The sequence below is a fragment of the Plectropomus leopardus genome, chromosome 3, assembly GCF_008729295.1.
Source record: "Plectropomus leopardus isolate mb chromosome 3, YSFRI_Pleo_2.0, whole genome shotgun sequence".
NCBI lineage: Eukaryota > Metazoa > Chordata > Actinopteri > Perciformes > Serranidae > Plectropomus > Plectropomus leopardus.
In genome coordinates this window covers 6,370,470-6,442,558 of record NC_056465.1, presented here as the reverse complement: position 1 = coordinate 6,442,558, position 72,089 = coordinate 6,370,470, and the positions used below count along the sequence as shown (strand labels likewise).

The window sequence follows — 72,089 nt, the reverse complement described above, 5'->3', positions numbered from 1 at the left end:
ACAGTTTCTGTCTCTCCAACTTTGTATACACAGTACATTACTGTGTATATGTACTGTGTATATTCAAATGCACTTATTTTTAATTTTACCTCAACATAAAGTGAGGTAAACACAACAGTTAATCTGGCGACGCCATGTTCACACTAGAAGAGAAAGTGATTCTGCTCTTGTGCTTTTTTGTAATCACACAAAAAGCTCTCTCTGCTTGTGTGTGTGTGTGTGTGTGTGTGTGTGTGTGTGTGTGTGTTCTTCTCTCTCACCTTCTGTTTAGACAAAAGTGGCAAATGCTCATTTATATCATTTATAATGTAGCCTTTTTATCATTCATAATAGATTCCTAGTGTGTTTGCTTGCCAGCTTTGCTTGCAGTAAAAATAAGTCAGACGCCAAAACTATGGGCCAGATGCAGAGCTCGGCAACGTGACATATTCAGTGTGAGCAACCCAACTGGTTCACATAGGTACCAAAAAAAAGCATGCAGCGCTCTACGGAAAATTGCAGTACTCTGCGCAGTATGAACCTTGTATGAAAATGTTAGAGGCCCCTTGGGCAAAACTTTGCTGTTGGCTGCTATTGATCAAATAAGAGCCAAAATTTACACATTATAAACCAAACAATTAAAGAAGAATGTGATTCTTTCATGGGTTATGTGCAGAACTGAACCTGCTTTTTCTCCTCAACAATCAAAGTTCTTGCCTTGTCTGATTTTGTTTTAGCGATGTCTCTGTGCTCCCACATGGCAGCTTTTTACAGTACTTTGGTGAGTATATATAACCAGTACAAAAATGACAGCCCAAAATACAAAAATAACATCAAAGTTGTAATAAACTAGTATTGTTGCTTAAAGTACTATCATTTAGCTTTACTTAAAGTTGTTGGTCCACATCCAATCAACAGCATTGGCTTTATTGGCCTTTTGTATACTGTTCCTTCATTTTAGTGGATCAAAAGTAATAAGAATAGAGTCAAAAATAATTTTGCTTAATTTTGACTGCCTATAATCTTCCACCGGTAGACATCAGCGACACCTGGTATCTTGGTGATGTTTCATCAGGTTTGCCACTCTTTCTCGTTTTTGAGGGCTAGTCCTATTATAATCAGTCTAATTCTTTGCAAAAGGATTTGATCCATCCGGTCAGCTAACATTTTTAAAGTCTAGAAGAGCTGCACGATTCAACAATTTTACCCCCATTCAAGTTAGTGGAGCACCAAACCAGAAATTAGCCGCGCTTGGCCGTCATAAATCTTGAGTGCTCATGGTCTATGGGCCACACAGTGCCATAGCAGTGCTGATCATCCCCTGAACCATCTGGGTAATTTTCTACACACCAGTTGAACCATTTTGGCTGTGTGCACCAGTGAGCAACTCTCAAAAGAACAAACAAGGCCCTGCGTTCAACACTGTATCCAGTTATCTAATTACATCCATGGCCTCAACAGTGTTCCTCTTGATGGTCTTCATCTAAAACCTGATCCATATTAGTGAAATGGTTGTGATTGGCCCAGTGGCATAAGTTAGTAATGAAAGGACCAAGTGCAGGCAATTATGGCGGGCCCTTGGTCTCTTTTGTTTAGAAGTACGTGCGCACACACATATGCACACACACAATTAGGCATACGTATATAGTACCAACTATGTGTTGGATTTTACAGTGGCAATGTATTACCTATTGTATTTGCATAGTCCAGAGGTCAGAGAGAAAGAGATCAGAAGTGTGGACAGTGCTGTGACAGTCAAACAAGCAGCTGAGAGCAGAGAAGCTGGACATTTTACTGTCCACTGAAATGGCTGCAGACTTTTTCAGGCTTTTTTTTAGCACAACCTCACAACAACCGCACTCCTCCACATAAAGGCAAGAGATTAAAGCAAATACGAGAGAAGAGAGCTGCAATACTGATCAACAAACACCACTATGTCCCGAAAAGTGACCAGAAACAGCAGCACGCTCACAGTTTACATACAAAAGTCCATACACACAATGACACTGGTGCTTGGCGGTGACCTTACTCCAAAATAATAGAAGCCTTTGAAACAAGGGCACGGCAACCCAACACATACCCTGACACACACCCCAAATCCCCTTAAAAAAGGCACTTGTACTCACCAAATTGAATGGTTTTGTCTCTGTCTGGTTAGGCCTGCAACCGAAAATATATAAAGATAACGGTTATCTGATGCTAGAATTACATAGCATCCACTAGGCTACTAGTTAGCTTACAATACTATTTAAAGGCTGTTTATCCACCTGGTAGAGACATTAATTTAGTAGTAAGCTACAACTTAGCCTACATAATGCATGTAAGCCTTGTCATAGCATGTATGTGTAACACAACAGGCAAAAGTTACAATTATTTCGCACAGTGTTATCTAGCTTGCTGCTAATGTTAGCTTACCTGCTACAAGTTTGTTGATACACACTGAGGTAGCGCGAGGGGCTTGTCCATGAACTGGAGAGTGTTTGAAAAACAAAAAACAAAAAAAAAATCTAATATAGGGAGCTTTGCGGCCTTCTCCTGTTCTTCTCTCTCCTGTCTTTTCCTTCGTGTTTGAATGGTCTAACAGCATGCTGAGCTTGCCAATATGTGTATGCAGCTCATCATTGTGACAGATTTTGTGCTTCACCTTGCTGGAGTCTCCTCATCTTGTCACATGATCAAATAGAGACTTTAGTTTGGACAACAACATACACACATTGCCATTACCAATCATCATCTGTGTATGACATAAACACCAAAAAATTGTATTTTTATTAACTGTTAACATTACATTACATTTTCATTAAAAAAGGGGCTGTTATCGCAGTCCTCAGTATCATGTTCTTAATGTTGCTTTTAAAATGTTCTTCCTTTGTTCTCATGCAACATTGTGGAAACATTCAATGATCTGTCACCTCTAAACATCACCAAAACATCCTCAGAAAGTTGCAGTTAAAACACTACATCCTAGCCGGCATTTAAACTTACAGGGACAAATATTTGAAATGATAAACATCCTTAAAACATTCTTTGAACATTACATTATAATGTTTTCTTTAAAACATTATTGTAACTTGTATGTAATGTTAGCCAGTGTTGTGGGAACGTTCCCTGCTAGCTGTATGGGCCCCAGTGTGGCCACACTGCCTTCAGGCTGCTGGATATCTCTCCAAAGAGTAGGGGGACCAGACAAATCTGCCAGAGCAAATAAAACATGAGCTCACGCCTGATTAATCTGCTACCTGGCTGTCTCAAGTGCGTATTTACCTTTTCAGATACTACATATCTGACACATTTGAGGAGCCATTTTAATCTTTCTGTGACTCACCATTGGGATCCATCCCAAATGTTGCTAATAATATGCTGGTGCATCAAGAGAGGCTGGAAAACAGCATTTTATTATCTAGAAACATACATCCAGAGTAATCTGTCATGTATGGATAGTTAAATAGAAACAGGTTATCTCTGGTGCTGAGGGTGGCCACATAAACAGAGTATACACCCTGCTGTGTGACATGTGGTTGAGACTATTGTGTTTGTTCTCAAGCTTCACAGAGAATAAGAGTGCGAGCGAAATCCATTTACCTTTTTATTTGAGAGAAAACCTGTGCTGTATTCCTCCAGGATGACTTTAATCCTACTTTGCAGTCCACAGTGACTTTACACACTCCTAAAAGCAGTGGCATGGAAGAGAGTCATTAGGTCGACGACTGCTGCTCCACAGGGAATTATTATTGTCATTATCTACCGTATGGTGAAGTATTATGTAGTCACTGTGGCTCCGAGGTGTCGGGAGAATTAAAAGCTTTCTTTTTCTTCCAAACTGAACCCCAGAGGTTGTTGATTTCTTCTCATATTCGGTGACGAGCAGTTAGTCTGTTTAATTTTTTATCACTTTCAGTGTCAGTGTGTTCTGTGGTTTGACAGGACCATTTTATCGTTCATCTGGCTTCATCTGGAATTGGATCCATTCAGGAATCGCATTCATATTTTAATCGCGCTCATGTAAAATTCCCTCACAAGCACTCCAAGGGAAATTCATGAAAAAACGCCTACAATATGGCAGGCTTTTATTTTCTTTTTTTTAACTTTCAAAGCTGCAACTGGTGCCATATAAAAAGAGTTCTGAAAGTGCATGCCTTTCTTTTTGCATGAGTCTATGTGTGCAGGCAAGCATGTGTGTGTGTGTGTGTGTATTTAAATGATGGTTGCATTGGAAATGTTTTTCAGCTCCCCTCTGACATCTCTTGCTGAGGGAGATGAGAGGAGCTGACACACAGAATTAAAAATATCTCTCAATAGCACTCCCACACACACACATGCACACATGCACACTGCAACCCAAGAGGCCACACACACATTTACAAACACACACTTCAACACACAGCCTACTGTTGAAGACTCTTTTTGTGTCTTTCTCTCATTTTTTTCACTTCTCCTCTTCTGCCTGAATGGATTTATTATCTATAAACAACATTAAACAATCTACGGGCTGTTATGCACTTTAAAAATACATTAAAGCAACAGTGCAGAGGCTGTAAAGGTTTGTTTTTTTCTCATTTGGTTATTCTTATGACCTCCTGTTTTTGCATGTTCCTACACACACACAACATCATGTGAAGATGTAAGATTGAATTCATTTAGCTTTGCAGGGTGATTATGCGGACGATGCCGTTCACGAGGTCTTTTAGTGGCTGTATAAATATCATTGTTTATGCATGAGAGCTGGTTTCTGTGCACATCTATTTCTGTCTTCCACAGGAGAAGCATGGAGCTAATTGTGTTTGTATGAATGGCAGCAAACAGGTTTATTCATGAATGCAAACAACTCTGCAGCAGCAGCAGCAGCAGCTTCCTCAGCCCCAGTGGAGGGCTCCTATTCATGAATGTGCTGAAGAACGCAGTCTGCTATGGTCCCATTTATCTGTCTCTGTGTCTCCCTGCCAACTGGCTGCCATCACACACATACACACACTGGGTCCATGAACAGGAAATCACCTGGCCGTGATTACAGGAGAGGGGCGCCTGACAAATCAAAGCTGCAATCTGAGTGTCACCTGGTTTGAGGCGCTGCTCGACTTGGTCTGACATTTTCAAAGTTTATTGTAAATTTATGGATTTACTCACCTTATATATACTCACACACACACACACACACACACACACACTGTTTGTGTTTTTTGCATTGGTTGGTGGGAAGGCTTCTGTGTGCTTCAGTCACCTCTGAAGCTTTCAACTGCACCACCCTGTCCTTGATGTCAGAGCGTCAATTTGGAGAAATGTCAGTGAGCACAATGAGCCAGCAGGGCAGGGCGCTGTGTCACCACGGCGCAGACAGATACAAACACATCAGCTACACTCATCATCTCAAACCACCTGAAAGAGAGAGAGAGAGAGAGAGAGAGAGAGAGAGAAAGAGAGGAAGTCAGGGTGTCAGATTGGGAAACACCTCAGCAGCATATCAGTCACAACTGCTAGCCTTACTGCCTCTGTTGCCATGGCAACGGGGGGACTGTCAAGGCATCCTGGAGGGAGGGATGGTCCGAAAAATCTGCAGCTGTCACTTATTTGAGGAGAAGAAGAAATGGAGCCAGTTGTGTTTGTGTTGCGCTGCCTCGGCTGCTGTATCACTTCACTTCACTTTAGCAGTAAGATGCTAAACAGGAGAGATGAGACACTTTGAAATGGGCCAGTGGGGATGTGAGATGGAAAATAATGCTGCATTTGATGTTCCAGGACAACTTCAAGCTGTTTAAGGTTTATTTATGTGGCACCACACAAAGAATGTTTTACATAAAGATGAAAAGAATTACAACATGGAGACAACTTTAATGTGAGTTACACCTTTAACACATGTAGACCTATAAAGTAAAAAGGAGGAAAGTCGGTGAGTTACAGCTCCCAATTTGCAAAAAGTGATGAGGTAGGTAAAAGCCAGACTAGAATGGTACATTTTAAAGAGGAACTTAGAGGGATAATTGGCACTTTTTGAAGTGTTGTATGAGATACTTATCCATAGTTGAAGTTATCTACAGCAATAAAACGTATTTTAGCCCCCCCAAATGCCCGGCCCAGTATTTTTGCATCAGAAGAAAGAATATAGAAGCTACTGGTCTAGCACTGCCTCGATTATTTCCAACATGTTCTCATCCCAAGTTGTCACATAGTGCCGCTTTGCAGTGGATTTTCAAGTCTATATATTATGCTCTAGGTATCCTTCTTTGTCTGCTTATGACGTTCCGAGATGCTGTGACTATGATGTCAACACAAGCACATGGTAGGATCACGCTGCATGTGGTTATAGATAGGCAACAAAAGCACATGGCAACCAATGTCAACAAAAGCACATGCTGCCATGGATGGTGAGGTTTAGGACAGGAAGGCACATGGTAAGGTGGAGAAAAAAAACATCATGTTTAGACAGGACTCTTGCATAAAAGTCTGGGGTTTGTTGGATCCACCCACCATCCCTCCAGCATACCCTATGGGTACCTTTGTTCCCTTTATAAAATGTCATTACCAGCAGCATTTCGACCTGATACCCTCAAGTGGCTTGGAGATGCGACATGAACTGTCAGGCTGCATTCTCAGTTGATGCCAACAATCCACCTATCATGCTGCCACAGCAGGTGTCGTCTGGTTGAATCTGGCGTAAAATAACACCGCAACATATACTTGTCTGTTAATTTGTTACAGATTTAGTCAGGTGGAACTTCATGTAGGAATCAGTTTTGCTGCTGACCTTCCACAGCAGTACACTGCTTTCATTTCACTGACAGACATACGCATACACTGACTATGGACAAGTACCTCATACAACCCCACTTAAAAATATGAACTACCACTTTAAATCATGACGGTTTCTTACAGTTACATTATAGTCTTATATTATCTTATAAATACAAAGTAGTGGGCTTAAAATAAAGTTACCATTAGTGAATAGGCATGTTTACATGGAATAGAATAGAATAGCTTTAAAAGTCCAAACAGATTAAACATGATCCATATAAACACCTCAGTCACTTTAAGCAGGCCAAAACCGATTCAAATTTCAATCGGTTGCAGGGGGTTAGTTTAAACCTTTTCATAAACTGATCAAAAGAAAATTTGTATCATGTAATCAATAAAGCTGATTCATCTCTGGCTGCATTCTTTCTGTGCACGTTCTGTCGTCACGTAAGTGGACGTGACGACGTACGTTTCTTCACTTTCAGAAAAAGGGAGACTTCTAAGCAGAAGTGGACTACAGTGGATAATTAGTTTTTAACTGCTCAAACGGCCATGAAACCACAATAACTCACTCACTCCTGCACAGGTGCACAACAGGTGAGGAGTCAGAAGTTATCAGTTATATTATCAGTTTATTTTTCACTGCAAGAAAATGCACTTGTTGCACGAGAGTGTGTGAAAAGTGTCAGTTGTATGTGTCTTATGGTCAATGTGAGAGTTGGCAGCCCTGCCAAGTTGCTTTATTCATAATTTTTGCGCATGTCACACAGCAGCTTCATTTACATGCGTTGCGCATGTAACCACCAAATAGTAGAGGACATCCCATGTGAACAACTGGTCTTCAATCAGATGGATTATATCAGATTGAGAAAAAAAGTGTGGCATGTAAATGCAGCTAATGTTTCTCTCACACTAATAACAGTTTATCTTGGATGCTTATTGGATTGATTTTATATCTTTGAAATTTTCCAGATAGTAAATGATAATTTAGTCATGTACTGTACCACTGTGGGCCATCCTGTTCTCTTTTGGTACAATGAGCAGCCGAAAACTACTCAGTCAGGGACAACTCTTTGCAGCTTATCAATCCAATTTATGGTGTGAAGTTTAAAATCCTCACACTAACTCTAAGACAGTTCGGGGACTTTAGAACCAGAGCATTTGAGTTTTTTTCACCACTACACAAAATCTTATTAGTGTGCCCTCAGATGAAGGTCGGGTTGTCTTTCTTTGTACTCTTGTGATCTCATCTCTGTTGTGTATTGATTGAAAATGCATTGGCTGATAGTGGATATTGACCACATAGTAACTGCTGCATGTGCGCATGTGGAGAGTTATTGTTATGGAGCACTCACAGTACCACACAATGACTTCCTTATTGATGAGCCTGTCCATTGACTTCCTCACAGATGTTGGAAATCTGAGCTCACACGAGACAACAAAAAACAAGGTCATAGGTGAGGTTACTGAATAACATCTGAGGGAACGTATGTGTGTTGAAGAGGAGCTGCTTTAGATTTTAAAAACTGTTATTTTATACTTTCGGTTGGATCAGACAATTACGACTGTAGTAAAGGTGCAAGATGGAAAACGCATTTATGTAAAAACATGCTTTGATATGAGACTTTATTATTTGGTGAATCCTTGATTATTTTTCCAATTTCAGTCCAACTGAAAGTTCTTGGCTTGAACTACTTCTGGATGGCAAATCAGGCAAAGGGGTCCAAGTCCCCCAGGGGACCTCAAACCCTGAGTTTTATGGTAGTTTTGTAGAAATTATGTAAACCACAATATCTGAATATGCACTACTAAAACTCAACAGTAGCTGACATGATAAGAGTCAGGATCGGTTTATTGGTTTATTATATTGATCCCTATTATTGATCCCTATTATATTGATCCCTCTAAATGAAGTTAATAAAAGAATGAAAAAAAGGGCCAAACCAAACAAAAACTAAAGTAATAGGTGGGTGTGGCTTTGTTGTCAGAGCTTGCAACTTGGACTTTCATGTCTATATGACGCTAGGTTTTTTCCTGCATCTGTTGTTGATGTTCTGGGACAGCCTGTTGACTTACGTTTATTAACTCTTTGTTACATGGGAAAACTGGCTTTTCATACAAAAACATGCACACACACACACACACTCAACGAAATAAGCTGAAAACTGCTTAAAGATGGTCATTATTCTGTAAAATAAATTAAAATATATAGTTATGGTAATTAGAAATATTGTTCTCTAGATTTTTTTCTCTAGCTTTTTTTTAATTTGAATCTAAAATCAAATAATTTCTTTCAATGTATAGGACATTTCTTGCCAATTTGCTTATTGTCTTTTTCTATGTTTTTAAAAAGAAACCACACCATTTCGCTTTGGGTTCAAAAGTTTAAATACGTGTGAAAGGTATCTGAATGCACCACAAGAACAGTGATGACAATTTATGTTTCTAAGGGTTAAATGCAAACAGCGTGCTCCCAGGTGAAAGTCCAGGGTTTGCTTGACCCTTCCACCATCTCTTCTCTCATGCTCACCCAATAAGGACCTTCCAGCTCCTTATACTATGCTGTTACCAGCAGCATTTCAAACTGTGGTTTTTTGGCAGTTTATCATACCACTATGAAGATTGCCTTTTTGCATCAGTGTCTGGTGCCAAATTCACTTACCAAGCAGCAGTTGGGAATAAGAAGAGGCTGGAGCTGGAGTTTCTTTCTTTTTCCAAATCTAGTTTTTAGACTATGAATAATTCAACTGATATTAATGCATGTTCCCAAACTGCATTAAATCAGGTTTGCATACAACAAACCTTGAGCCATGTCATATTCCAGAATAAAAAATACTCAATCCACAGAGATGAGGAGGAACATAGAGTTATTGGGGGCCATCATTGCCCCGGGCCCCCAAAAGAGGTTAATCCAGCTATGCATACAGTGTAAATAACTATGGACTTATTCCTATAAAACCTGTTGTGAGCTGCTGTATACAAATAAGTTATAATTATCATTACACACTTTTCCTTTTACCTGTAACCTTAACCATAGGAAGCTGTCATAGTGACTTATGTCACTGAGGAAGTGATTCACATAAACGTGTCAAACTATCACTTTTCTGTATTTACCTTACCCCTTTGAAACCTCAGCAAACTGGCTTGATTTCTTTCAAAAACATGGGCAGAAAGCAATGAGAAACGAAAGAAGAAATGACCCAGAAATTTGCAAGAAATTTGAAAATTTGAAAAGAAAATTACCTGACATTTGTAAAAACAGATAAGTAAATATAAAAATATATGGATATGAAAAAAGACCTGTAAAACATGCTTAAAAAAATGTAAATATTTTGAATGAATTTTAAAACAGTAATTATAATAATTATAATATATATATATATATATATATATATATATATATATATATATATATATATATATATATATATATATATATATATATATATATATATATATATATATATATATCCCCCCTAGCTCTTATGAAAATGATTTTCTAAATCTTCTAATTTCTTGCAATTTGGAAACACTTACTACCAAAGTGATCATTGCCTTTTTTTTTCCTGCTCATTGCCTTTTTTTCCTCAGGGTTCCAAGATTTAGGGACTTGTGGAAGTTGTCTTAAAACAGCAGAAAAAAAGAGTGCTTCAGGTTTCATGGGGTTAGACCTTAACATGGAATGTTATAAGAAAGTGAAAGCATATCATGCACATGTATGCACATATCATGTACATGAAGGTAAATGTATGACTGGTCCTCAGGTGAGCCCTTAATGTGATATCCTGGAGACCGCTGCTGTGTACTTTTATTAAATATTTTTCACTACAATTACATTTTCTCCATCTTATTCATTGTACATTTCTTTTACTTTTACTATAATTCATACTATTCATACTATGTTTATCTTTGTCATGTCCTTTTGTGATATTATTAGTTATATTTTCATTGAAGTGGCTCTTTTTTCTGATTTTTTTTGTTCTGCAAATCCTGAATTCCAACTTGAGTTGAAAGCTCACATTAAACTCATATTAAATAACCTATATGGCATTGGTATGCAAAAAAGTACTGCAGAAAAACACTACCCGTTTTGAATGAATTATCTCAATTTCGATACAGGCACATTTTTTGGATATCCTGAATATCTCTGCTCATTACATTCTTATATAACACGCTTTTATTTTTCCCCCTTTTACATTCCTTGATGTCAATTACTGCATTTTCCTACTGCAGCTGCTGCTATTTTGCAGACCATTTATCCATCCGTCATTTCCCATGTTTTAATTCACAGTTCCTCTGAATGATTTGTGTCACTTGAATATTTATATGTGCTTCTCTTGCGAGTTACATCTTCCACTCATGTGTCTTTTTTTCCTCTCCGTTTTTGTTCTGCAAGGATGGATTATATCCTCGTGGCTGTTTAAGTTTCAACTTGAAGCGCATCATAATGCACAAAATGCGCACACATGCATGCACAAAATATGCAAATGTGAACAAAGCATGCCCTCAACCATAACAATGGTGCATCACATTTGAAGATGCACATCAGCATTCTTACATTTCACTGTTAATTCTGGAAGAGCTATTTATAGCCTCCCTCCACGACTATTACCTTCCCTCTCTAACGCCTTTCCCCCCCGCTAATTCTCTGCGTGAAACGAGCACTTGACTCTGCAATAAAATATATGAGGGGATGCGGGAAAGACCAAATTGTTGCTATATTGGACCATCCACCGGTGCAGCTGTGCTATTTTTAGCTGGGAACTACATCAGCTCTGACTGCAGACACTGTGAGGGGAAATCACCAGCGCTGTTTTGCTGCTGTCTTCACCCAACCGCTGACATTTCACTGAGGCAAATTAAAGCAGGGGAAGGACACACAGCTGAAGATAATATTTACTGTAGGAGTGTGTCTTTGTGTGTGAGCTGTGCGTCTTGGAGGCGAGAGGAAGAGAGAATTTAATATTAATATATATATATATATATATATATATATATGTCAAATGATTTTTTGCGACAAGGACTGAGCCTCGTGGGAAGCTTGTTTTGATTGCCATCATACAGAAGCGTGATCCTTCTGTTAGTCCAGTTGTAGCGCAGGATCACCGGTAACCCTGTGAGGCACCGCAGGTGGTCCGCGAGAGAGCGAGAGGGGGAGGGAGGGAGAGAGAGAGAGAGAGAGAGAGAAAGAGAGAGGCGTGCTGCACATTGGTCGGGCCACTTTTCTGACGACACACCAACAATCGTCAACCTGTGGATAGGGCGCGCGCGGTGCTCCGTTGTCTCCTCTGCCACCCTCTCCCCTCTGATCGCGAGTCAGACCCCTCGGACATCCAGGACGCATGAACGCATGGGAGAGGGTGCCGGTTCGATTCCCGCGCGGAGGAGAGGAACGGAAAAGTTGAGGGGCTCGTGCGCCATCCCCGCTTCATGAATGGCCGGAACATGGAGGAGATGCCATTCGAAAGAGTCAAGACCCGGCGGAGGAAGGGTCACTGCCCGGCAGGTGCACCCCTGGGCGCCATTGCCTGCGAGGATGAGTTCAGCAGCCAGGAGCTGGAGGCTCTCTTCCAGAACTACAACCTGAAGCTGGAACAGACCGCCACCCTCAAAGCGCTCGCGGTGCTCATCGTCGCCGCGTCGTCGTTGTCCCTTGTGGAGCTGCTGTCCAGCCCGCGCCTCACCTTGTCCAAGGGCTCCTACCCGGTGCACTGCGTGGTGTTCCTGTCGCTGTTCATCGTCACGAACGTCAAGTACCTGCAGGTGACGCAGCTGCAGCAGATCGCGAAGCTGGCGCTGCTCTTCAGCTTCACCTTTGCGCTGCTCTGCTGTCCGTTCCCGCTGGCGCTCGGCACGTCGGAGCTGCTGAGCGCCGCTGCCCCTGAGCAAGGCGTGTGGCAGCTAATGCTGGTCACCCTCGTGGCTTACGTGCTGCTGCCGGTGCGAACGCTGCTGGCGGTGCTGTTCGGGGTCATGCTGGCTACGTCTCACTTTATTGTCATAGCGACGTCGTTCACGGGAAGGAAACAGAAGCTGTGGAGACCGGTAAGTGCTGCAACCCCGACCAGCTCAGCCTACCAACCTTTTGCCGAGTTTCACTCAAGCCTTCATCATATCAAAAAGGTTGTCATTAGTCTCATGTCAGCCAAAAACTACAGCCCATGTGCGACCGAGCAGCTGCTCCAGTGTAGAAGACTGTAGTTGTACTGGGAAGCTCCCACTAGGTCTATGGAGTAACAGTATGAATGTACAGTGATGCTGAGGAACAGCATGCTTACTCATACGGCTTTCCCCAAGTGAAGAAAAGGTTAAAAACACCCTCAGTGATCAATTGTAGCTGCAGGATACTGTAGGTTTAAAATTGGAAACAGCAGCAAGTTTCACTTTTGCGCACCTCAGTAATGAAGCAGACGAGGAGCTGTCCAGCTGCCGGTGCTGAAATTCGAGCCTCATGCACAACTGAGTGCTGATTCCTAACTGGTCCCACTGATCATTTTATTATTTAGGATGTGTGTCAGCAAAAGTGGCTAATGAGTTATGTAATGTCCTGATATGTCTGGTCTTGTAAAATAGTGGTTACCAAACTTTTTGGCTTACACATGTCATGGGATAGTCAGCAGTTCAACCAAAGACCAATAATTTCTTGTTAGACTGTTTGACAAATTCAGATTGTCTAAAATGTAAAATTATCCACACTTTTTGTTCATGGATTAGAAAAAAAAATCCAAAAATAGATGTGATTTTCTATATAAAAAAAAAAAAAAAATTCCCCATTGATTTTATTCACTCGTTTCCCTGTACCTTTATCCTGAGTAGTTACCAGTTCAACCAAAGATAAATTCTACCTTCTTGAATTGTTTCAAATTGTAAAGTGGTTTAAAAGTTGAATTATCTGCGCCTTTAACTCATGAACTGGAAAAAAAGTTTAAAAAATAAATTTAATTTTATGTATCATAAATATACATTTTATGTTGTTTTTTTTTTAAACTTATAACCCTATAAATGTAACTTTACTCCCAAGTTTGGAATGATTGCAATGAGTAACAAATGTTCTGTGATTCATATGAGTTTGAAAAACCTACTTAATTGGTAGTAATGCATTAAATTACTTGTTCGTAGCCGTTTTGGCTTTTGACTCCTTAAAATGAAGAAATTTCTTCTTGCAACCCCTCACCACCCAGTGGACTAGTTTGACCAAAGGGTGATCATTTTTCTGTGTTTTATCTTTAGATGCCTGAGGAGGTAAAATTATCCACTAATTGACAAATAAAGGGCAGAGACGAGAAAAACTTTTTGAAGCACAAATATTTGTATATGTTAATCTTTTCACAACCCTTTCAACATTCTTCATGGTAAGTATTGCATTATAAGTATTGCATTATAAGTCAGTGCTTTTTGGTCTGTGGCTCCTTAAAATAAAGCATTTTCTACTTGTAACCCCTGCTAACAGATCAAGCAAAAGTTAATCTTTTTCTATATTTTATCTGTAGATGCTTGAATAGAAAAAGAATCCCATAATTTCCTAGAAAAATTAGAGAAATGTCTGGAAAAATAAACATTTTTGTAGCAAAAATATATGTTTTTTTCCTGCTAACTCTTTCACGACCCCTCAGATTTATTTTGCTGCCCCTTTTTGGGGGTCCAGAGCCTTTGTTTGGGAACCACTGCACTAAGACACAAATGTTCTTAAGATTCATATCAGTTTAATAAACTTACTTTACTGTTAAAATGAAGCAATTTCTATCTGGAACCCTACCAGAGATCAACCAAGGGTTAAACTTTTTCTTTATTTTATCTTTAGATGCTTGATAGAAAAAAATCCTGCAATTTTATAAAAAAAGGGCAGAAATAAGATAAATGTCTGGAAAAATAAACCTAACTTTGCGTAGCAAACTTTTTTCCCCCTGTTAACTCTTTCACGACCCCTCAGATATATTTTGCTGCCCCTTTTTGGGGGTCCAGAGTCTTTGGTTGGGAACCACTACACCAAGACACAATTGTTCCTATGATTCATATCAGTTTAATAAACTTACTTCATTGTTAGTTAAAATGAAGCAATTTCAACCTGGAACCCTACCAGAGATCAACCAAGGGTTAAACTTTGTCTTTATTTTATCTTAAAATGCTTGAATAAAGAAAAAAATCCTGCAATTTCCTAGAAAAGGGTCACAAATAAAATAAATGTTTGGTAAAATAAACCCAACTTTCCAATTTGACCTTTGGTCGGGAACCACTCCACTAAAACTGGGAGAGTTTCCTTCTTCTGGTTTTGCTCATTAGTTCCAGTATGAACTGGAATGAGGTTGTGTTTTGTGTCATCCATCCTGCTATGCTGGATTAGAGTGATTCTCTGACCTCTCACCTCTGACCTTTTAGGAATCAATGCCACCTAGCCTACAGAGTTCATCCTCCAAATTGAGTTCAGCACGATTGATAGCCTCTGACCAAAAATCCATAACGCACTTTGACCGCCAGCCACTCCAGCATGACTTTTGTTTCTTAAGTCACACCTACAGTGCGATTCATGATGTAATCAATGTGCTGATCTGGACGTCTGCCATTAAATCCATCCCATGGATTAATCAAGGATTGTAAAGTCTAATCTGGCCAGGATGTATGATTGCATACAGAAATGCACATATGGACATGTGTGTTCCCCTCAGACTCACATGTATATACAGTATGTAAGATGCTGCCAGCTTTGTTTGGCATGTCTGTTCTTGTTTGTGTGCAGCTGGTGGCCAACGCGGTGCTGTTCACCAGCGTCAACTTGTCGGGGGTGTTTGTGAGGATTCTCACCGAGCGCACCCAGAGGAAAGTCTTCCTGCAAGCCCGCAACTGCATCGAGGAGCGGCTCAGACTGGAGGATGAGAATGAGAAGCAGGTGAATTTGCACAAAAAAGAGCACAAAAAATAGTAAGACGACGGTGGTGCTTGTGCACATTTCACCTCGTCTTCGGCGCGTATGTTCGTTCAAAATCTTCACAGTCTCTCGAGAAGTTGTTTTTCAAAGGTTTCAGGTGCCAATGTATTCTAACAACCTGCCCACAGGCACGCAGTAACTATGACAGCAGCTATTTAAGGAAAGAACAATTACTGTGGCACATGCTCCACTGCCACACGTTCCGCCCCGTCTGCGCACACCTACATGGAGCGACTTAACAAAGGAACAATCACGCAACTTTAACACACAGAAACACTTTGTTACACGCCGCACCCTCCTCACCGGCCACGTGCTCAGAGCCCGCCTACATCGGGTTTTTAAATAGAGAATTAATTATCTCATGTATGTGATTTGCCTCCCTCCGTACTCGCCTCACCTTGGTTATACACCATGCCGGTGAGCGCACACTTAGCACCTGTGCTTTGCAGATTAGATGATGATATGCTGTGTTTTCCCCAGCAGTAACAGGCTCCCTTCTGACAGGTAATTACACAAGCAGATTGCTTTCATGGCCTCCCTACTCCAGTAAAGGTCACAGTTTATCTGGGTGAGTGAAACACACACAGACCCCCTGATAGGGATCTATCAGCAGCCAGCAAGCAGGCTGCTGCTCATGTGCCCAATGTCTTGGATTTGAATTTCAGCCATCAAACAAGTCTCTGGTTATCTGGGGGCTCGCTCAGGTTTGTGCCTTGAGCTGGATCCATAGGTCGCATTGATTCCCCGTCTGTGTGGTAAATTGACTTCTCAGCTCAATAATAATCTCAGAGTGCAGTGGCAATGCGTCGTTTCCTCTTGACTCACGCTCAGGAACAATACAACACCTGCTTCAAATACACGGCTGTAAAAGTGATTCTGACATTTCTAATGAAATTAGGTTCACCAATGTGACGGCAACAGGAAAACCCCAATACAAGGTCTACTCACTAGCTTTTTCTGAACAGTTGCACTTTATTGTACAGTTTTCATTTGCAGAAGAATGGTCCTCAGTTGTCTTTGAGACTCGTCAGTTTACATTACGGCGTCGTCCATAGCACTTTTAGGACTTAATGGCAAAATATAACCCTTTGAAAGCTTAGCAAATTGGCTTCTTTTCTGTCAAAAACAGGAGGAAGAGACGAGCAGCTCATAAAAGGTTGGCCCAAAAATTTGCAAAAAATAAAAATTGTAAAATGCTCGAGAAAATAATTTGAAAATAAGCCAAAAAACATTTGCAAAAAAGAAAAGAACATCTAAAAGTTTTTTTTTAGGTAGTTCTTTTTTTTTTAAATTCTGTAATTCTTTTTCTTGTCACATTTTAGTACTTTCTTGCAAGTGTTGTTCCCATTAGTCACTTAAAAAAACTTGGGAAAATAGGCCCCAGGTTGTGAAATATAGACATTTTCCTTTAACTCAAGGCCCAGATACTTTTTCCAGAGCTTTCATCCACAGCTTATAATCGCTCAGTTGTCATCACGTTATAGGTTTGGAACTTTGTCCTCTTCCATCTTCTTTCCATCAGTTTTCTATCATTTTTCTTCATACTCATATAAGACTTAAGTTAAGCCTTGCAAGTGAATCTTGAATTAATTTTTTTTAAAAACTACTTCCAAGCTTAAATACAGCACATAAAACAAGGTGAATTCTTCCAGTTTTGAAATTGTTCAGTTCACAAAAGTTTTTTATGGGAATTCCCCCTCCCTGTTAATCTTGAGGACAGGGCTTCTTCATTTTTAATGTGAGAGAAAGTGAGCCAGCCGTTCATTAATAAACCAGTATGAGGGGAGCCACCATCAGACACAGAGCACACAGTGAATTAGGGCTGGGACAGATCAGTGAAATGGGATTTATAAAACGTTCAGGGAGAAGGAATAGAAGAGATTAATAAAGCAGGTAAATGAATTATTTCATTAACATGACCGTAAGTGAATACCAAGGACATATGGACAAACACAGTTTCACACACAGCCTCCGTCAGTCAGTGTGATGGCTGTTTCTAAGAGCTGCGCTCCACTTTGGTGTTTCATTCAGCAGGTGAAGAGCAGTTGTGTGAATGGATGTCTAATGTGCAGCCGTGTTGGAGGGAGACACAGGAGAGTCCCGGCTGCTTTTATAACTTGCCTCTCAACAGCTATTCAGCACAGCCGCCTGATGATTCACTGTGCATTCACAACCGTTTGACATCCTGCGTGAGTTTCGAGAGTACTTTTGTACCGCTGCAACTGAGACGATTCACACGCACAAAAACAAACACAAACACAAAAACAGATATGACTGCAGGCTGCAGCTGAAAGGATTAGCTGATTAATTGATCTGACTTAAAGTTAATTGACAGAACAGTTTTGATCATTTGGCAATCCTTTAAGTTATTGTTCAAACAAAAATGTCAAACATTTTTTCAGTTTGAGCTTCTCCTAGTGTGAGTTCTGTAACACAACCCGATCGCTGGAATAAATGTTGGCATTGTACATTTCTGCAAACCATGGAAATGTTACATTTGTACATTACAATGTAGTGGATATGTTAAATGTTTAAACAACGTTCAAACAATATTGTTTAAACAACACTGTGGTTAACATATGGTTAGATTAGGCAGTCACAAAAACAACTTGGTTATGGTACTTTTTGGAGCACAATCACAGCAACAAAAAAAACCGCAACAATAGGTCGGTTTCCATCACAGGTTTGCACAAAACTTAAGAAATATTTTTGAAGTGTCGATAAAATACAATAACGAGTTGACTGCGTTTCTGTTTAGTGATGTTATGTGACTTCTCCTCTGGTGATAACATCCCTGGAAGCATGGTGATGGATGTTCAAAACATTAGCAGGTTTATTTCTATTGTAGCCACCGCACTAGCCATTGTTATCTCCTATTGAAGGTGACGTAGACGTGTTTTAGGAGCGATAATGGAAAGGCAAGTGGCCATGTGGGATTAAGGTAAAAATCCACAATTTTACAGAGGAATTTTGAAGAAATATGCAATGCAGTAACAGCTCTTGTAGCTCCTGCTGCATCATGAGGGAGTCAGTTCCTACTGACAAGCACATAACCATAATATCATGTGACCTAAAAGCAAAAAAAGTGTTTCTATTGCAGTTTTGCGAAAAATACCACCTCATGACAGCGTAAAAACTTTTTAAGCTATAAATGTGAGTTTAGTTTCCATTAGACATATTTTATATTCACTTTGCACAATTTGAAGATAAATTAAAACTTTCGCTTTCATGGCACTATCCTGGCAGAAAATCCAGCAAGACATTGCTAAAAACACCAATACTTGTTGCCTAAAAAGCTTCTGGAAACGTAGCGATGATTAGCTAAAAAACAACTACTTTTGTTGTTTGTTGGTCTGGAGCAGTGATCTGCAGTTTGGCAGTGTCTCGCTAAGGAATCACACCTTCCACCTTTCCCTCCACCTCCCCATGACAGTCAGCTCATATACTCTGTCACTTTAGAAACTATGATACGTGTGAGCTTGTCCTGATCCTGTATTGTAGCTGTTTGAAGTGTAGACAGACTTGACTCAGTTTCCTGCACTCCCACAGTTTACCTTTTATTAACCAAATGCTGGAGTTGCCTAGTGATGTAGTTGTAGTTGTTGAGGTGGGTGTATCACTAAAGATAGGTAGTTTACTGAGGAGTGAGTGTATACTCTTTGTTATACTTGAATGGCTTTTTGGCTGTTAGGTGGTATCCTGTAAACAGTCAGAAAAAGAGGTTAGTATTCTATGTACACTTGTTTACACCTTCCACTAACCCCCCCCCCCAAAAAAAGTGGAACTAGACGTAGTTAGACATTGGCTTTTTCAGTATTGGCTGATATCAGTGATCTTATTTTAGGATTTATGTGTCTTATATCACTGTAAATAGAATGTCTTCTTCTGGATCACACAACAAGGAATCTGAAGACATCATGTTGGGATCTGGAAATGCGTGATGGCCATTTTTCACACAATTTTATCAATCCATTACTTTTTTAATCAGAATGCTGGAACCAGTTGAATCTTTTAATGAGAGCTAAAAAATGACTCAATGGATTGATCAATTTTACTAAATAAATGGCTTTAACATATAATCAATTTAAAAAATGTTGCTGATTACTTTTCTGTCTCAGCAATTTCACTACACAAAAAAGTATTTCTTATTTCATAACATAAGACAAGATAAGATAAGATAATCTCTTATAAGTCCCACAACGGGGAGATTTGCATTATTACAATAGTAAAGTGTTATCAAAGCAAGGTATGTACAAGATAAATAAAGCAAAAAGAACAATGTAAATGGTACAAACACGATGCAAAAACACGATGCAAAGCTCGACCGTTAAAAATATTTACACCAGTTGCACATGGATAATTACACATTATGATAAATTGCACATTATGTGTAATTTTGCTTCATATTGTGGATATTTACACCTGAGCAACGAACAAAGTGTTTGTCTGCCTACACTTTCATGAATAAAAAACTTAAAGTATGTACATTTCTGTACTCCCAATTCAAAGTTCTCAAGCTGCTTCCTCTTCTTCTGTTTTAACCCTTCCCTCCCCAGGAGCGTCTTCTAATGAGCCTACTGCCCAGGAATGTTGCCATGGAGATGAAAGAGGACTTCCTGAAGCCGCCTGAGCGAATCTTTCACAAGATCTACATCCAACGTCATGACAATGTCAGGTAAGTGGGGTGTCATGACAACTGTGGACGGCAGAGGTGTGCGGAGGGGCTGGAGTGTTTTGATCCAGGTATCACCTGCTGTGACGTCAAGGTCAAGAATAGAAGGAGAGTAATTAAAGTACACCATTAACGGAGATGCAATCAAACTGCATAAAGGTTAGGAAGAGAAAAGGGGTGGAGTGCTGTTGCCACCATCAGCAGGCTAGAAACTCTGCTCTGCTATTTGTGCTGTTTTTGTTGGAGACACATTTTTGAATCTGCATGAGAAATGTGTTAAACAAAGCTCTAATTGCAATATTATTTAGCAAATATTAAACCATTGAGGAGACAGCTTTTTAACTAAAGGTCCACTTACTAGCTTTGTTCTGGAGCTTTCTATCAGTGGAATAATCCATGAGAAGCTGACTCCTATATCCAAGGTGAAGAATGAACCAAATGCTCGGGTATTTTATATATATTATTATTATTTTTCTTTTATGACAAATTGATGCCACATCTGTATAGCTTTAAAGCCTACTCGTGACATTTTAACATTAAGTGTTCATTTTTACCAAGATACCTTGATTTTTGATTTGATTTGATTAATTTTAAACATGTAAAAAAGAAAACAGAGAAATGACTAGACAAACAAGCATGCAGACAAAAAAGTAAGTCAAACACATGATTTATTCAATTCATCCCCTTCTCCATAACACATTGAATTTTAATTAACCAGCTTCTTTATTAATTTCAAACAATACTCTACTCTGTATACTTTAATTATTTAAACATATATGCATACATCCATAGTACATCCAAAATTAAATATCTGCAATTTTATGTTAATATTTACAGAAAAAAGAACATAAAATAGGAGAAAAATAAATATTAGAGTTATTAGTCACATCCAGACATTTAAGAAATATGGCATTGTTGTTTAACAGAAATTAAATAACACATTTAAAACGTCTATTATAGATTTTTTTATACCAACAATATACAAAATGACAATGCGAAAGGGTAATGATGAAATGAAGAGAATAATCAGCATGATACACGGCTCCCTTGGCTTTACGGGGCTTTACAGTGAGTTTCATCTTATGGTTTCTATGCTGGCTGCAAGTTTACTGTTTTGGTTCATTTTCAGCGCTCTCATAGTGTCATTTATGGTCCCAGCAGGCAGCTGTCGTCAAGTAGCTCTGGCTTTAACAAGAATTTGGTGAACACGAGCCAAACACCTCTTGATTCCTGCACCTTGCATGCAAGAACTCAGCAGCTTCTGCCTGTTTATAGCTACATAAACTGGATATCTTTGGCTTTCGAACTACTCATCACACAAAACAGTATTTTTTACCAACATCTGGCATTTTTCATCTAACAGACAACCAGCAGCTCTTTAGCCCCTGTCTATGGAGTCTTGTTGGCCTTGTTAAAAAAAATTGGATGGAAATGAATTACATCTACTTTTACTTTTCGTTGTTACACCAAATTAAAAAAAATACATTTTAACATTCTGTCAACCAAAATTTGCATTATGCACCCATGACCTAGTGTAGTTTTAAATTTTGCCAAACCTCAACTGGGGTGGCTAGTCTTGAGTTTCCCTAGCTCAGTTAGGTTTTGAATACAAATTCAAAAAAAGGAGAAGCCTCTCAAGAATTAAGTAATCAGAAAGATGGAGCGATTTGTTTGCTTTCACCTCAAAAACTGTAAAGCCAAAGTACAAACAATATATATTATGGGTTTCTACAAATTTTAAAAGAATAAAAAATGTGGCCAAAAATGGCTCTTTTGTTAGTAAAGGTGGCCGACCCCTGATATAAACTTCCCCAGGAGTTTTGTTGCCTGAACTTCTGGTGCAACTGCGACTGTCTCACACCATAACCCACATGTTTAAAACTGTGACTGTTATTATGTCATATACTTTTATTCTGCCATCAATCCGTCGAGAAATGCTCCGATTTGTTGTATTCAGAAGTAGGAACATATAGGAACTATGTGGTCATATGGGTTGAAGGCATTGTTGATTAATTATTAATGTATTTTGCAAATTGATTAAACATATTTCATGAAGAAAATGCTAAACAAAAAAACATTCACAAGTTCTCTTATGGCTGTTGTGTCACAGTTTTACATCATTGTAAGTTTTTGACTATTAACCGCGCAAAAAAGCATTTTTGGGACAATCCTTTTTGGTTCCGAGAGCTTGTGATTGAGCTGTTTTCATACCAGAATAAACAACTGTAATCACTTTATTTATTGTTAGAAAGGAAAGAAGGGCAAAACGCCTTTCATTGCCCTATTCCTGTACATTTTTAGCAGACTTTTCAGTAGCCAGCCCTGTTGCACTTGTAATGGAGAAAGTATTAGAGAGTGTGAGAACCTGGCCTGACTTTTGGCTGATTACATTCCAGTGAGGCAGGAAAGAGAAATGGAGAGCTGTATCAGTGCTGCTGAGTGTGGGAGTGGAGGGCTAGGTAGCATGTCAACAGCACTCCTGTCAAGAGACAATCCTCTCCACTCTCCGTCTCTCTCTGTCTATCTGCTCGGCTCCCACACTCACCTACACTCGTGAACATCACCCCCCGTTCACCAGCCTTGCTGCCGCGCTGGCACTCTGCCAAACATCAGCTCCGTCTCCCGTCTCCAGGGAGCTGCTACAAACGAACGCATGCACCCGGGGGGTAGAAAAAACAAAAAAAAGCTTTATTTGGCTGAGCAGAGGCTCCCATCTGGCCCCCCTTTGATGTGGCCCTGAGAATGTTTGATCACATACCTATTTAGCTCCACCACCGGTCTGCTCTCCCCCACCCCCTCTTCACCCCCTCTGCCCTCCTCTCGCCTTCTCCTCCTAACCCACCACACAGCAGCACGACCTGCAGAACAGCGCCATTCAAAGACAAATCACACAACAGAGCTCCTCTGTCAAGCTGCAGACGTGATCCCGGCTTTGCATACATCAAGCTCCTGAGCAACTGTATCGCACTGCCAAAAAGAGCATGGCAACTCAGTCACGATGCAGAGAGATGGCCCTCATACTCCACTAGAGCCCAGTATTGAACCTCAGTACTTTTTGGATACCAACCATGATGTTTCCCTGACAATGAGTATCAAAAACTGTCAAGTACTGAGGGCTGGCATTGAATGTCTGGATGGATACTTGTTTACTTGATCTCTGATCAGAGAGTTCCTGGTTCAAAGCAAAATCTTGCCAATTTAACCCTTTGAACCTGACCTGTCATCAGTTTTCTTGTGCTTCGTTCAGGCACCTTTCACAAGTATTTGACCCCTTTGAATCTGAGCTAATTTTGTTTCCTTTACTCTGAAAAACATGGGGACAAAGGCAATGACCAACTTGGCAAGAAATATACAAACAAATGTAGGAAATGTATGGAAGCCCTAAGCGGACGTGTTTTTTTTTTTTTTTTTTACAAGCCCTTTTCTCGATATAACGAGATATTATCTCGTTATAACAAGATATTATCTCGTTATCTCGAGAAAACGGAGTTTGTTTTCCTGAGATATTATCTCGTTATCTCGAGAAAACGAACTTTGTTTTCCCGAGATATTAAGTCGTTATCTCGAGAAAACAAACTTTGTTTTTTTTTTTGTTTTTTTTTTAACTTTATTGAATGAACGTCAGAAGAAGAAGTGGCGGGTGGATGATGTGACAGCAGGTGCCGTGCGGTGTTCAGCGCGGACAAATGCGCAAGGTAAGATGATTATTACAGGAACACATCACCCAAATTCATCAGTAATCATAACTAGATTATTATACTGTTGCTCCGGTGCTTTTTGGTACGTGCAGGGGCGAGAACCTGCACGCATTTGTCCGCGCTGAACACCGCACGACACCTGCTGTCACATCATCCACCCGCCACTTCTTCTTCTGACGTTCATTCAATAAAGTTTAAAAAAACAAACCAAAAAACAAAGTTCGTTTTCTCGAGATAACGACTTAATATCTCGGGAAAACAAAGTTTGTTTTCTCGAGATAACGAGATAATATCTCAGGAAAACAAACTCCGTTTTCTCGAGATAACGAGATAATATCTTGTTATGACGAGATAATATCTCGTTATATCGAGAAAACGGCTTGTAAAAAAAAAACCCAAAAAGGTCCGCTTAGGGCTTCCGTAGAAATGAGTAAACGTGACAAGAAAATTACTTAGTTTTTAAAGAGAGAAGGTTTATTAGAAAATTATCCCCCAAAAAATAACTGGGAAAATGTCCAGAAAACAATATTTCCAATTCTAATATTTTTATATTTAAAACTGTGTTACAAAAAATGATATGCAATGAATACCTGTGCATTTTTCAGCGCTATTAGGTCGTTTTCATGTTTGTTTTTGGTTTTTGTTTTTTTTTTTGTCTTATTTTCAGGCAAATGCCAAGTTAATCAACAACTTTTTAAGTTACAGCTTTGCTAGCTTAGCCAACAAGTGAGCTGACTGATGTGCATCAGGCACACCGGAACGTAGGCTCCACCCCCGGGTGAAACACCACTTTTTTAGAGTCTCAGCTGGATGTTTTATCAGGAGCAAGTAGCTCAGAGCTCCTTTGTGCTTCAGTGGCAGAAGGAAGCATGTAGAATGGGCATCAGGTATGCACTTGATGTTTTAATTCATTTATAAGCTTGTGTAACATTATAAATAGCGAATATTTGCTTAGCCAGCTAGCATTATGTTCCTGTTGTCTCAATGAATAAGGGTTTAAGGTGTTGTAGAGGAAATTGCAGTGAATACTGGCTGCTTTAAAACTCTAATTTATCAATTAACGTTTGCTTGCTAAGTTAACGTTGCTAGGCGCCACAGCTTATAGATACTAAAATGTGCAAATACTAAAAGTAGATGAAAGCTACTTGGAAATAACAATATAGACCTACATTTTTTACTGTGAGTTGTTAAGACTTGGGGTTCCCATGCCTTTTGCCATTTCTGCTGCATCACTTTAATGTCATAACTCTGCAACTCAGGTGATATTTTCCCAGATTCCCAATGGTGTCATTGTAACTTGTAAATATGACATTTCAGGCAGCATTAGTTGTGGAGGAGGGTCAGAAAACAACCATACAAAGTGAGCACTAATATTTATTCTTAACCTTGGGTGTTACAATGTCCCTTAGGTTAGCATGTTAGCATGCTAACATGTGCTTAGTAGCACAAAGTAGACCTGAGGCAGGTGAGAATATCCTTTGTTTTGAAGATACTTTATGCATAGGACAAATTAACATTTTGGCCTGATGATGACAGTGGAGTAAAAGTTAAAAGGACAGTTCACCCCCACATTAAAAATACACATTATTCCTGTTAGTTGTAGTGCTATTTATCAATCCAGATTGTTTGGGTGCCGGTTTTAGAGTGTTGCAGATATTTGCCGTAGAAATTTCTCCCCTCTGTCTAATATAACGGAAATAGATAGCACTCAGCTTGTGGTGTTAAAAGTGCCAAGAAAAAAAAACATCTGAGAAACTCAGCAGCACTGTCTCTTTCCAGAAATTATGGTTACTCAAGATAATCCACCGACCTTGTTGTGAGCAATTTTACGTGGGAACTATTTTCTTTCTACCAAACTACATTGTGCATCTACGCATGGACAAGGTATGAATCATGTGTTCGTCATCCTAGGGCACATCAGAGCCCCTGAAATATTGGCTACATTGTTGTAAGATCAAGTGCTGGTAGGTTCAGAGGATGGGGAAATACCAACTGTGATATATATATATATATATGATAGGAGCTTCAGATGAGAAAATGCACAAGTTCTCTGAGTTTCAGCCTAAAAGTATTATTTTGCTCTCAGTACAAAAAGTTATACAAACATTTGTTTGAAATATTACCTAGCTGTACACACAGCTTTTAGCTCTGTTGTATTTACTCCACTGGGAGCAGTAATTTTTTACTGTAGGACTGAGAGTCAATAAGATCCATAGCACCTTGTTTTGTTGCCATCTGGCCTCGGAGCAAATGAATGAGGGGCTAAGTAGCTTTCAACACCTTCTTCATCCCCTCTACAGCAGCTAGCCAGCAGCAGCAGGCAATTTAGCTCTGTAATTGATTTAGTGGTTGGCCTAAAAGACGCTTTCACTTATCAGGGATTGGATTATGGTACTCTGCTTCACTTTTGATCGCCATTAGCCAATTTCTCCACTCCAGTGTGATGTGTGGGTATTTAGTGTCAGCAGAGGAGAAAAATACTTGTTTGTACAGTCAACATACCCTTGTTGTTTCTGTAGAATTTATGTTTTTGTGTGTTTTAGGATCTGTGAAGTGTTTTCCTTTTGTACGTCATGAGAAAATCAGTTGTCTAGACAAGTAAACCTATTAAAGTCATAGTTTGGGATTTTTGAAGTGGGGCTGTTTGAGATACTTAATTACAGTCAGTTTGTTGCATACAGTAGCTGGTGGTCGGCGCGCTCCTGGTTTGCAGGAGTGGACAGGTTGAGCAGCCCCCCGCTCAGAATTACCCTGCTGTACAGAGGGGTTGTATCAAAACATGTTCTAGCCAGTTGAAAAAAAAGCCTGCCTAAAAATACAATATCAGTCTAAATGGACGCTGTATTGAGAGTGTTTTCAGCATGAAGTTTTGTTTCAGTCGGATTGTGTAACAGCCGCTAACAGCACTTTCTGACCCAAAAAGCTGACCGGCGGCGGATGAGAAATGTAGTGCCAAAGGAAAAAGGAAAAAGACGGTGAGGTAAAGCGGTCAAAATACTCTAAATATAGCTTCCACTTTGACTGATATTGAGTTTTTAGGTAGGCCTTTTTTAAAGTGGCTAAAATACATTTGATATCAACCCTGTGGTGTGTGCGCTCCGTTTGTTTCTGCAAAACAGGGCCACGTCTACTGCCAGCTACTGTATGCAACACACTGACTATGTATAAGTATTTCATACATCACTTTAAATTCAAATAATATTTCATTTTTCTCTCTCTTTGTCCTTCGACAGCATCCTGTTTGCAGACATTGTGGGTTTCACCAGCTTGGCTTCTCAGTGTACTGCTCAGGAACTGGTCAAACTGCTCAACGAACTCTTTGGGAAGTTTGATGAACTGGCTACGGTAAGAACTCTCCCCTCTCCCTCACAGATACTCCTCACTTCATGTGCTTCATTATGAAAAGAATACGCTGAAGAAATAATCCATACAGTGTGATCAATGTGCATCCAAATCTAAAGACAAAAACATCATGTTTCTGGCCACCTGATGAATGTAAGGCAAACATGTATTCTGCTTTTAGCTCTGTTTCCAGTCTCCACCAACTCCTGAGAGGTTTAGAGTAGGTTTTAATACTAAAAATCAAGGTTGATGATGGCCTTAAGATGAAACCAAAACTGTACAATTGCAGACTGTTAAGTATAAACAATGAGCTGAAAGATGCTCTGTAGAGCTGAAGGGAACTGCTGAGTTGAGCAAACAACCTTTTTTGCATTACTCTTAGTAATTTCATCTATTATTTAGTGACTTTGGCAGCTGCTAATATGGATATAAAACAGGGGTAGGTATAAATCTGACAAAGAAAAAGCGCAGAATTTGTAAAAACACCCTCCTCATGTAACTCTTCCCCTCTGTGTTTTCCACTCATTGATTTATCTAATCTGATTCCAGTGTAGAGCTGTGCACAGTTCATTGGTATAGCCCCCCCATGCCCTACTCTCTCTCTCTGTTTATCAAACCTTAACTGACACAAGAATTAGCTAGCTAGAAAACCCACCCTCCCCGTTACTGTGGACTGCTTCACTAAGGGAATATCGTGCACCAGCTCCGGAAAGGACCCTCAGTAGGCAATTGTAGCTTAAATTTGTGTCTGGATTTGTGTTGCTGCAGCAGCTAACTGGTGGTCAGTCCTCTGAGCTGCTATCCACTTTACTCCCAGCGAAATGGTCTACAGCCGTGGACAATGAGATGGAGGACATACTGTGTTTCGACGCCTTAGCTCACATTAGCTGCATAAGAAATACATGAAGCTGCAGCTGTGAGCTTTTGGCTCCAGTTAGCAGAAAGCTAAACTATTAGCAAATTTTCCCATCATCTCTGAAATGCTTTGTCAGTATTGACAGATGTTTTATTTGTCAGACTCTCTTTTAGACTCTCTGTTTGATATCTCCACCTTCCTGTTTTTGGGTTGATTTGCAGTGTTGTTGCCAATAGTGACTTTCTTTGCAGGGTTTTCCACCATTCAGTCAGGCTTTCACAACAGGGACACACACACTAATTTGCATTTGTAGCCAGTAGGTGCACCCTCACTCTGAAATTACCTCTGATACGCCAAAGTCTCCTGTCGTGGGCTAGATTCTCTAAAGCCTGAAAACAGAACGAAGCAGAAGTCTAGTTTTCTTTCAGTTCTAGTAAATTACATTATGCTGAAAGTTTATTGCAGGATTTTTGTTTAATGACACAAAAATAAAAGTAGCTTCCACAGCTTTAAAGAATCATGACCAGTCTATGTACTAATAAAACAAAAGTAGTGGTGGATATTGTATGTGATAGCAAAATTTTTTGTAAATAACCTAAAAGATATCTTTGGGATCACTGCAATTTCTTTCTACTTTATTTCTTTTTTATGCATATCTAATGAGCACTGTTGGAGGGAGCTGGAGAACAAAGATTTTCACTGCCAACGACCGCTCCTCTGTAATTATTGTGCCAATGGCAATGAACAACTTGGAACTTATCAGCTGTTAAACACGCTGATACTGAAATTTATGATGTATCAGTCAAGCTCCAGCGTACTCAGACTTGGTTTCAGTAGGTTAAGTGCACAATTTGATGCAACTTAGCTTAACTAGCTGCTGGTGGCTCTAAACAGTTGGTTGGCTGTTTATTTCTCTGCAAAACAAAAAGCCTCCAAGAAAATGAAGTGTACTATTTAGTCCTGGAGCTCATTTCTTATGCCAAATCGTATATTGATCCAATGGTGGAAGTAAAGCTGGAGAGGCTGACTGATGTGGAGGAGGAGGAGAAGGAGGAGGAGGTGATGATGAAGGTCAAGAAGGAGAAGGAACTGGTAGAGATCGTGAACCGTTTTTTAGACAGAGGGGAGATAAGGTCTGAGGAGGTAGAGTTTTTCTCTATATGTGTGTATCTGTGTGTGTGAGCACTATAAGGACTACTGTACTTGATAAAGACAGAGAGAGTGTGTATGGTAGCACACGCACGCACACACACACTGTACACTGTGTCACTAAGCCTGCGGAGCGTTGTTCTCCGGGAAAGAAGATTAGGTGAGTGATAGGTTATCTGCCGCCAGACTACTATCATATTAATACTGCATGAGACACACACACACACACACACAGAGAGTTAAATAACCCACATGGTGCAGCTGTAAAAAAATAGTATTGCATAAAATCTCAAAGCTTAAGGTCACTAATCACCAGCACTGAGGCTTTCTACTGCATCTTACGGTCTTCATCAGCGGATTGAGTCAGTTCAGTTTTTATCCTTGTGTGACCTTAAATATTTAAGTACATTTGATTTGATAAAATTACTTTTGATTCTTAAGTAAGTGCATATCAGATACTTGAGGACGTTTACTCAAGTAATTTTACTCAAGTATGGCTTTCAGGTACTTCATCTACCACTGGCAGCTAAAGAGCCACATTTTTGTTTTGCAGGGGTTGAGTTAAAAGGAATGATAATTGACTTATTTCAGCACAACTCTAGTGGGATGATAATGTTGGATGATGTTAGCTGTCAGTTTGTTTTGATGTTTTTCTGCCCCCCTATGCCCAAAAATAGAATGATGCATCGTTAAAAGTGACCAAATTTAGAGATTCTGGATGTGCAAACAGGTCATTGCTAACACCTTAGCCACGAAAACTTTATGATACAATTTAATGTCAAAGATGTGTGTCTCTTAGGTTGTTGTTAGATTCATCTGCCCCCTAAAGGCCAAAAAATCATTAATGCAGCTTTAAAATAGAATATTAATGTACTTAAACAGATGGAATTGTACCCTTTTTCGTAATAACTGAATGACTGAGCGATTTCCCTTATTTCTTGTTTTTCTGTCACAGATTTGGAGTTTGAGTTATTTATTTATTTAGATATTCATTTAAATGACAACAGATTTAACACTTTTGGGTTATATTTCTAATGTAAAACATTGTTCAAAAGAGTAAACATTGTACAGTTTCATTAAATCCACAAGGTAACATTTTAAACATGTCAAATGCTAACCTGTTCTCAGTCCCATGCTGACAGTTACCAAAACCTTTGTTACACCCCTGAAGCATGTGTTATCAATGCACAGGGCACCCTTTAAGCGCCTCGTGTTTTGGGTTACAATAAGTACATTTGTTTTAGAATATGACGCAAATGAGTCACATGAATGATGTCAGTGCGCTACAACCATAAAGAAATTATTACGTAATGTTAAAGCAATGGTGACTTTGTTTCACACGGATGTAGGTATGTAAGTTATGTTGCATTCGATGAACAAAACATTGACTTTTAGTTTTATACAGAACACAAACTCTGGGTAAACTCAGATTTTGTAAGAACCATTCACCTCCCCTTCTCCCCTTCCCTCCCACTCTATGTGGACTTCTTGCTCCATGTGTCAGCTGCTCTCAGGTATTGGAACACCTGATATGACATGTTGAGGGAGGTCACAAATGGCGCTTTTGCACTACATGGTACCGGCTGTACTCTACTCTACTCTACTCGCCTTTGGCATTGGGTACTTTTCTGGGGGTCGTTTTCCATTAGAAGATAGTACCGCCTCAGTGTAGCTGGTCGTCATAGCGATGCTGTGAAACACTGCCGTGACGTCAGTTTCAACGTGACACACAAATACACACAGGGTTCGAATTACACAGTGGCTTTTTGGGGGAGCCCCATTTTCGGTTGCACACCACTACTAAAACATGTCACATGCACAAAGTGTACGGTATATACTTTACCACTGTAAGCAGCTAACACCGCCAGAAACATTTCCTCTCTCTCTCTGTCCCTTCTGTTGGATGTTGAGGAGTTCAGGTGACTACGTAAATGTAGGAATCTGAATGCAGCAACGCTTCACGCACAGATGGCCGCAGCAGAGATATACACAGTAAATAGTGGAGACCATGCGCACACAGACTCGCACTCGCTGGGTACGCTCACCAGCCAGCAAGGTGAGGAACATTTGCATCTCCTCGAGCAACCACAGGGTAATCTTTCCGGTTGCCATTTTGGGAAAAAAAAAAAAAAAAAAAAAGATAGAAAACTGCAGCCACTACAATAGCTTGGCTGTTTGCACTGTTCAGGGTATTTTGTGCGTGTAGCTCATTGATGATGCACTGACGCAGTGACGTTTCTCTCTGACCAATCAGTGGTCTGCAGTGTGTCCACATCACCTTTTAGTACCTCATAGTACTCGGTCGGCTGCTTTTGGGACCCCAGGAGAGCAGGTGCTAAAAAGGCGGTACCAGGCACCAGGTACTTTTTCCTAATAGAAAACCAAAATAAGGTGAGTAGAGTAGAGCCTGTATCATATAGTGGAAAAGCGCCACAAGTGTCGGTATTTGACAGCCTGGGGATGAAACCGTCTGCAAATTTAGGTTCATACGTAGATGCACATGTGCTAGTTTTGCTCGGAAAGTGACCTCCAGTTTTCTCTTGAGACGTTTACTGTTTCTTTTAAAAATATAATAATTACTTTTTGGATGTTATGATTTTAAATTATTACGTTGTGATCATAAAAAAGATCTCATCAAGAGCTTTCCAATGATGTATAAAAGTCACTCTCGCCCATAATGCGTGCCACTTGCCTGACCTCTTCTTCTACCAGGCCAAGAGATCTCTTCAGACAGTTTACTCTCTGCGTTCTACATACACACACACGCACACACACACACACATATTGCACACACAGAAGTCACATGATCAGCAGGATTATCCCTCTTGAGTTCATTCTGCATCTCAGCAATCAGTCATGGCTTAACACAGGCAGAGAGAGACAGGAGGGTGGGGGGGGGGCAAGATACAAGGTGATATGTGGCTTGCTATCAGTGCTCCAGCACTCAGAAAGCCATTATATGGAAATCGTGTGATGAGGATATATATATCGTGTGCATGTGTGTTCGTGTGTGTTTGTGTGTGTGTGGCTGCAGCTGCAACCTAATTGAGATTTATACCCAGTCGTGTTAGCAAGGGAGAAATTCACTTTCAAACCGGCTCTGTCGCAGCCACTGAGCCTGTCAGACTGCTGTATGCTACACAACACATTTATTCCCCCGCAGGCTCAACCTAAACTTAACTATAACAGACACATACGCCCAACTTAAGCCTGACCTTCTCATAAACATAACAAAATGAATCGAGTCAAATCGAGGACACAGATTTTCCCCGCAATTAGACAAACCGTCCCCAATCAGCTGGTTCAAAATTCCAAATTTGTCTCCAAAAAACACACACGGACAGCTATTTCCTGAGACATGGCTTTCTGTAAACTGATCTCCCTCTTTCCTTTTCACACACATACACACACACAAACACACTCTCAATTTCTCTTCCTAGCGCTGGGATAATCATCCACGTTGAATTCTCATATCCTCCCACGCCAGAATCTTTCTGCTCCCGTGAGCAGAAAACCAGAGCACCCCTTCTCCTCTCTTCTCATCTCTGCCTCTTACCCTGCAGTTGTCATGAATCCTCTGTATTTGTGTGTGTGTGTGTGTGTGTGTGTGTGTGTGTTTGTCACTCAGAGGCTGCCTACAGGCTAAGCTTTGTAGGGTCTACCTGTACAATTTTCTGATGACTGTGAGTGATACAGCGACAAATGGAAACCCTGTGTGTGCAGCTGAGCTGAAGTACCTGTACAGTATGTTTGCATGTAACCATGCTGCTGTTTATACTTTTCTGCAGGTGTGTTTGTGTGTGTAATCATGTGTTGTGAAAGTGTGCGTGTGTGTGTTGGCGTTTGTGTCATCGTTGCAGAGTTTGTGCACAATGTGCACTGTGACAAATAGCTGATCTGTCTGGGAATGTGTGGGCGGGATTCTACTTCAAGAGCATGTCGGAGCAATTAGAGTTGGCCTCAACTGCGCGCGCACACGCATACACACGCGGCTGCACAAGCACACTCATCTGATTTATATGAGCAGATATGCAGCTGAGACATCCATGCGGTTTCTGTACAGTCAGATCTCCTGTAACAGGAGTGAAATACAATCATCTTTAAGTGTGAGTAACTTTCAGCTGTTGGATGTCGAAATGGTTCACAGATGTACATCATGAGTTCAAACTTTTGCTTCTCTCCCATGAGAGACTATTTGGAGTCATCAAGTTCTGCTTTTCATCAGCAGAAGAATAGGTTTAAAAATAGAAACTGTCCTGTCATAATCAGTAACTTGTGGCTGGGCATGAAACACTGTAAAATCTGTGATCCAGATCCAAAGAATTCGATCCTACTGTCTATAATAGACAATTAGGTTAGAGAAAAGTCTATGAGTCTACAGCCATGCTAGTGGAACTGTGCACTAAGCATAGTGCTTGAGGCTAAATGGTAATGTCGTAATGCTGACATGCTCACAATGTCAATGCTAACATGCTTATGTTAAGAGGGTATCATTTTTTACCATGTTTAACATTTTAGTATAGCGCGTGAGGTAAGGACAAAAGTCAAAGGCATATTTTGCACATTTTTAACTTCCCTCCATCTAATTAATGTCTAAATCTCTCTGTTTTAATGCCATGTTTAGCTGTAATAGTTTTTGAACAGGAAGTGGCTGCTGTGCTGCTTACTGCACAGTGAAAACAAAGGCTGAAAAAACTGAGATCAAACAGTAAAAGCAACAAGCGCTGATCAAATATAAATCAAAATTCGGCTACTGAGTTGCCTATATCTTACCTCGAATGTTTTCAGAAACATATTTCAGCGTGTATATTTTAACGTAAAGTTGAACTGTAATACGAACAGCCAGCTTAGCGGGGTTCAGTGGGGGCGTGTCGTCCAGAACAGTCTATGGTCTGGTGAGGTTGTAGGTTTTCTACCCCTTGGGCAAACGTGGATGCCGCAGTTCTTTTTCTCTGTTTTCTCTGGTCGTGTAGCATCGATTTCAAAAGTATTCTTGTCTTTCTACTGCAGACAGCCTGGTTTCAGGAAAAGACCATCTTCCCAGTGCTGAAGTGTTTCTTTAATTGGTGACGAAACTAAACAATTCATCCTGAATCTCATTTCAAGGCAGTCCATCCAATAGTTATATTTCAGTCTAAACCAGGTGTTGGACTGACAGACTGACATTTCCATCCCGAAAGCTACGCCGTTTGTGACTGCGTCTCTACTTCAGTTATTGTCACTGTAACCATTATAAACACATTTAGTATAAATGACATTCTGGGGGTTGTTTCAGATAATCATCTGTTCGTCTGTCTCTCTGTGTCCATGTGCAGGAGAATCACTGTAGGCGGATAAAGATCCTGGGGGACTGTTACTACTGTGTGTCAGGACTGACCCAACCCAAGGCAGACCACGCCCACTGCTGTGTGGAGATGGGACTGGACATGATTGACACGATCGCGTGAGTCCCACACACAAACACAAGTCCCTCTATCCCCGCCTCTTCCCCTCACACACACACACACACACACACACACACACACACACACACACACACGCACACACACACACACACACACACACACACACACACACACACACACTAACATCATCTCTTTAACATGCATCTGGGCGCCCACACATCTGTCAGGTCAACACACGAGGTTCAGTCTTATCTGCATGAACACCATGAGCTGAGAAAGACTAAATTTTTTTTAATCAAAACTGTAAATTATAACTGAAAACTAACAGAAGTGGGAGGCTTTTGTTTTGCTGAAGCTGCTGTTACTTCCAACATTAAATTTAGATTTTCAGTACAGACTGTCAGTAAGCAGAATATGCCATAAACTCGTCAGTATTTCCAATCTCTTAATATTTGCCATTGTTTGACTGCAATTTAAGTAATGTTTAATTTTGTAACGCCTATAGGAGGTGTTCAGCTGCAGCTGGCAGTGGTAGGAAAAGTACTTTGTACTTAAGGGGACTATTAACCCCCAAATCCAAAATACATAATTTTCCTGCTTCCTTCCTAGTTATTAATCTAGAACAGTGGTTCCTAACTAGTGAAATGTGGTCTGGAAGTGGGTCCCGTGTCCATTCTGAATGGACTGCGAGTGACTCGCGAGTCGGGACCATTTCAAGTTTGTGAAAAACACACTTTATTTTGAAGTACAGTAATTTTGCAGTGCAGAGCTTTTATTTTGAAATTGGGTTTCCTGCTGTAGAGTGAGAGAGCTTTTTTGGGAGAGCAGTAACTATTTTATTGCCCTGCTGTTGGTATTGTGCGGCTTCTTTTTTTTTTTTTTTTTTCAAAATAAGAATAGGCATAAGGGACTGGAGCCAGTGGCTGGACCATTTGGGAACCACTGATCTAGATTGTTTTGGTGATTCTAGATTGTTTTGGTGATTCTAGATTGTTTTGGTGTGAGTTGCAGAGTGTTGTTGATATCAGCCATGGAGATGTGTACCTTCTCTGCAATAGAACTATATGGCATTGGGCTTGTGAAAAAAAAAAAAAAAATTGTAAAACTCAACAGTAATGTCTTAACCTGCTTACTTAGAATAATCCAAAGACCTTGTTGTGAGCAGTTTAATGTATGAACTATTTTCACGACACCAAAGGAAGCGTGCATCTACTGCTGGCTCACCTAGCCGTTCGGCCATTAATGAGTACATGCACACTTAAAATAGTTCCTACATTAAACTGCTCAAAAACTGGTCTTTAAAAAAATGTATTGAAATCAAATTATTTGAGAATTTATGAAAATATGTTTTGTTGAGTAAAAATACCAAAAAAGGTCATTCACTTGCCCTTATTAAAACACAGAGTGCAGATTTGATGCATGAATGCTACCTTTGAGTACTGTATATTCATACATTGATATTTCTGAATGTTATTTGAGTTTTAAAAAGAGATTTAGATGAGTTTAAACTAACTTTTAAATATACGGAAACGTAAATATCCAAGTTTTCTTTCAAACTGTTAGGGGGCAGACTTCCAAACATTTAAACTCAACATGGATGCAACATGTGTTGAGTAGTGGTCATACATGACAGAGGAGTTCAGCAACAAGAGATATTTTGTTTCGTTTGGACACAGAATAGTCCTTTATATTGACAACAGATTCAACGAATTCAATTTGTGACAATTTGCAATCACAAAGACACATATACACCCTCCACTTCCCCCCAGCGGCATATTGACACACACACACACACACACACACACACACACACACACACACACACACTCATACACAGAGAGCTTTTTCCTCATTTCTGTGTGTGAGCCCTCGTCTGTCATGTTCTTTCCCTGCTGCTCTGTCTGAGTGGATGGATGCTGCTGTATGAGTCCTTTATCTCAGAAGACAGGTGCAGCCATACACACACATCCCTGTGTGTGTGTGTGTGCGCGTGTGTGTGTGAGACATCCCTCCTTCAGCCTGATGGGCAGACCACGTTTTCTTTTACCTTGTAAACATACACACAAAATATAAACATATGTTCACAGAGACTCAGGCATGTACACGCTCATTTTTCTAGTTTGGAACAGTTTTTATTTTGAGGATGCATTACAGGGTTCTATATATTATTTTATTAAAACTACACAGGTCAGCAGCCCAGCAGATCTGTCACTCTCCACCCAGACATTGAAAAACAGTGTCATTTTTAACACGCATATGGATCCATTTCAACTGCACAGTGATAGATAAGTCATTGGATAACTGTGTCAGACTGTCCAAACCCGAGTAAGTTTGGCACTTTCCTAAGAAAAAATAGCAACAACAATACTGCCATGTGAGAATGTGTCTGTACACACAGAGAGGCTTTGAGATAATTACTAACATCAGCATGCTAACATGCTCACAATGACAGTGTTACCATGCAGTGGTGCCCCTAGAAAGTTTTTATAGGGGTGACCAGATAGGGACCGTGAAAATCTTGGGGTGGCACACCAAAATCAGGAGCCAAAACTGAATTTCAGGGATTTTATATGCTGTCGAAATATAGGCTAGCTAAAAATTGTGTCAATATAAGTGTAAAGGAATAACATACTGAGTTACTTTAGTTTCTTGTGTTACAGTTAATATTACGAATTATCTGATGTGCATAGACTCATACCTTATACAGTTAACATTTTGAATTCCAGCGAAATTCCTTTTTTTAGTGTGTTATGGATCTTTTTAGACAGACAATACAATTTATAAAATACATTATTTTTTATAATTTCAGCACTTTTCAAGATGGTTTTCTCTTTCTTTTTTTTTTTTTTTTACCTTTCTTTCTCTTTTTTTCATATTCTCAGGTAATTTTCTTATAACAATATCACTAATTATTTTCATGTTAAGTTGCTCCTTACCTACTCCCCATGTTTTTTGAGGGAAATCAAACCAAGTTTCAAGAGGATAACCCTCTACCCCACCTACCCTTCTACCTTTAGGTCCGTGGTGGAGGCGACGGAGGTGGATCTGAACATGCGTGTTGGTCTGCACACAGGACGGGTGCTGTGTGGCGTGCTGGGCCTCAGGAAATGGCAGTATGACGTCTGGTCAAACGATGTCACACTGGCAAATGTGATGGAGGCCGGAGGGCTGCCTGGGTGAGTGCTGACTCTCACACCCACTGAAACTGGACTCGGAGCGGTCACAGTGCAAACACAAATACGCAATACACATACACACTCACACATTTACAGTATCCCAGCAACAGAGATAGAATATAGACTCGTGTGTATCCAATCACAGGTGGGGAAATGTGCTCTCTCTATGTACAGCATGTACACTACATTTATTTTCATAGACTTGTCAAATATTCATTTAAACGCACAAGGCTTGACAAATTCACAAAATTCACTTAATGCAGTGGCATTGATTTCTAATAGTTCCTGGACAACAATGAAGTTTGATGGCAGAGAGATATACATAGTGCTTATTCGTAGATTCTGTTTATTGTTGGTTTTGATCTTTTCGTGCACTTTGTAATAATAGTAATAGGGTAATAGTCACCTTATCTCATACAAGTTAGTGGGATTGAATCGTTTCACTTTGATGCAGTTGTGATGATTTTATTTTAAAAAGGACAGTAGCTAAAAATAAGACGGACCACTCGTATTTAATTAGTACTTCATTCAGGAAAACTCATGTACAAGTAACAAGCTGATCTGCATTTAAAAAGCTCTGAAATGAGGTCATCTCATTGGCTCAATTTAAACTTGTTTCAAGAAAAGTAATAAGATTTTAGGACTCGTTACCACATTAAATGAGTCGTTAGGATGAAAATTTCTTCACTGTAAAGAATTCTGAATAAGCCAAGGGGCTATTAGGCCAATGGAAATAATGAGAAGGATAATGATTTGAGACCTTAGTGCCAGACTTTTATATCTAACTGCCTTGTGTCCTCTGCTCTCCTTGTGCTCCCAGCAAGGTGCACATCACAAGGACCACCCTGGAGTGTTTGAATGGAGACTACGAGGTGGAGCCCGGCTTCGGTCACGAGAGGCATGCCTTCCTCCAGAAACATCACATAGAGACATTTTTCATCGTGCCATCACACAGGCGCAAAGTACGTCACAATCATTTCTTCTCTTTTTGCTTTTTCTCTCTCTTACGCGACAGGTGACACATCTATCAGTGTCATAATATTTAATCCTCTGCTGCAGAGAGGGAGCTAGGCCATGTGTTAAGCTGGCACACACATGGCTAGTATCACTGTCTCACACTGACTGTACATGCGCACAAGAGCGAGTGTGTGTGTCTTCTCATTGCATTTTTAATCTGCAGCTGCTGTATTTATGTGAATACGCACGCACGCACACACGCACGCACACACACAAATGCTTAATATCTACAGGTTTTCTAATGTTGCATAGTTTACTGTAAAATCCCATTCAAACCGTCTTTATTTCCATGAATCAGACAGCCTCCCAAAGCACATAGAAATTCATGCTCTTGTCATGTCGTCCTTTTTCTCCTTGAATGGATAATGCGTTTTTTTTAATGTAGGTCTCTTATGGAAGAAACTTGAACGTTAGTTTCCAGTATAATAAACTGTAAGATTATAGGCAAAAAAGGCTGTTAATGATAAGTTTTGAAGTTTAATGTAGTTTAAATTAGGGCTGTCAGCGTTAACGCGGGACGTGATTAAGGTCTGTAATTAATGCGTTAATATTTTTTTTAATCACGTTAATTGCCAGCCGACATTACCATCTTTAAGAGGCTGTACTAGGTTTAATTTTAAAGCTAGAGTGATGCTGGTAGTATCATATGAAACTAGAAGACCTGAGGAATCCAGTGGTACCATGTCATGCTAACTTCTCAGAAATGTAGCAAAATGCTCCAAATTTAGGAAAAAAAAGGCAATGTAAAAAATGGCATGGCCATTTCACAGAAGTCGTTTGACCTCTGACCTCAAAATATCAGAATGAAAATGGGTTCTGTGGGAACCCATGAGACTCCCCTTTATGGCCATGCCCATATGAGTCCCATGCAGTTTTTTTTTGGTGTCATGTGGTTCGTAATCAAGACAGTTTGGTAAGAATCGCTTCACCTTGTTAATATGGACAAATTGTTTTGAAATGCAAAATAATGGAATTATAAACGTGATTAAAAAGTCATGGGCATGTCTTAGCCCCCTCCTCCTTTCATACTTTTTTTGACACCTCAGGAAGGAGGCACTCAAGCCAAAAGTGGGGAGGTTAGTTACTTTTTAAATGTTCTCAAAGAAACCGTACACATATTCCAAACATGAGGGAGGCTATTTCAGAAAGTAGAAATGAACACATAACGCATCCTGGTTGTAGTTTGATGAGGAACTGTTAATGTGTGAGTGATCTGTTACATTTTCAGTATGTAAGGAGATAATATATGATGTCAAAATCAAACCTTTAACTGCTTTCTGTACCCCTTGGTAGCCTTTGGGTCTTTCTTTCTTTGCTGTTCATCTCATTATCTTTGTCCCCATTCTACAGATCTTTCCAGGTCTTATTCTGTCAGACATCAAACCAGCCAAGAGGATGAAGTTTAAGACGGTATGCTACCTGCTGGTGCAGCTCATGCACTGTAGGAAGATGTTCAAGGCCGAGATCCCCTTCTCCAACGTCATGACTTGCGAGGATGACGACAAGGTATTTCTATGTAATCTCATAGAATATCATCTTTTTTATATGTTTGCATGCATGTATGTGCACCATTACTGTACAAAATAGATATAAATATTTCTAGGTTACGTAGTGAGAGAAATCCTTTTAATGGGTTTGTATGTCCATTTGTGATGGAGCGAAATCCTGCTTCGATTCCTAATCTGCTGCTCACACACACACACACACACACACACACACACACACACACGCACACACACACACACGCACACACACACACACACACTGTAATCTGGATTTCTAGATTTCGCAGCATCATTAATCCTACAGTATGCCTGCATTACAACTACTTGTTGAAAAGTAAACCAGTGGAATAGATATTATGGGCAACTTTTTTAAGCTCTTAAGCTCGCTGAGTGTGTGTGTGTGTGTGTATATGAGTATATGTAAGTGATATTTGCATGTGCATATGAGCCTTTATTCGATCTTGATCACATGTTTCTCATCATCTTTGTGAAGATATCTGCAGCAGTGAGTCAGTCCCAGTGCCGCCGGTTCGTTCCTCGTCTCTCTGTGTTTGGTGGTTGATGACCGATGGTGTGTCATCACGGGGTCTGGCTGTCAGAAATAGCCCGCTAGCCTTAATCCAACCAACTGTGTGAGCTCGGCCAGGCATTAGTACTTCATGATTCTGATGAGGTTGCATTATGACTGCTGGTAATCACCCACACCTGGTATCATCTCCTCTAATAGCATTAGCCACATTGTTACATGATTATCCAAGTAGCCAAAATCCTAGCATTGTCACACAGTGGAATTTTGTAATGGAATTATGACACTGCAAATTGTTTGAGCAAAATCATATTTAACCCCTTTGAGCAAATTGGTTCAAATTTTTTCGAAAACATTAGCAGCAACGGGCAACAAAAGAGGAAATTACCCAAAAATTGTCAAGAAATGAATAAAATCTACAAGAAACCTAAAAATTAGTGTAAAAAATAAAACAAAACAAAAAGGGAAAAAGAAACAAACAAACAAACAAAAAAGGAAAAGCAAGAAAACAAGACTTGGAAAAGGGACTTAAAAAATATTATAATAATTTCCTGAAATTTGGGAACTTTTCTTACCAAGTTGCACATTGCCTATTTTTCCATGTTTTTGAAAGAAGTTGCATCAATTATCTCAAGTTTAAAGGCTTAGATAGTTGTGAAAGGTGTCTGAAAGCAGCACAAGAAAAGTGATGTCACTCCAGTTTTCAAATGATTAAGCATATCGTGAATCATAAATCATTTTTATTACCTAAAATAGACATTAAATAGGATACTGTTTCACCTTTCTAGTCGATGTAGGTACTCATGCTGTTGTTATTGAATGTGTTGGTCAAAATAAATCTGTTTCCACAGAAGGCAACACTGTATAGCTGTGTGATGTGCAACATGTGGTGTAGTTCAGTCTGAAAGCTGCTGAAATAAGAGCTACAATTTCTGCTCACACCTCCAAAATCCCTTGTCTATAAATCATCTTTATGTAGCCCGGCAGGTATACTGGATACATTTTTGATAAACTGTGCAAATGAAAGACTGTTTTACATTTTACGAATGAATAATTTGTATGCTCAGATTAATAGCTTCTGCTGCACAATCAGGAACATTAGCACTTAACTCCTTCAGACTTGTGAAAGATGAAAATGAGACTGAATGACTTGCTAAGACAGATGCAGAATCTGTGGGAACAGAGAAGTAATTATATTATGATCATTGTATCACTTCCAGTGATGCTGGATGACTAAGTGACAGAGCCACCGTTTTTTAATGTTATTTTGTCGACACAGGTGTAAATTTGAGGAGCAGTTCACATTTTATTTATAATACCATACTGTAGCTGTCAAATAGTGAGATGAAGAGCTGACTGACTCTAATAATAGCTACAGTTGAGGCTTTAACTATAAATAACTAAAGTGTTCAGCATGTGCTTGCTCTATGACAGATAAAGCACATATAATAACATGCTTTATGATTACAGTATCTCTAACATGTGGTTTGGATGCAGCAGTGCACTTCACATGAATCTTCTAGTTTCCATTCAGCGGACTCTTCCACCCATATGGAGATCAGGCAGCGTGTTTCGTGTGTAGTACATTCACAAGAATCCCTTTTGTCCCCTTTTGTCTGTTGGTGTGCAAATGAGGACGCCAGCTGAGTGGGAAGTCCTATAATGGACCCAGGACACAGAGATTGCTGAAAGAATGTGGTCATATGTGGTCCAGACCATCTCAATGAGTCTGTTTACACCTGGTATTAGCATGCGTTTGTCATGCGTCTCCAGATGACCACTTGTGTTCAGATTTCGTTATTGACTTGCTAGAAGGTCAAAGGACCCTGTGCACAGTAATTACATCCACTCTCTCGCTAGTTGCTGGGTAGCATGCTCAGTAGCCATTTTAGCTTTTGTGTCTGTACAGCTGGAGACATCACTGTAAGCGGAATTCAACACGTGTCTTTCCATTGGGCAAAATGATGGACGGTCACGCAACGCTGTCAAACTCATCGGTTAGAGCCTTGCCATGTTCTGCACTGGCGACGTAGGCCTTGATGGAGACGCATTAGGCAGAAAACAGGCCTTGTGCTTCAGCACATTCCTTTTTCAGTTATTAGCTGTGAAAATTTGTGTGAATTGATCTTTGTTTCTCAAGATGTATGTAACCAAAATAAAAGTTAATTATTCATTCATATTCATTCATTAGGATACATTAGTGTTAGTGAAGACAAATGCATCCCAGACCATCATCTGTGTGGTTTGAGCGAACGCATCACAATGCTTCTAGGTGGTCGTTTAAATTTGTCTTTACCACTTTCCACTTGTGATCAGATCACCCAAGTTTCAGTTAATACAAGATGTAAGCATTTACATCTGTATTTAGAGCTGTCCACTTGGGATCGGATCACCCAAGTGTGAAAAGGGCCTTGATTTAGGATGGTTTCACATCAAGAATACCTTGAGGGAATTTTTTTAATTTGACACAAACATCCACTTGGACTCAACGATTAACTGACTTACATTTTGGTGGTCATAGTTCAAAGGTCAAGGTCACAATGATTTTGAATGTCTCATTCTTGTGAGCATAATATCTCAAGATGGCAGTAATTCTGGTTGTTGTGTTACAAGCACTGCAACCTGACAGGACTGGGCCAGCATAGCTGTACACTTTTCATTTTGTTTCCACTGATTTTTGTGAAGTCATGACACCATCTTACAGCTGTGAATGCTGACTTCACAAAACTCTTCATTGGTATGCCTCAGCACACCAGCTGAGACCCAGTCAACTCTAGCACATTCGACAGGCTCGGCCTCTGGAGAAACTGATTGTGTTGTCTGTTTGGTGTCTGACAGCGGAGAGCCCTGCGGACTGCGTCAGAGAAGCTGAGGAGCCGGACGTCCTTCTCAGCCACTGCTGTGCAGCACTCGCCGGGAACACGAGTCAACCGCTACATTGGGCGGCTCATTGAAGCGCGGCAAACCGAGTCAGAGACAACAGATCTCAACTTCATCACTCTGTTCTACAGGAGCAGAGACAGGGAGCGCAGGGTGAGGACACACACACACTGAACATCTGCAGAGGAGCCAGCAGACGCTTGGCATTATGTTTACCAAATGTCACAAATATATACTTTATATACTTTCCTCATCACACAGAAGGTAACGTGCATCGTGACTGCACCCCCCCCCACCTCTTATTCTCTCACATACACACCCTACACAATCTCTAATTCTTTCTCCCCTTTCTCCCTCTCTCCCACGCCTGTTGTCTTCTGTGTGTGTGTGTGTGTGTGTGTGTGTGTGTGTGTGTGTGTGTGTGTGTATGAGGAATCCACCCACCCTCTCAGGAGGGGGTGCAGATAATGATTTGGGAACGTCTGAGCGGCACACGTGATATCTTTCTCCTGTGTGTGCGTGGGTAGAGCCATGAAGGAGACACAGAACAGGGACGGGTTCATGTGTGTGTGTGTGTGTGTGTGTATCTATGTCTGTGTCTTTGTCTGTGTGTAATCTAGACATTCAAACTGGTGGCAGAAGAATCATAACCCCACACATGATAAAAACTAGTTAATTACTAATCATCTTTAGATGCCTCATCCTTCAGGAAAATGCCACCAGCAGAAAAAAAAAATCAAGACTCAAATTAATTTACTCCCACGCAACTACAGTAAAAAAAGATTTCTTTCATGGGAAGCTGATAGAGTTCAGGAAAAATTGTTGTCCCTGAAATATAGATATATCTGCACATCTGCTTTAGATCGTCTCATATCCAACTGATGATCTTGATTCATTCAATGTCATTTGCTTCTTAAAAGCTTTTATCTCATAGAGAAAAAAGGAATGACTTCTAAGTTGGGAGGGAAGGGAATCAACAGAGGACTCATGATATTATTATACTTTAATTACGATACCATATTATTGCAATTTTGAACATTTTGTGATATGATGAGTATTGCGATAACATATATTGCAATATATTGCTATTCATCACCTTTTAAACTGTAAATCATGTCTCCAAAGGAAAAGTTTGTCACCATCTGTTTTATCCAATAAGATTAAGTTGTATAGATAAAGATTCTCATTTCAATAATTTTTATTGCACCAAAATGAATCTAGTGGAATGAAAAAGCAATTGATTTTATTTTTCTAGTAGGCCACAAAAACAATTATTTGCATTTGCAATATTAATAATATATAATATAAAAAAATCATTACTTAGCGTCCATGTATTTATACTAATGCCATGCAAAATATTGTGATACTATTCTGCTCTGTTCTACTGTTGATTTGACTTTTCCCCAACCCCTGCTGTGTGGTGAGATCTGAATTTTCACAACATGAAAAATATAAACCTAACGTCATGTTAAGTAGGTTCCTTTTACTTTATTATTTCTCATTTTGTCTGTGCATCGCCTCAGGGAGTGAATCTGCAAATCCTAGGATGGCGAAGGAATGGCCCATCTTACTCTGCTTTACTCTGATTCTGATTGGCTGACTTTGACATTCTTGCCCTAACCCTAACCAATCCTACTCCTCTTGCCGACACCAAACCAATCCAACGAACAAAGGCAACGAGTAATAGTGAATTTTAGGAAGAGTATTTATGCTCCCCATTGCATCCTGGGACAGAGATGGATGGATCTTTCTGTCCATACTATGGGTTAATTTTGTCCGAAAAAACAGAGTAGTACCATTGATGATTATGGGCATAGTATAGTGCAATTCAAGTGAGATATGACCATAGGAGACAACAAAGAAATTTAAATAATGGCAGAACAGAACAATTGGGTAATATATATTATAATGTATAGTGATATATAGTGAAATTAGTGAAAGGAATTGTCCATCCACGTGTATATAATTTCCGCAACACTGCCTCCATTTATAGGTATAATGTGTATTATGAGATCCACCATCGTCTTCTTGTTTTTTAATGTCAAACTTCTGACTCTGTCCTATAGTGCCATTTATTGGCTGTATTTATGCAAACATATATGACACATGGAAGTATTAGGGCTGTGATGTTTACAATGTTTGAGACGGACGTAATGGGAATATAAATAAACAGGGGGGTTGTTTCTATAAAATCCTATGATTTGCAAATTTGCCCCCAGGGAGGTCAGCCAGTAGTCGCTTGGTTGGTCCGTTGCCACAACTCTTTGGCTGTAAAATATCTTTACAACCAATTGATGGGTTTTTTTGATGACTGATGATTATTGGACGCAATTTCGGATGATGACAGTTGATTCAGGATTGGAGGGACCCCTGTCCCTCTGTTTGCTGCCACTCACAACTGAGTTGCTGCTCCCAGTGAAGGAGTTGACTATCTCCAGGTCTTTTTCACATGGAGTAAACATGGAGTAAGTGAGTAACATGGAGTGTGAGAGCAGCAGGTGGAATTAGCTCTCCCAGATGGGTTACGTTTAAATCCAAAAGGTGAAGCCCCCACAGATATCACCTATGTGTCAGGAGCTTTTTGGTACCAACCAGAAGGATAAGATCATTCATAAGATTCACTCGTGGTATGTCAAAGCTCACCATGAAGGGGGAGGATAAGGGGCTTAGATAGGGAAGAACAGTGAGCTCCTGCTTCTGCACAGTGGAACATGCCATTTCAGGTCCATTTTTTTTAGGTATTCCTGGCACGCCAAACCATAAGGACACCCAAAGCCAGACAAGTCTTGAGGGATTCTGTGAATCAACAAGTCTGGAAACAACAACAGCCATGCAACTGCCTTTCAAAGACCAAATTGTTCATTTGCTGCAGCCAGGAAAGGCACGTTTCAGCCTTAAAGGGTAATTTAGGTGTTTTTTAACCCAAACCCCATTTTCCCATGTATTTGTGTCTAAGTGACCAAGTGGAACGACATTTTAACTCCAGTGTGAGCAAGGTAACACTGGTCAACTTATCTCCAGTGTAATCATTCAGGGCAAATGGCAATGTCAGTTTCAGTTAGCTTCCACTAAAGGTGCTTGTTTTTGCCACTGACATGCTTAGGTTGTTATTATAAGAGTGTGATAACATGGCGGAAAGGATCCCGACAGGGATAGACCTTTGTGTTAAGGACTAAGATCCTTTATATGCCTCCTTGCTGGGGATAGAATTTGTAAAAATTTGACACAAACATTTACTTGGACTCAGTGATGAGTTGATTAGATTTTTGTGGTCATAGGTCAAAGGTCAAGGCCCGTGTGACCTCGTCTGTATTATTCTTGAGAATGCAATATGTAAGGAAAAGCTAGAAGGATTTCCTTCAAATCTGGCACAAATGTTCAAGCGCAATCAAGGATGAACTGATTAGATTTTGGTCACTGTGGCCTTGCATCCATTGCATTTTTGTGAACGCAATATCTGAAGATGCCTTTAGGGAGTTTCCTCAAATTTGGCACAAACATCCTGTTGGACTCAAGAATGAACTAATTAGAATATGGTGGTTGTAGGTCAAAGGTCAAGGTCACGGTGACCTCATAAATCATGTTTTTGGCCATAACTCAAGAACCTTGGGTGTTAACCTTGAAACTGTGCTAATTGTATAGATTTAGAAGATGTGTGTGAAGCATCAGTGTTTTCACAGAAATAGATGTGAACTGTAAATGCGACTTGACCAGGAACAGCCCTGAAACCACCATTGCCAAACCCACCAGATTCCATTTTAATAAACAGAAAGTTTGGCATCTATAGAGCCAGCATATTTTCACATCCAACTGGGTGAATTAAGCACTAATTTCAAATCAGAATTGGTGGTTGTTGAAGCAGGGGAAAGATTAAGCAATATTGCTTTCATGAGTTTTATTTCGTTTCTGTTGTCTTTGAATAAAGTGTGTTTTCCAGGGATAGAAGTACTGCTTTTTTCAAAGGAGTCTGGTGGGTTTGGAGATAGTGATTTCCAGGATTTTACTCTTTCACAAAAGGTCAGTCTCTGTAGGGATCTTTTCCAATGTTGTCAGACACTTAGAAGAACAGTTATTAGTCATGTATACACAAAAACATGGGAAAATAGGGTCCAGGTGAAAAAAAAAATCAGTTACCCCGTAACTAAAATGTCCAGCAAGCATAACCACACTCTACTCTGGAAAAAAATGGTCTTATACACTGTTACACTTGTACATTTGTTGTAAAAGAAAGGTAAGGATTTCCCACTGAGGAGAATATTTGACCTGCTAAAACCTCGACCTAGATACACATCTGACACATCTGAGATGACTGATGGATGAATGCTTCTCATGTTGACTTCTTCCTCTCTATTTTGTCCTTTCTCAGTATCACCAGGTGTATGACGACCATTTCATCAGTGCGGTGGTTCTCTCTCTGATCCTCGCTGCTCTGTTTGGCCTTATCTATTTGCTAATGATCCCACAGTACGTACACACTCACACACACACGCACACACACACTTGTCCAATCGTTTAGCGTAATTGGATGGCTCTTGCTAGGGTGCAGTGAGACAATCAAAAAGGAAGGTGTTTTCACTGCAGTCAGTGGAAAAGTGGGGAAGCCCTCCTCACTCTGGTCTCTCCTCTCCTCCCTCAGGGGGATGCTGGTGCTGCTGCTGCTGGTGCTGTGTGTGTGTTTCCACGTGGCCTGTGTCATGTACCTGCATCTCACCAGTGTTCAGGTATCGACTCCCAGACCTCCTCTCCCTACCCAGCAGCAAGTAGCAAGTAAAATGTTGAATGCAGGATTTTAACTTGTCACAGACACTGTGGTATTGCTACGTTTACCGAAATAAAAAGTGTACTTTTTCCACTTCTGCATGCTCGACACGCAGGTTGGAGTAACTACACTGACTTCTATACCCCCAATATGACACTGTTGTATCATGCTACATTGAACTGTCGTCAAATCCTTTAAGCGTTTCCTCTAATGGGTCTGCATGTAATGAGCCACACTACAAAATGCATTCACTTCATCTCCACTCCTGGCTAATGATGCGTCCAAAATGCCATTGAAGTAGATAAACAGGTGCTTCATTTACTCACTCCTTTTATTTTCCAACTGCTTCCTCTCTCTCTCTCTCTCTCTATGTCCTCTGGTTTTAGTGCCAACCGGGCTGCCTCACCATCCAGATCCGAACAGTGCTGTGTGTCTTCCTTGTTCTTCTTACCTACTCTGTAACCCAGGCCTGTGTGGTAAGAGTGCAGTTTTTATACACTTTATCAGGGGTCTTCAGTGTTTTTTTTGGGTCAAGTACCCCTTAAGGATTCAAGGATACTTAATTGTCATTCTGACCGTGAAAACATGAAAAGAACAAAATGTAGTACTCAGGTAATAAATAAATAGCATCAAGAAATCAGTTTCATATAAATAAATAAATAAATAAATAGATACCTATAAAAATAAATAATAAGCAATATAAAACCAATAAAATGCATTAGAATAAAGGCAATAAATTAGCAGCAAAGGAGGCAACAGAAGCATTAAAAAAGTGCAGCAGCTTGATAAAGGGCAGCATGTGACAATAGTCAGTTGTCCATAATTCTGAGGCAGCAGGGACCCCCTACCACATATATTGTATACAATTGAGTTACGTATTAAACTGGACCCGTAGCAGTAACAAGTATGGCAGCCTAAAGTGCCATGTACAGTATAAACATATAATTTTATGGCGTATATATATTAAATTAGAGTTATTGGCAGATTCATATATTTATACATCATCTTTATTTTTGAGGTGTACAGTATTTTGGTATCTCTTGCTGGAAAAGTTAAAAAATAATCCATTGTGGTTCACAAGAATGTACGCACACTTAAGATAATAATACAGCTTATAGACCAAATTTTCTTTGCTTATAATAAGTTGAATTCGTATTTGTGTTTATTTTGTATTATTTTTTGGAACAAGGAAACAAACATCTAAATTAAACATTGAACTAAATTAACAAACACCAATTTTTGCCACCCACAGTACCTCTGAGGATTCCTAAGGGGTCACGGACCCCCTTTTGAGGACTGAGGCAGTATATAATAATTACTTGAATTCAAATTAAAAAAAAAATTCTTAAAGAGCGATATTGTGCAAAATCAATTCAATGTGCTCTACAGTGAAAGAAAAAAAAAGTAAGGTTAAAACTAATAAAATATAGTTGAGTATGATCGCTCTGTTGTGAACTGTAAATCAGCAGTCTGACATGAAATCTAGATTACACTTTTTCTGTGGCTTTTAATTGCATATCAAGATCTTCCTCAGTGGATGGAGTTTCCTGAGTTCAGTAATATGACATGAAATGCCACTCTCTGAGGATGACCATGAAATACAGTCAATAAAGTCAATACAGTCTTGGGACCTAAGGTCAAGACTTTTTTTGTTTCAGGAAAAAAAATACACCTCAACTACAAAAAAATCATGATTGATTGATTGAAAGTTTAAGCTGGCTTTCAACTAGTGTATTTAAAAGCATTTACAAAGCATTTAATATTTATCATATGATTACAGTTTATTTGATATAGTGGGATCAATCTTGGCAAAGAACAACTGAATAACATTAAGTCATACCAGTGTGCATGTAAAGAATTATTTCACGGCTTATGATGGCTAAATACAGGGGCTTAAAATGTTGCTGTCATACAATTGTTTAAAGGCCTGTATGGAAATAATGATAATAAAATAATATAGACTACACATGCAGAAAAAAGTACCCTGAGTTAGAAACAGTGTCTTCACTTCATCGTCATTTGAAGTCTCTGCAGTCCATGAGTTGGCAGAGTCGCCGGTGAGCAGATGGTACCGCAAAGTCTCAGAAGAATAAAACATTTATTGTTCAAGTGTAAAATACCCGTTAAAATATTTTAAACTCAAATTGGTTGGCAACGGAGTCGGCCCCAGAACTCGGTCAGGCTGGTGTGTGGGTGTGTGAGTATTCTACTGTGGGTTTAAAAATTCAATAAAGCTAACGTGTAGCAGCAGGGATGTAGTGAAGGGATGGCCCGGCTAGCTATAGCCTTTTATAATTTTCATCATTGGTTTATCTAATAGTTTGGATTCAATTTACAAAATGTCAAAGTTGAGCGGCAGCCTAAAGAGACGTGACATTGTAACCTCTTTGCTGAGGCACAGCGGTGCTTAGAGCTAACTGCTAGCATCACCATGCTACCATGCTCACAGTGTCAGTGCTGCTGTGTTGATGATTGACAGGTGTTTACCACCTTAGTTTAGTGCGTGAGTATGCCGTACATTAGCGTTGTTAGCATGCTGATGTTAGCATTCAGCTCAAAGCACCACAGTAAAGCCTCACAGAGTTGCTAGCAAGGCTGTAGATGCTTAGTTGTTTTTATATGGTTATTAACCCTTTGAAAATGGGAGCTACATCATTTTCGTTGTGCTGCTGTCAGACTCCTTTCACAAGTATTTAAACTTTTGGACCATGTGCAAATTGGTGCGTCTCTCAAAAACACAGGGAAATAAGACAATGAGCAACTTGGTAAGAAATGTTTCACAAGTTAAAAGAAATTAACATTTATAAAATTATTTTTTTTAAAAATAGTTGAAAATATGTAAAGAAAGAATAAAATGTTAGAAAAAACTGTATCTATAATTATCACAATTGCATATCTGAAACAGTGTAAGAGAATTATTATATTTCTTTTCCCATGTAATTTCTTTTCTTTTGCATTTTATTTATTTCTTCTTTTGTTTTGTTTTATTTCTAACTAATTTTCTTTTTTTTTTTTTACTAATTTCATGCTAATTACACATTGTTTAACAATATAATTTTAGGCTGTAAACAAGTTACACAAGGGTCGCATGATTACCACCACAAGGCTCAGCTCAGCTCGATGTAATGACATTCTGTAGTCTCATTTAGCCACTTGTTTGCAATCGCCTCTTCTAAGTTACAAAAAGCTCTACATTCTGAGTGGGGTATTTACTGACGTATTTGAAGTTGTAAAACAAATTGTGAAAGTCTTTTAAGCTTGTGTTCATGCAGGACTTTATGTTAGACCTCTAACCAAAAAAAATATTTAAAAAACCCACTGACTTCAAGGCGAGGGAACTGGGATTGCTGAAATGCTCATTTATGGGTGTTTGAGGTCATTATTGGGCACTCTTGTCCTCGTGAAACCAAGTGATGATTGTTAACAGAACTTAGATACCAGTTAACTGATTAAAAAGTGTATGCAAATGGAAATTTTTGAGTAATGATATCAAAACTAAAACCTGTTGCCCCTGGTCCCCCTACCTGTGTGTTAACCCTTTGAAACCTGGAGTAACATCTCTGTTCAAATGCTGCTTTTAGACACCTCTCACAAGTATTGAAATCTTTGAACCCTGAGCATATTGGTGCAATAGAGAAAAAATATTTATAGCAAATTATCATAAATACATATTTAACATTGTGTTCCAGAATTATTATCATTTTTTAGCACCTCTGCAGGTCATGTCCTTTTTTCTTTTCTTTTTTTTTTTTTTTTTTTTTAATTATTTAGGGAATTGTCCTGGACTTTTTACTAAATTATTGCATGTTATTTTAGGTCATTTCTTCTTTTGTTGCCCATTGCTTTCTTCCCATATTTTCAAAAGAAATCAAGCCAATTTGCTAAATTTTTAAAGGGTTGAAAAGGCTATGAAGCTATAGCCAGGGTGCTGTTAGCCTAGCTAGAATAGAGACTGAAATGGGTGAGTTAGTAAACATGTTATTTACACATTATGCTGTTTGTTTGTCTTGTCACTAGATTAATGACATCATTTGAATAATCAGTTACTCATCTAGTTGTCTCAGCGTTGGGCTCAAAGTTTCAGTTAGAGGACATTTTTATATGTAAAATAGATGAAGTCCATGTCTCCAGCGTAACATACAGTCGCCCACTGTGCATCTTACAAATGAATTGCATTTATGTAAGCCATGTCTTTCTCACCTCCTCCTCCAGGTGGGATGTGTTCCTTGGGGGAGAGTTGGGACAAACTCCAGCCTCTCGGTGGAGGACGTCTCTGCAGATGCCAACAGCACAGTGGCGGACAGAGCTTGTACCAACATGGCGTACGCCCTGCTGTCCTGCGTGGCCGGCACCCTCACTCTCGTCCCCTACCTCCGAGTATCCTCGCTCCCCAAGATCCTCCTCCTCCTCCTCCTCTCGGTCACCTACACTGTCGTCATGGAGACCAGTGGCTATCGCCAAGCTGTGGGGTAAGACCGAGCTGCATGTGATATGTAGTTTGATATGGAAAATGTGGTCTGTGTGTTTTCCCTCCTATTTTTTCAAAATTGAATTAGGGAATAAGGGAAACCAAACAACCCATTTTGTGTGTGTGTGTGTGTGTGTGTGTGTGTGTGTGTTTCAGAGGAGGGTTTCTCCACACACGCGGGTATGATCCCGTGTTGGCTGCCTTGCTGTTTTCAGGAGCCCTGGCTCTGCATTCAAGACAGCTGGACCTGAAGCTGCGGCTCGACTATCTCTGGGCCACTCAGGTACATCTTTCTTTATAAGCTTGTTACTGCTCATGCATGCATAAGGTTTTGCATGTCCACGTTGAGTTTCTCCTGTGCACTGCAAACCATAGGGTTATTGGTTTGATCCCATCTCTTTCTGATTGCAGGTTTAAACTGTCCTTGAGCAAGACATTGAACCCAAGATTACTTGTGTTGTGTTTAAGGAAAGTTGTGTGAGTCTTTTATGTAGTAAAAAACATACAGACAGATTTTTTCTGTGTGTGTGTGTGTGTGTGTGTGTGTGTGTGTGTGTGTGTGTGTGCTTACATGCACAGTCTTGTGCAGACTCAGTGGATCAGGAAAGTGTGGATGTTTCTATTTTAAGAATGACAGCCAGCATTTGTCTTGTTTGCAAATCATTATCTCCCTCTAGTGATAAGAAGAAGCAATTACAGCTCCCTGTTGCGCTCTGAGCCCCAATAAAGCTTCATTGTAATTGGGCATCAGTTTCACTTTAGATCTACACCCCGCTGTTGCTCTTTAAGGTCTCACCTCTCCCTCTCTTGTGTCTTTATTGCTGATGGTGTCCAGGCGGAGGAGGAGAGAGGCGACATGGAGAAGGTGAAGCTGGACAACAAAAGGATCCTGTTCAACCTGCTTCCAGCTCATGTGGCTCAGCACTTCCTCATGTCAAACCCCAGGAACATGGTGAGCATCCACAGGCATGTCAAGGCTTGTACAACAAGGATTAGCAGTCTAAAGGGAGACAAAACTGGACACCCCAGTGTTTCCTGATGCACATGGGAGATGCTGGTTTAGTGATTTTTACAACAAAAGACATCCAGAAATCTGGGTTAAAAAGTGACCAGAATGACTGAAAAATGAATGTTCTTTCAAGGTTCTCAAATCTACACCTTTACTCTTGACCCTTTGGCCATGTTTACATGTTTTGTCCTTACTAGAGCTGCCTGGGTTTGAGTCTGGCCCGGCCCCTTTTCTGCACGTCATCTCTCCGGATCTCCTGCCTCTTCTGTCTCTCTCGAACTTAAAAAAGACACAGTAGAAATGCCAAAGATCTTCTCTTATCTTGATTATATAAATAAAAATGACAACTTTTTTTGCATATAGAGCAGGGGAGTGAGAGCTGATCACATGAGGTCACTCAAAAAGCATGAGAGACGCATTCTAATGCCAGATGTGAACTTATGAAGCCTACTTAGATGATAAATGGACTTACATTTGTCTTCCAACCACTCAAAGCACTTTTACACCACATGTCATGTTTTTAGCATTTAAATGACTATATTTCAGTTTAAAGCAAGCCATAACTATGCTTTAGACCAAGCAAACTACTTCTATTGTTTCACTTTTCCCCATCAGGGCCTCTAGTTTTACAGCATGAAAGTGTTCATCATGCCAGAACAGTGCATGTGCACCCACTGCCTGACATAAGAGAAAATGAACAATAAACTGTATGTTAATTAGCTGCAACAGAGTGCATATTACTATATGATAAATTAAGAGAAAACTAACAAAAAAAACAAACATTTAATACTGATGAGAGAAATATTACCAATATTACTATTTTATACTACTGATGTGGAATTTACATTAGAATCCAAAACTGTACTAAATCCTCCCAGATATTATAGGAATTTTATACAGGGCCTGATAAAGGTAGTGAGCCAGTTCTTCAGATTATTATTGTTATAATTTTTATACTCCTCAGTGATTACGAGGATGTTTCCCACTCCATTTTTAACACAGCCCTGTTAAACAATTTTTTTACATCTCCTGCTGCTTTCATGAAACACATTAAGCACAATCAGTAACAAACCTCTCATTTAGATTAGTTGTTTACGTGCACATGGATTTGGCAAAAATAACCCTCGTAATCAAATCAGACGGAGCGAGCGTTTCCTTTCAGCAGCCGGAGGTAAAATTCAGTTTGTGTAGCTCTCAGGGGGTGATGAACTTCTGCACTGAGTAATGAAATGCATTATATCAGTAGCTGAGATGGCTGTTACAGGGACAGCCCATGCAGATCATTATTTTTAATTAGTTCCACCTTTTTCAGAGTCATTACCGCTGGCGTTGCATATATATTGCTGCTGGACTTTAAACTTTAAGCCAGGTCATACTGCAGTGAAACTAGAGGTCCAGATGTTTAAAAATGTGTCACTTTTCAAACAAATTTAGCTGTTAGCCATTTGACCCATGCACCAAGATGTCTCCTGACCATAAATCACTAACTTAGTGCTTATTGGTTGCTGTGTAATCTAATCTTACCATCTTGTGAATTTATTTTCAAGCTGGTAATGAGCAGAAGAAGAATATTTTTAAGTGATTATAACTGGAGCAGGTTACAGGCTCCAAGTTTAGTTTGCAGATATGTCCTATATACCCTCGAGGTGTTGGGGTCTTAACGTGGGAAAATATCCCAGCTGTTTAGGACAATGGCAGTGCTTAACCTGCCCATGTGTTGCAGTGTTAGCATGGAAGTGTGAGCTGACAGCCCTGTGAGTCTGTAGCCACTGATTGATGAACATCCCCTCCACTGATCTCTGTTCCTTCCTCGGCCCCCTCCTCCCTTTCTCAGGAAGTGATGAAAACATACATCCTTTCAGGAAATTCATCGCCCCTCAGGAGGACAAGTTCAGTTTGTAAACACTGAAGCTGCATCCACATTCTTTATAATTATTGCAAGAACATTTTTGTCAATTTGTGCAGAGTTAGTTTCCATATTTAGGATTTAAAAGTTAGGAATACAGGGGACATGTGTCATTTGCACCTTTTCAGAAGGCAGTATTAGACCAAAAACTAATATTATATTTACACATGGAATGAATGAAGAGTATGAAAATGAGAGTAACTTCAAAACTTTCTTAAAAACTCTAAAAAAAAATCTATTAAAGTGTTTACAGTATCTATGGCAGTGGCGCTTAGAGTGTCTGATTTAAACACTGAAAGAGACACATTTTAAAAATCTTGAGCTCCATAGAGTAAAAAAAACCCACAGTTGTTAAAACAACAGTTTATTTTTTACAAACTTTGTTACATATTAACATTAAAATAATGTGTATTACATGTGACTCAACATGTTTTGCATCATTGCAAAACCTGTATTGTTTTTGTGCAAAGTTTTTTAATCCATATGGTTGCCTGAACTTTGCTACTATACCATAATATATTGCCTTATAAAAGTGTCTCTGAAATGTATGTCTGTGGCACCTTTAAAAGCCTCTAGTTTTATAATAAATTTATATTTTTATATGTATATTGCTTTGAGGTGTCCGGCAGATATCAGGATAGTATTAGTGCAAATGTGAACCAAATTGAGGCAATAGGGGAAAAATTACTAGAGATTAAACGGGTACCCCCACCGTCATCAGTGGCTTTATTCTGCAGTATTTTGCCTATGGGGTGAGTCAGTATATTGATTATTTTTATCATTGTATGCTTTAGGATATATTTTGTTATGACTATCCATTTCATAAAGGAGATGTGAAAATTATGAAAAACAAAAACAAAAAACCATGGCCATGTTTTTTCCTACCTCGGGGTATCTGTTCTACCTACTGTTTGAAATCAAAATTAAGCCCCAGTATCCCTGTGCATAAAAAATGGACAGAAGCATTATATTTTAAGCTGATGGCCCACAGGCAGTAAAAACCATGCTGTAATTCCTGTGAGGTGATAGTTTCAAATAATTATGAAAGGCGACAAAATTAGAGTAAACTCACAGATCTTAAAGAAATGTTTTTTCTCTTGTTTTCTTTCTTTCTTTCTTTCTTTTTTTTTTTTTTACCAATCCTTATATTATTATGTTATATATTCAGTGCATATTTTGTGTAAATAGGAGAGAGCTGCAATTAAGACACTGCTATGATGTTGTGAGCCATAATTTAGCCTGTTTAGCATATTGGGAAAAAAATCAGGGCTAAACTTTGGAATAATGAACTCAAGAACTACAAGAAAACTGACATGTCATTGACTGATATGCAAAATGGCCATCTACAGACTTAAGGGACCAGACTCTAGCCAGTGAGTTAATATTGCATTTTAATAGAGTTTTTGGGATTTGGCAGGGACAGGTCAAAAGTGGTCAAAGTTGTTGCAGCACAGGCCATGATACCCTTTCACAAAGGTGGGTGAAAAAATGTGGGATCCTACATTTCCCATAGTGCACAAAGAAAGCATCTTTAATTACACTTTCTCTGCCTTATAAATATCAATGTCTTTCAAACTCCACACCCCCAGTCTATCACTTAGTCACTTTTTTATTATCATTAATAAGCCCATGAGTAAATTAAAGTCAACCAGTGTCTCCTGTGCAACCACATACACCTTATACCTTTGTGAATAAAAGTATTAAAAATGCATAAAAGAGCAGTACTTGGACGCACATGGTCTTGTAGTTTGTTCTAAACCATCCTGAGGACAGCAGCTACGCTACATGTATGGCTATAGGTTGTGACCACACAGACGGCACTGGTTAGTAGGTGAGATTCATTGTTAGTTTTTGGTTTTGTCATGGGATTTGCTAATAATAACAAAAAGCAAAAGTAACGGTGGCCTTATCCTTTAACAATCGGCAGGCTACGCATCAGATGGTGCAGGGATCATCTGAGGCTGAGACTAGTAAACACTGGGGGCAGGAAGTCAGGAAGTATGTTTCCGGCACATTGGTGACCCCTCGCAGCTACAGTGTATAGAAAGACTTCCTCTCTTTCCTCTGGGCTAAAGTTCATCCGTACACTGTATTCATAGCACCGCACAGTGGGACTCTGCTGCCTTGAACTCAAAGTTTCACTGCTCTAACATTGTGATTGAAAAAATGTTCCTGTTGCATGGGGAAGTACAGTGGTCACATGCAAACATACTGGCTTTGTAATTTATGCACATATATTATATACGTTTTGTGCCTGAGGTGTGTGCTGCAGCCTCAGTCAGTATTTAAATTGCAACCAATAAGTTCTCCTTGGTTGTTTTATGTCATGTGGGAATTTCTAACCACTGCGTGTCCCATGTGAAATTTATTTCTGTATCAGAATACATGTCAGTTCAGGAGGACCATGCAATGAAACTGTGCAAAAAGCATAAGGAAATACAGTACATTTCTATCACATTTGGAACTTGGGTGTGCAATTAATGAGAAGAATACAAGCCATTTTTTGTACACAAGTTAAGTTTTGTAACAAAACTAATAACTAAATGCATCATTCATTCACCTGCTTCTAAAGGCAAAATAAAATAGTCTCCACCAGGTGAATGAAATGTCACTTGGAGGTGTTTGGCAGTATGCAAGATGTACGGGTACTCATGGGCAAAAAACATATGCACTGAGTACAGCTGAAGCCCTGACCCTGACCAATACACATTGCACCAAAAAATTAATTTAAAAAAATTCAACAGTAATGCATCTTTTCATAAACAGTTCCCCTGTTAGTCTGGATAATCCACATAACACTTCACAATGATGTCTGTGGATTTTACAGGGACAATCCACCTCCATTGTATGGTAAATAGACTTGCACCTTTCTAGACTTTCGACACATTATACAAACTTATTTTTGCTGGTATCCATGATTTGTTCTTATTTTGTTAGTATGCACGGATTTTTGGGATTCACCAATGTTTTCTTATTTTTGCTTTGCTCTTTGGTAAGAGAAATTTTTACAAGTGGTTGAAAACACTCTGACCAAGATAAGAGGAAAAGAAATTGTTTTCTCCGTCCAAAAGTTTTTGCCCAGCACATGAAAAAAGGTTTATATCTGAGAACCATTTAAAAAAAAATATTTTAAAGTAGTTAAATGGCTGGATTGTTAAACTTCAGGGCTAAAGAAGTACTACTATACTTGGTGCATTAATCCCAATCACTGTAATTTCAGTTACTGTGCATCCATCTGCTGACCAGAGCTGAATGTAACTAGGTACATTTATTTAAGTACTGTACTTAAGTACAAATCTGAGGAACTTCTTGCACACAAACCATATGACAGTAAGTGCAGCTTAATTGGTAGTTAATTTTATAATGGTTTAAATCATTTTTATGCAAAAAAAAAACATTATGTATATACTATCTTTATGAGGACTTGCTACTTTTCCTTTTATTTTGTTGAGTTTATTTAAACCTTTTTGCATGCATACTTTTTGGTTTAATACTTAAATACATTTCCCTGAAATCACACTTACTTTGTTTAAGTTTATTACTTCACAGTATGTGAAGTTCTTCTTATAGCCTTTTTCGGTGTCACGTCTCCAGTCATGGCCATGTGCCAGAGTCTTTGCACACAGCACAAAACTTGCTCTTATATGCTATTTGGGCGGCGTTACCTGTGCTAATAGGTGACTTATGATCAAGTAAGATTCATCAATAAGAAGTCCTGGTAAGAGCAGGTTTGGATGGTTAAGAACGTTTTTTCTTACCAGAAAGTTAAGAGAAAATATAAAGGAAATTTAAGAGAATGTTGCTGCAGGAAGTCCTGCATTTTTTTGTTTGCAACAAAAAAAATCAAAGCTCAAAGGTTCACTAACTACCTTTTTGCAGCCTTTTGACGCATATCATGGCCTTCTTGATAAAAATGAAATGCTACATTACCCCCAAGCACTGAACCTTAGTCATAATAATATTGTGGTCAGCCCACAATTGACCACACTTACTGCAGGAAAGTGAATGGGCTCCGCTCATTGTGAGCAAGTGAGCAAGTAAGCTCTATTTCCATTCTCTCTTTCAAAACCACAGTTACAAGTTGCTTCTGTTTATGTGGTAAAATGAAAAATAAATCTGCCCTGACCCTAAGCGAATTACACCTGCCAACCGAATCATCGCTGCAGAAGGAAACGTGCATCTACTCATGAACAAGAGACTCGTGCTCGTTACAGCATGATTTGTAAATAATAACAACAGTGTCCTCAGCTGAGCTGTAACGTCACCTGGCTCAGTCGCAGGAGACGCACACTTCCTTCTGTGCAGTGATACAGTTGGCAGGTGTAGTTTGGTTAAAAGAAAAATAGTTCCTAAATGAAACTGCTCACGAAAAGGTCTGTGGATTATCTTGAGTAACCAAGTCATGATTTCTGGAAAGAGACATTGCTGTTGAGTTTTTTAAATGTATTTTTTTGACGCTTTGAGCACCACAAGCTGAGCGCCATCAATTTCCATAATATTGGAGAGAAGGCAGACATCTCTACCGCTGATATCTCCAGCACTTGATTATTTAAAAAAAAATAATAATAATTTAAGAACTACAGTATTAACAATTTGGGAGAGAACATGTGCACATACTATAAAAGCTCTATAAGATATTTGACAAGGAGACTTGTCAGTGCAATTCAAAAAATAATAATAAAATTTAAAAAATAATAATAGTAATAAAAAAATGTCAGAAAAAAAGCCACATAAGACATAATAAGGTCTATCCAATACATTCCACAAAATCTGGTCGTAGAGGTTTTACATATTTCACCCACTTGGTCCAGAGCCTAATGAACATACTCTTCTGAAGGCGAAGTGATAAAGTAATCTTTTCTATAACATAAATATCATTTACTATATCTATCCACTCCTGTATTGTCGGGGGTTCAGGAAGTAACCAACGCCTTGTGAGAGCTTTTTTTGCAGGCAGAGGTTAACAAACATATATTTATCAGAGCGCTTGTCTGAAAATCAGCATGTCCTAAGAAAAGTGTGTAAGTCAATATTGAGTACGTCTTTTAATGCTTTGTGAAATTCTGTCCAGAAAGGTCTAATCACTGGACACTCCCTGAATACATGACAGTGATTTTCTTCCTGAAACCCAAACTGTCACCAACATTTGGCATCCCCTCCAGTAAAATGTTCCTTCTGCTTCAGTGGAACATTTCCACCCAAAATCACACCACACATGTGAGTTTCTGCATTTCCATTGGAATTTACACATGTCCAGCCAGACCTCATTTGATATTGAAAAATTACCCTCTCTTTCCCATTTTCCTTTTATGTATTCTGTAGAATGAGGTTTCTTTATCATGAGGCCTTTCTAAAGTTTAGAGATAGCACCCTTATTTGAGACATTTTCATAAGCATCAGAGAATACTCTTAACATTGGATCATCGGAGTCTTATTTTCAGTGTTATGTTCCCTTTAAATGTTTCTTAACCTTGTAATTTCTCTGTCTTTACAGGACCTGTACTATCAGTCCTACGCTCAGGTCGGGGTGTTGTTCGCCTCCATCGCCAACTTCAACGACTTCTACATCGAGCTGGACGGGAACAACATGGGCGTCGAGTGTCTCAGGCTGCTCAATGAGATCATCGCCGACTTTGATGAGGTGAGTAAATGTTTTGTTGCGTCGTAAATCTGCAGATTTTAAAAAAATTTATATGTACATTTTTTTCCCAGCAGTTTTCATGTCCGCCTCCTCTGCCTTTGGAGAATTTGGGGTCAAGCTCTGGTGCAATGGGACCTCCATAATGTCATTTTCAAAGATGACATTGTGGCCACGACTGAGGCTTTCAAAAAATACAGTGTTTATTGATGCAATATAATAAGCAATGGTTGCGGTTGGGAAAGTTCTTCAAAATAAGGAATTACTTACAGATGACTTTGGGCCTGCTTGAATCTATAATCAGCAACATAAAGCATTAATTTACTCAGACACGCTAAAATAGTTCATTTTAAATTGCATTTGGATTTGTTTGCCAACACAACCTATAATATATATGAGCCTAAACTGACAATTTACTTCAATTTGATTTGAAATTTGTAACAGTAGTAATGCTTTCCCTCTGTTTTATCCCTGTTTTCTTCTTTTATTTCTTTCCAGCTGATGGACAGAGAGTGCTACAGGGATATTGAGAAAATCAAGACTATTGGCAGTACATACATGGCTGCAGTAGGGCTGGTTCCTACAACTGCCTCCAAGGTACACATGCAGTGGCTATATTTAGATCCCGTATGAGTTTTTGCTTGTGTTTGCAGGGTATTAGCACATTTCAAAACTGTTCTGCATGCACACGGCAGCATTGAGGGGCCCGCTGTTTGCAGGTAGCTATTTTCTGAGTGTTGATATTTAGAACGCTGTCACGTTTCACTCCACAAATCCTCTGTGAGGGATTATGAGCCTCTGTGGCGTCAGCATATACTGCGTTCATAAAGTTTCTTTAAATCTTGCAAAGCTGACAAACAAAAGAGCCCTTTCTGCAACTTCTGTAAACGAAACAGTCAGTCGCAGAGGTGGTTTGACTTCGGTGGCATGCTTTTGTGGCAGTCACAGATGTGTTCATGTTTGTGCATGTTTTAGCATGAATGTGTTTTCCTGATATTTGTGTGATTCCCAGGTGAAGAAGTCCATCACCTCACATTTATGCACAGTGTCAGATTTTGCCATCGACATGTTCGACGTCCTGGATGCCATCAACTACCAGTCTTACAACGACTTTGTCCTGAGAGTAGGTGAGTGCAAAGACATGCACACACACTGGTCTACATAAACATTGGCGTTGGAGATACTGACCTATTGCACTGGACACCAGCGACGTTCAGTGCCGGTAAGTTGGGAAGGAAATGCATCACAGAAAAAGCGTTGCCTCCAGGAAGCTCGTCACAGCGAGACCTGAGGTTCTGGGTTCCATTGTGTTGGGTATCCTGTGGGGAGCCTGCAGCAGGAGCCCTTGTTTAATCCCAGCGTAGCCTGATGTACACAGTGCCATCCTGTCTGCAGACTGTGGGACTCTGTATGTAAAAAATGCATGTTTGCGTGCTTGGCTGAACCCCCTTTGCAGAAACGCAACTTTTGGTAATTTGCGTAATGCTGGATTTCCAGAAAGGGCAGGAAAAACAAAGTTTGGCCTGGTTTCACTTAGTCTGCATGTGTTCTGTCGGTGTCTAACTTCCAAAACCTGCAGAACTGAAGCAGTACCTTTGACCTGCACAAATGCAGTCGTGGAATTAGTAACATTATGTAAGGCTGCCTGCTTCCAGCCTTCACTTTATAAGTTCAATTTCTTAAGGTCTTCTCAGTTTTCCCGTCACTTTAATGTCCATTTCATCAGTAGGACAACAACACCTCAACTGAATACACAGCAAGGTGATTCGTCACTTAACATCTCTCATATCACTCCGCAATCTAAACCATCCTTGACCTTAAAGGATAGGTGCACTTTATTATGTAGTTCTTAATTTTAACTAAAAGGGGAGTATACAATAATAATAATAATGTATAGATTTACCAATAGTGAAATTAATTTCGTTGTCTAAATAAATCAGAGAACAGAATAAGGTTATCTACCAGATCAAATACATCTTCACAAAAATAAGTCTCATCTTACAATTGTTTTATTTATTTTGCAATACTAAAGACAGACATAGAATAAAAGCAGCAGCCATGAAGAGAGGAGTGGACAGATCAATATCTTTATTATCAGTTCAACTGGTGCTATTAAAGTCTAGTTTTGAGTATTGATACCAGCATCCATCCATACATGTGTAAATTATCAATCAGATGCATGCATGTGATTTAGTAACAAACAGAATGGTAAAGATAAATGCCAAATGCAGCTCCATTGTAATGAAAAGGTTATTAAGAGTAACTTATTATTTCTCCTCCAGGAGTAAACCTGGAGGGATTCATGCATTGCACATGTGCACATGTGTGCATAGTGTTTATTTGTCTGTCAGCAGCTCATCTTTCATACCACTAGACCAGTCAGCTTAATTCTTGTATGCACATGTATGAGTCTTCTGACTCTGACTCATGCTCAAGGGCCTCTTTTGATTGCTGTGATTTATAATCGGCACAAGTCATCAACAAAGTCACTTAGTAGTAGTGCAGAGAGTGAAAGGCATTTCCGGAAACTAAAAATAAGATGCATTACCATCTGTTGCAGGTTACATTTTGGCCTTTGCCTTAGCTCAAAAACTGACATCCTTAGAAAAGTTTGGTCCCATTTTGACCCGGAACATTTGAACATTCATTATGTACTTGATAAGTTATGATCCACTAAAGTTAGGTGCGATAAGAGATGGAAAAGCCTCCCGTCTTTTTAATATTTGCAACCATCTTGACTGTAAAGGAGCCAGGAGGGAGAATTCCACCAGGCGCAGCCGTCTAGAGCAGCTGCATTCAGCTCCAGTGGCTGCATCGCAGTCTGAACGTAGCAGCCTGGCAGGGATCCTCACTGTACTATACTTTTCTAGTTAATAATGCATTCACCCTATAAATCCTGACTCAAAAATCTTAGCTGCATGGTAGCACAGCAGCAGCTTTTAACAAGTATCTCTATCAGTGATTCTGGTTGTGACGTCACTTGATATCACATTGAGGAAGTTTGTCGAGCAAACAGACGTAGCTGTCACTGAATCTGCATTTGTTGAACTCCTCATGCAAGGCTTAGAATGAGTAATAAACAAAACACATCTGTAATGTAATATGGAGCAAGTGGACCCAAATGCAGGAGACGGCAGGTAACAGGAACTCAAACATCACTCTTTATTTCAAGGACACATTACACAAACAAATGAAGGATCCAACAAAGACTGAACGAAGAACAATGGGACTTAAATAGAAACTAAATAGAGGAGGGGATGAAGTGCAGGTGGAGAAAAGGGCAGAGAAGCTCAGGTGAGGGGAATAAGGTGGTAAGGCAGAAGAACTGGCAGGGAAGATCAGGCTGGGAGAAACTGAGGAGCAGGAAGGACGAATGAGGCTGATGCAGGACAGGTGTGACAGAAAGCAAGCGGGAAACAGACCAAGGCAGGAAGTAACACAAGACATGACATATGAGGAAACAACTGACAAAATTAACCTTCAGTGACTGTTTACTGCATTTTACAAGCTTTTTATTCTTACCTTTTTGATAAGTTTGGCTGTGTTCATGTGTATAGCATGCATTTTAGCAAGACTGTGTATTTTTATTTAATCTTGGAATTTCCAGCTCAGCTCCGTCAATGATTCTAAAGTACACTGTTAACAAAATTGTTACATTCATACTGTTAAGGGCAAAAATGCGCCCTTGAAACCCATTCAAAGTCAATTTTTGATCCCACTGCCTTCAAAGTATAAAAACATGAATTGTGTTATTTCTTGGTGTCATTCTGGGCTTTTCTTTTGGAATTTGTCACTTTTACTATTTTCCACATGATGATGTCTTTTTTTAATTTTTAATTTTGACCATATTTGGCATATGGAGAAGATACATGTTATTTCCACTGTCACTATCACAATTAATGTTGCTGCTAATCATTGACATATTCCAGGCTGTGATGCTAATAATACAAAAATCTACTTTGCATGTAGTATATTAAAAATATTTCTTTTTTTCATCTAAAAACATCTGACACTGACAAACACCTGGCATTTAACGGGTTCAAATTCTGAATATTATTGAATATTTTATATTTATGATTAGGACTGATGTTGGTTAGAAAATACCTAAAAGAAAGTAGCAAATAATATTAATGTATAATATTTTTAGAAAGCTTGCACATTTTGTGCACAGAGCGATGTGGGTGTGTGTAATATTAAAGTGGGGCCTAAGGAAATAATCAGGAAGCAGGCTGACAAGGATGTCTACATGAAATGAGGAAAAACACAAATAGAAAACCCTAAAACAAAGACAACAGAATATTATCAAAACCCCAGAAACATGACAACATGCCCCAGTTTTTCTTTCAGTTTTTAATGTCAAAATGACCTAAAATTGTAGTTTTGATTATTAAAACAGCTAAAAATTATCTATTATCTAACTGAGCGCTCTTGAAACTTAGGAAACTGGGCCAAAGTTAGACTTTAGTCACAAAAATTCAAGTCTCAAGTTTGATCCAATAAAAATCTGCTTAAATATGTGTGTTAATTTTAAAAAAGAGTGTGTTTCAGTCCCCTCATTGTGTTCATGTGTCCAGGTATCAATGTGGGACCAGTGGTGGCAGGAGTGATCGGAGCCAGAAGACCTCAGTACGACATCTGGGGAAACACAGTGAACGTAGCCAGCAGGATGGACAGCACTGGAGTACAAGGGAAGATACAGGTACAGTCCTTCAGTCTGTTTTGAGAGAGACCCGGTGAAATTAAAAGCATAAATGCAGAAAAACACTCAAAAAGGAAAAAGAAACAAATTGTGGATTTATGGAGACATCTGTTTAGTTTTTGCTTAGTTCATCTGAAGCTTTTCCTTGGCAAAGAGCCTCTTGGTGCAGTGGCTGTAGGGTTAAATAAATAATTTTATTGTATTTCCCTTAAAAGACTTAAAAGCACGTCCCATATAGACTCCTGTCCCAAATATAAGCCTGCTTAGTTCATTGGTTTATGTAGCCCGGGCTATTAATTGAAGTTTTATGATTTATTTAAAAAAATCAATCTCCCCCCCTCGTGATTATAAGCCTTTTGTTAACTTTCTTCACTTCCATTTCTCTTCTTGTGCGCTGAGCTGATCTGGCAATCAGAGTGATTCAGCGCTTCTCCGATGCCAATTCAACATGCTGAATCTTCTGAAAATAAGCCAACAAGGGCCGACAAGGGGCCAACGGTGCGGGACACATCGTAGTTACATGGTGAAAGGCCCATCATTGGGTCTTACACCACATCTGGCAAGCTGTGCTATAGTCTAAGTGTTGTCTAACACAAGGAAAAATAAGTTTTACATTTGAGGAACATTAAAAAAAATGCCTGAATATTAATATTTAATCAACTTTCATTGAGGTTTTAGAGTATTTATAATGACTGGATTATTCAATTTTAGGGATAAAGTACTACTGCTAAACTTGGTGCATTGATCCCAATTTTCAGTTCAGTAACTGTTCATCCATCTTCTGACCAGTGGTTAATTTAACTAAGTTCATTTACTCAAGTACTGTACTTAAGTAAACATCTGAGGTTACTTGAGTATTTTAATCTCATGCCACCTTCTTCTTCTACTCCATGACATGCTGCACTTTTTACTTCACTTCTATTAGATAACTAAGTTACAAATTGAGATTTTGCACACAAACCAAAATATGAAAATATACAAGTGCAGCTAAAACAATTAGTCGATCAATTAGAAAATCAGTTGGCAAGTTTTTTTTTTCAGGCTTTTTATGCCTTTGATGGGATAGGAAAGGTCAAGTGTGAAGGGGAGAGAGAGAGAGAGAGAGAGGGGCTGACATGCAGCAAGGCTGTGGCTGGAATTGAACCCTTGGCCGCTGTGGCAGGGACACAGCCTATGTACATGGGGCGCCTGCTCTATCCACTAAGCCACCGAGCACCCTCCAAGTTGCCAACTACTTTTATCATTGTTAAACCCCACCCCACCCCAGCCACAGTCTGTTCACCCTGCTGCCATCTGGAAAAAGATACAGAAGTATCTGCTGCAGAACCACCAGACTAAAGAGCAGCTTTTTTCCCCAGGCTGTGAGACTCCTCAACTTCTCCTTCCACGGCAAAAAGATGTAGCAGGATTTAGTGTCAACTTTAATTTCATTTCTTCTTAAACCACGTTTAAGAAAAATGACAAATAAATCTACCTTGTACCTTGTCATTTTTCATGCAAAAAACATTTTGTGGTTCCAGCTTCTCATATATACTTTATGTACAAGGACTTGTTGCTTTTTCTTTTAATTATTTTGATTTATTAAATGTAATACAACCTTTTTCCATGCATTCTGTTTATTTTGGTACTTCATTTTATTTTCTTGAAATCACATTACTTTAAGTTTATTTAACAGTAGGCCTACATCAATTTCACTACAGCAGAAGTTCTTTTTACAACCTTTTTGGTGTCACGTCTCCAGTGCCAGTCTTTGCACACAGCACAAAACTTGCTCTCATATGCTGTTTAGGAGGTATTACCTGTGCTAATAGTTGACTTATGATCAAGTGAGATTCATCATTAAGAACTCCTGGTCAGAGCAGATTTGGATGGTTAAGAACATTTGGTGCATCTGGAGTTGACTTCTCTTATATTTTCTCTTACCAGAAACTTAAGAGAATGTTGCTGCATGAGGCCCATTGTCTTCTTATCTCCAACTGTCTCCTAATATGATGAACTGACGTCTGTGACACATCCTGTGAAACACAGAGGAACCTCATCCTTCCATGTTTCCGCTCCAGGTGACGGAGGACGTCCATCGCCTCATCACAGACTACTACAACTTTGTCTGCCGGGGCCAGGTCAGCGTGAAGGGCAAAGGTCAGATGCTCACGTACTTTCTGGAAGGGCGCAGACAAGGCAGCAGGCCGTCTCAACTCCAGCAGCAGCCTGGCAACGCCGAGCGCCGGTCGAGTGCGTTCGCCCAGGGCAGTGTGTGCACAAGGCTGAGCCCCGCCCCCACCGTCACTACCTATGCCACCACCAGGACCCTGAGCCCGAGCACAGCCAAGGCGACCACCTCCACAAGCACCACCAGGTACCTGCCCTCTGTCCCCATGGCAACGGTGTGATGGATCTCCATGGTGAGCATGGATAAAAAGAAAATGAGAGGTGGATGGTCAACAAGACAGCAGTAGCAGTTTATTAAAAAATGAAAAAGCAGAGCTGACCTCCACTCTTCTTCTTCTGTCTGAGGGATGCAGCTGAGACACACATCGCCCAATGGGAGGCCTGGACTCAGGGCCTGGACTTCTAGGACTGAGGTGGCCTCGGTGGGACTCTCCCTGCACACTCGAGCTCTGTTTGTTGTTTGACGCCGCGGGGTGTCGTGAACAGGATACAGGATGCTTTAGCCACGTTGCTCTATGAACCAATCAGAGTCAACTCCCAAAACTGTTTCCACAACTATAATAAATCAGCATCGAAATCCAAACAATTGCACAATTGATAGTGTAGCACGCAAGCCTCATCCGGAAAATTCCTTTAACTACTTTAGCTGACCCTTTTCTCTCAGTATCAAACCAAATCAGTGCTGTTGCCTTAGCGACCACTCCTCACAATGAGTTTCTTGCCATCTTTTCTGTTGCCTTTTAGATCCTTTACTGATTCATTGGACACCAATTTAGATGAGTTAATCACAAGGGCATTGCTGTCCAACACATTTCTGTTTTTAAAGTGGATAAAGCCAAATGTATTATTGTAAACGGCAGTTAACGGTATAAACTCGCCAAACTACAACAGGGCATTGACCTCAATCATTTCGTGGACGTTTCTGCCCCTCTTCACTTTAACCCTCCAATGGCACATGAGGTAAACTCTTGATTCTTTAAGTGCATGATGCCACTGCTGCATTTTGGTCATGTTTGCTGTCTGTTTTCCCTGTGATGCTTGACTTCCAGATTCTTCCTCGTCAAAGTGTAGCAATAAATCAGTTTGTCTCCTATCTCAGCCCCACCCCCCCTCCTCCTTGCATGCTGTAGACAGCTGGATCCTATATTTTGACCTGATAGTGTATGTAGCCAATAGAGCGTGCATAGCTAGCCACACCAGTGTGTATCTCCGTAGAGTTGAAGCATGACTTAGAAAAACTTATTTTCGGTATTGTGCGAGTGTGATTTCCTTCCTCATGGATTTAACAAAAAAAGACTTTTTTTCTGCGTGCTTGTTTATTAAGAAATATTTTCTATTGTTCAAATATTCAGTTCTACTATTTTTATGAACTAAAAGCTGCTTTTGGTCGAGAGAAGAAAACTGCTGTTTATGAGGAGACACCCAAACCTCCGTGTCTGGCTTCCTCATACAAATCCAGATGATTTATTCTATGGTAAAGCATGCTACTCACAGTACGGCTTACCACAGCCATTAACTCTCCTCTAATCTGTTCTAGCATGCACTGCCTGCAAGCCTGTGGCTCTTACATGCATGCTTTGAAGAAACATTCATACAGGCCGAGCAGCGGACAACACAGTGTTTTAATGTAGTCCTCATGCATGCGCTAAAGGTAGCGGTCCTCTTGAATGTAAGGTGCTTTTTTGACCTGTGTCTTCTTCATGAGCTTGGTGTGTGACAACCTTTTTTCAAAGACATTTTTCAGGATGGCTTGACATCAGGCCGGGGGTTCCTCCTCCACCCCGCTCCTGCTGTAGTCAACAGGTAGCTGTTTTTTCAAATGTGCCAACCTATTTTCATAAACATATCAGACTTTGGTGTTTAACTGTAGCACAACAGATTGTGTGGCTACGGTTATTGTGGATTTTTTCCTTTTTTTTTTTTTCTTTTTTTTGGTCGAATGCCTGTATTTTTACTGTTTCAGCTGTTCCTGAGCAGTTTTGTAACTCAATAATCAAATGATGGCAAGTGTTTGATTTTTGGAGAGATTTATTTGGACACCATAATGATGTTGTTGTACTTCTTATCATATTTCAAAATAGATTTAAAGTCTATATAGTAGCTTGAATGCTTACTTTGAGTTTCTAAGAGATTAAAAATGAGGATTTTTATACACTTGCTTTAAACCGTTTGATGGACAGTTGATGGAAATGAGTTGTGTACAATATTTTTCCTGTAAATTGGATATTTTCATACTGTATGATACGGGTTTCAATTGTTACATGTAGGTATTACTTGCTATTATTGTACATTGTAGAGTCTTTTTTCAGAGATATATTATGAATGATCCGATATTTGTCGAGTTCTTTTGTTGAAGATGTATTTATTGAGATGTTTTATGTGAATGTAAATTTTGTTAAAGATGATATTTTATACTAAGTGTTTGCACTGCGATGATATTGACGTATTAAGATTATAAAAATAAAGCCAGAGGGGGACGTTTCTCCTGAAGTAAAACAAGCTCTTCCTGTGCTCTTTTTTTTTCATCAACACACACACACACACACACACACACACACACGCACACACACAGAGTGCATATGGATACGAGGCCATCAAACTCGGTTTTAAAGTTACATAACAGTAGAAAAACAGAGTAGCTGATGTAAGAAGTTTGGAGCAACATGGGGGTCAATGTCAGCCTGTTTTTCAGGAGGAGCCTCGTGCTGATGTTATGAACACGTTGGTGACCAGAAAAACACGGCAGCAGAGATTGTGTAATTGTAAACTGTACAATATGTGCAGATAAACACTGTCACAACATCTCATTTCTCATGATCAGTGCTCGTAAAGCTCGTTAAGTGAAGAATGTTGAGAAGACAAGCGTGACATCAGAGTACAAAAACACAATGTAGCCTCCATGTGATTGGGGATGTACTTAAGGTTTCTCTTTGAAAAATTAAAAAATCACTGAGTAACTACAATGGTATTGATAATAGTAACAGTAACAACAGTAATGATAACTTTTTATAGCCTTATAGCCTTAGCAAAACAATGTGCTTTACAAAAAGAAAGACAAGAATTAATGTAGCAGTAATGATTTGTAGAACTTACATTTTTTTATTGTATTTCAATTTAGATTTGTTTATGTATTCAGTGTTGTACTTGCACTTAAATTACATTAGAAATATTTTATGTATTTGAATCTTATCAGCACTGTTAACCTTTTTATAAATATGGGCAAAGTAAATGAAGGCACTCCACGACTATAATCTAATTAATTTAAGCTTTTGAATATTAATTCATATCCTTAAATATGAAAATGCATCTTTATTATGGTGTAATAAATGTCAAGTCAGTACAAATCAAACTATAACACAATTATAGGCTTATTCTACATATTATATATAAACTATAAACAAACTATGAAAACTATTCAATCAAATGAATATTTTCTTTGGTTTTTATGTTACATGCAAATAGAATGATGAATGCTGGGTAGCTTATGTATGTTATTGTCCAATCTGAAGTCTCTGTTTGATCACGTGACCAGAAGACGAGACTCCAGCAGGTGAAGCGCAAAATCTGTCGGTCAACACCAACACTGA

The 72,089-nt window shown here is 39.5% G+C and overlaps 1 protein-coding gene across 1 annotated transcript; it reads left to right on the top strand.

The window, feature by feature from the left end:
- The first annotated feature begins 12,135 nt into the window (after positions 1 to 12,135).
- Positions 12,136 to 69,689, top strand: LOC121941164 (adenylate cyclase type 1-like). The gene is made up of 20 exons (XM_042483889.1): positions 12,136 to 12,750; positions 15,440 to 15,589; positions 20,185 to 20,303; positions 27,232 to 27,343; positions 34,661 to 34,788; positions 37,768 to 37,926; positions 38,747 to 38,888; positions 40,294 to 40,449; positions 43,813 to 44,007; positions 48,221 to 48,318; positions 48,491 to 48,575; positions 49,000 to 49,089; positions 52,826 to 53,082; positions 53,238 to 53,364; positions 53,917 to 54,033; positions 61,491 to 61,637; positions 62,133 to 62,231; positions 62,647 to 62,761; positions 66,209 to 66,333; positions 68,394 to 69,689. The coding sequence occupies exons 1-20, from the start codon at positions 12,136 to 12,138 to the stop codon at positions 68,721 to 68,723; spliced, it is 3,366 nt and encodes a 1,121-aa protein (XP_042339823.1). The 3' UTR covers positions 68,724 to 69,689.
- The last annotated feature ends 2,400 nt before the right edge of the window (positions 69,690 to 72,089 follow it).

What these genes read in the sequence shown, in the direction of transcription:
- LOC121941164 (XM_042483889.1), top strand. Translation starts at nt 12,136, where the DNA reads ATGAATGGCCGGAACATGGAGGAGATGCCATTCGAAAGAGTCAAGACC. An exon ending in CAACGTCATGACAATGTCAG is followed by an intron (nt 20,304 to 27,231) that starts GTAAGTGGGGTG and finishes GTCCTTCGACAG; the next exon opens with CATCCTGTTTGCAGACATTG. An exon ending in GACATGATTGACACGATCGC is followed by an intron (nt 34,789 to 37,767) that starts GTGAGTCCCACA and finishes TTCTACCTTTAG; the next exon opens with GTCCGTGGTGGAGGCGACGG.